The following is a 72,089-nucleotide window of genomic DNA, read 5'->3' as shown; positions in this document are numbered from 1 at the left end:
TCAGCACTACAGCTGGGATGTTGTCGGGGCCCATAGCCTTTGCTGTATCCAGTGCACTCAGCCGTTTCTTGATATCACGTGGAGTGAATCGAATTGGCTGAAGCCTGGCTTCTGTGATGGTGGGGATATGCGGGAGGAGGCCGAGATGGATCATCCACTCGGCACTTCTGGCTGAAGATAGTTGCAAATGCTTCAGCCTTGTCTTTTGCACTCACGTGCTGGACTCCGCCATCATTGAGAATGGGGATGTTTACAGAGCCTCCTCCTCCCGTTAGTTGTTTAATTGTCCACCACCATTTACGACTGGATGTGGCAGGACTGCAGAGCTTTGATCTGATCCGTTGGTTGTGGAATCGCTTAGCTCTGTCTATAGCATGTTGCTTCCGCTTTTTAGCATGCATGTAGTCCTGAGTTGTAGCCTCACCAGGTTGGCACCTCATTTTTAGGTATGCCTGGTGCTGCTCGTGGCATGCTCTTCTATATTCCTTGTTGAACCCTTGGCTTGTTGGTGAATGGTAGAGTGAGGAATATGCCGGGCCATGAGGTTACAGATTGTGCTGGAATACAATTCTGCTGCTGGCCCACAGCGCCTCATGGATGTCCAGTTTTGAGCTGCCAGATCCGTTCTGAATCTATCTCATTTAGCACGGTGATGGTGCCACACAACACGTTGGATGATGCCTTCATTGCGAGGACCGGACTTCATCTTCACGAGGACTGTGCGGTGGTCACTCCTACCAATACAGTCATGGATAGATGCATTGGTGAGGACGAGGTCAAGTAAGTTTTTCCTCACCACCTGCCGCAGGCCCAGTCTGGCAGCTATGTTCTTCAAGGACTCGGCCAGCAGTGGTGCTACCAAGCCACGCTTGGTAATGGACATTGAAGTCCCCCACCCAGAGTACATTCTTGTGCCCTTGCTACCCTCAGTGCTTCCTCCAAGTGGTGTTTAACATGCAGGAGGACTGATTCATCAGCTGGAGGTTTCCTTGCCTATGTTTGACCTGATGTCATGAGGTCCGGAGTCAACATTGAGGACTCCCAGGGCCACTCCCTCCTGACTGTATATCACTATGATCGGTCTGTCCTGCCAGTGGGACAGGACATAGCCAGGGATGGTGATGGAAGAGGTATGATTCTGTCAGGCTGTTGCTTGACTAGTCTGTGGGACAGCTCTCCCAATTTTGGCACAAGTCCCCAGATGCTCGTGAGGAGGACTTTGCAGGGTCGACTGTGCTTGGTTTGCCTTTGTCATGTCCAGATGCTGGGTGGTCAGTCCAGTTTTATTCTTATTTTGACTTTTTTTAAGTGAGATTGTACAACTGAATGGCTTGTTAGGCCAATTCAGAATCAACCACATTGCTGTGGGTCTGGAGTCACATATAGGCCAGACCGGGTGAGGACGGCAGGTTTCCTTCCCTAAAGGGCATTAGTGAACCAGATGGGCTTTTAACGACAATCTGGTAGTTTCATGGCTACCATTACTGATACTAATATTTTAATTCCAGATTTTATTTAATTAATTGAATTTAAATTCCCTAGCTGTCATGGCAGGATTTGAACTCATAACTCCGGATTACTAGTCCAGTAACATAACCATTATGCTATCTGACCCGCATGCGAAGAGAGCTCCCGGCTGTCTTCTCCATTACAAACCGTCTTCTTAAACTCTTCTCCTTTGCTTCCACCACCCTCACCTTCAACAACAAATGTCAAGAGCTCATGGACAACTTCGTCACTAAGATTGAGAACATCCATTCAGCTGCCTCTGCTGCTTCCCCCCTTCACCAAGCCAAACTTCCCCTTCAGTTTCCCCCACCCTAGCCCTGAAATCGCATCTTTCTCTAGTTTCTCTCCTATCTCCCCTCATGCCCTCTGTAAGCTCATCTTGACCATGAGACCCACCTCCTGTTTCCTCGACCCTATTCCTACCAAACTGCTATCCACCCAACTTCCCTTATGGCCCCCCATGTTAGCTGATATTGTTAGCAGTTCCATCTCCTCAGATACTGTCCCCCTCTCTTTTAAATCTGCCATCATTACCCCCCTCCTCAGAAAACCCTTCTTTGATCCCTCTGTTCTTGCAAGCTACCACCCCATCTCCAACCTCCCTTTCCTCTCCAAAGTCCTTGAATGTGTTGTCGCCTCCCAAATCCGTGCCCGTCTTTCCCACACGTTTGAATCTCTCCAATCTGGTGCCGCCCCTGCTATAAATGACATCCTATGTCTGTGACCCCCTCCTCATCCTTCTTGATTTGTCTGCAGCCTTTGACATGGTTGACCATACCATCCTCCTTCAACACCTCTCCTCTGTCATCCAGCTGAGTGGGACTGCGCTCATCTGGTTCCTTTCTTATCTAACCAGTCATAGAATCACCTGCAATGGCTTCTCTTCCCATTCCCACACCATTTCCTCGAGTCCCCCAAGAGATCTATCCTTGGCCCCCTCCTATTTCTCATCTACATGCTGCTCGGTGACATCATCCGAAAACACAATGTCAGGTTCCACATATAGGCTGACGAACGCCCAGCTTTACCTCACCACCACCTCCCTCGACTGTCTCTGATTTGTCACACCGCTTGTCCGACATCCAGTACTGGATAAGCAAAAATTTCCTCCAACTAAATATTGGGAAGACCGAAGCCATTTTCTTCGGTCCCTGCCACAAACTCTGTTCCCTAACCACCAACTTTATCCCTCCCCCGGCCACTGTCTGAGGCTGAATCAGACCATTCACAACCTTGGCGTCCTATTTGACCCTGAGATGAGCTTCTGACCACATACCCGCTCCATCACCAAGACCACCTACTTCCACCTCCGTAACATCGCTCGTCTCCACCCCTGCCTCAGCTCATCAGCTGCTGAAACCCTCATCCCTGCTTTTGTTACCTCTAGACTTGACTATTCCAATGCTCTCCTGGCCGGACTTCCATCTTCCACCCGCAATATACTTGAGCTCATCCAAAACTCTGCTGCACGTATCCTAACTCGCAGCAAGTCTTGTTCACCCATCAACCCTGTACTCGCTGACCTACATTGGCTCCCGATCCACCAACACCTTGATTTTAAAATTCTCATCCTCACGTTGAAATCCCTCCATGGCCTCAAACCTTCCCATCTGAACCCGGAAATGTCAGCGCTGTGCGTTCTCTGAACTCGGTTTCAGCACTGTGCGTTCTTTGAACTTGGTAGTGTCAGCGATGTGCGTGCTCTGAACTCGGTTTCAGCACTGTGCGTTCTTTGAACTTGGTAGTGTCAGCGATGTGCGTTCTCTGAACTCGGTTTCAGCACTGTGCGTTCTTTGAACTTGGTAGTGTCAGCGATGTGCGTGCTCTGAACTCGGTTTCAGCACTGTGCGTTCTCTGAAATCATGATGTGGAGATGCCGGTGATGGACTGGGGTTGACAAATGTAAAGAATCTTACAACCTGGTGCTGTAAGATTCTTTACATTTCTCTGAAATCGGTAGTGTTAGCGCCGTGCGTTCTCTGAAATTGGTAGTGTCAGCGCCGTGCATGCTCTGAACTCGGTTTCAGCACTGTGCATGTTCTGAACTCGGTAGTATCAGCGCTGTGCCTTCTTTGAACTCGGTGGTTTTAGCGCTGTGCCTTCTCTGAACTCAGTAGTGTTAGCACAATCTGTTCTCTGAAATCAGTGGTGTTAGCACTGTGCCTTGTCTGAACTCTGTAGCCTGCCTGACAATGACTGGATCAAATTACACATTCCAAAGAACTTGAATTACTCTGCAGCAGACTGGATCAAATTACACATTCCAGACAAAGGGTTGGGTGAGAATTGTCCTCCCATAACCTGTCGCTGGCAATATTAGAATGTGTAGTTGACGTGACCGTAATTTTTTTCCTTTCAAGTATTTATCCAATTCCCTTTTGAAAGTTACTATTGAGTCTGTATACACCACCCTTTCAGGCAGTGCATTCCAGATCATAACATCTTGTGTAAAATTTTTTCTCCTCATGTTCTTTTTCCAATCACCTTAAATCTGTGTCCTCTGGTTACCGACCATTCTGCCCACTGGAAACAGTTTCTCCTTATTTACTCTATCAAAACCGTTCATGATTTTGAACACTTCTATCAAAGCTCCCCTTAACCTTCTCCGCTCTAAGGAGAACAACCACAGCTTCTCCAGTCTCTCCACATAACCGAAGTCCTTCATCCCTGGTGCCATTCTAGTAAATCTCTTCTGCGCCCTCTCTAAGGCATTGACATCCTTCCCAAAGTGTGGTGCCCTGAATTGAATGCAATACTCCAGCTGAGACCTAGCCAGTGTTTTAGAAAGGTTTAGCATAACTTATTTACTTTTATACTCTATTAATAAAGCCCAGGATCCCATTTGCTTTTGAAACAGGTTTCTCAACTTGTCCTGCCACCTTCAAAGATTTGTGTATGTGCACCCTAAGGTCTTTCTGTTCTTGCACCCCCTTTAAAATTGTACCATTTAGTTTATTTGCCTCTCTTCATTCTTCCTACCAAAATGCATCACTTCACAATTCTTTGCGTTAAATTTCATCTGCCATGGGTCTGACCATTTCACCAGCCTGTCTATGTCCTCCTAAAGTCTGTTACTATCCTCCACATTGTTTACTACATGTCCAAGTTTTGTGTCATCTGCAAACTTTGAAATTATACCCTGTACACCCAAGTCCAGGTCATTAATATATATCAAAAAGAGCAGTGGTCCTAATCCTGACCCCTGGGGAACACCACTGTATACTTCCCTCCAGTCTGAGAAACAACCCCGTTCAACACTACTCTCTGCTTTCTGTCCCTTAGCCAATTTTGTATCCACGCTGCCAAAGTCCCTTTATTCCCATGGGCTTTAATTTTGCTAACAAGTCTATTATGTGCTACTTTGTCAAATGCCTTTTGAAAGTCCACATACACAACATCCACCACACTACCCTCATCAACCCTCTCCATTACTTCATCAAAGAACTCAATCAAGTTAGTCAAACATGATTTTCCTTTTGCAAATCTGTGCTGACTTTCATTTATTAACCCATACTTTCTCAAGTGCCAATTAATTTTGTCCCGGATTATTGTCTTTAAAAGTTTCCCCACCACCAACGTTCGGCTAGCTGGCCTGTAATTACTGGATTTATCCCTCTCCCCTTTTTTGAACAGGGGTGTTTCATTTGCAATCCTCCAGTCCTCTGGCACCGTCCCTATATCTAAGGAGGATTGGAAGATTGTGGCCAGAACCTCCATAATTTCCACACTTACTTCCATCAGTAATCTAGGATGCATCCCACCCGGATCGGGTGACTTTTCTACTTTGAGTACTGCAAACCTTTTAAGTACCTGCTCTTTATCTATTTTTATCCTATCCAATATTGCTACTACCTCGTCCTTTACTGCTACATTTGAAGCATCTTCTTCTCTAGTGAAGACAGATGCTAAGTACTCATTTAGTACCTCTGCCATACTCTCTACCTCCACAAGAAGATTTCCTTTTCGGTCCCTAATCGGCCCCACATAAGCTTAAATTCAGAGCCAGGCCATTCAGGAGAGAAGTTAGGAAACACTTCTTCACACAAAGGGTGCTAGAAGTGTTGAACTCTCTCCCACAAAAAGCAGTTGATGCTAGCTCAATTAATAATTTTAAATCTGAGATTGATAGATTTTTGCTAGCCTAATGCCTGTTTTGAGACCCAAACCGTAAATTGGTATGCCCTGAACGCAGCAGACATTAGGCCTGCTAGGCTCAGGATTACCTGGTCTACATGTGGTCTAACCAGTGGTCCTTAAAGGGATCACTGGAGGCCACCACTAAAAAGGTAAGTTTTTAAAAAAATACTCACGTTAATCTGGAGCCTGGAGGAGCAGGAATGATTCTCCCGGTTCCACATTAACACTGCAGGCTGTTGCCGGCCACTGCTTGCTCCCCTCCCGATTGCCTCCCCCACTCCCCCCCACCCCGGACTCACATTACGCATGTAAACTTGCTACCCGCCTCAAGCAGTGAGCCGCCTCCAGGGCCATGACTGGTGCCCACAGCTCGCTGGTACTATACTAATGAGGCTGGGGACCAATTTGCCGTGGTCCCGCTGCCGGCCTCATTAGGCACGTGCAGTGTGCGCTGCGTTCAGATCGCACATTGATTCTTGCATGATTTCTAGCTAATATTCTGATTGTACCTTCCTTGAACTGTTTGGTGTTGATTTGACTGTTGATGTTGTGGACAAACATACATGGATTGTAGTGAAGACAGGAAGGATTTACCCAGCATGTTCATATCGAACGAGTGGAGTACTAAGAGATCCTTAGGGCTGCTCTTTCATCTAAATTGCCAGTTAATCAGTCCTTGCTGCACCAACCTGCCTGACTATACGTCAGCTGGTGCCACTTCTCCATCCTCCTCTTTTGCCTTGTTCTCCTCTTCCTTCTCTGCAGTCTAGGGTGTAGGTTTACCTCCCAGCATGTTTATGATTTCAGAGTTACTTTGAAAAAAGTTGGAGTTCATACTTTACCTTCTACTGATGTACAGAAAAATTATATTATTCTTAAGAATAGTTTCCTAGCGTTTTCATTCTTTGTAATTTTCCATTGGAAAGGACAGGGCTTACAAACAGCAAGTCCTGGCATGCTCTGTGAATAGCAACCTTGCTGTCAATCATAAAAGTTTATTAGTTGTAGGCACAAATGCACATTGAAAATTGCAGCCTATTCGATTGAGTATCTTCAGCTAATAGTGACACAGCCAGGAACCTGCATGAATTTAGGCTCTGGCTTCTCTCACAGCTTCAGTGAAAAATATAGTTGGAGGCATGGTGCTCGATACATAGAATGCACTGTCCTTTGCTTGTTCAAGTTTGCAAAGTCAGGTCATTTATATTATTAGAATATGCTTCCTGCATACATTGGACCAGGTGCAGGGAACACGCTGGTGGAGGAGGTGGGATGGGGGAGGTGAAAAATCATCCAGACTTTAGAAAGGCTGAAAATAGTTTTAAATATTTCTCAGCCTTTCCAAAGATTACATGTTGGGTGGAGGAAGAAGTAACAGGAAAACCCCCAGAAAATTGCTTTGTGTAGGTACGTTTGATCATTATAAATATAATTTTTTTTAATGCCTTCATTAGGTTACGCACCTTATTTCCAGTAGTTTTTTAGTAGTGTGTTTTTACTAGATATTTTCCCATATTTTTGACATTTTTATTAATATTACTGTATGAAAAGTTTTGGGGAGCTAATTTATTTTTTGCTCCGTAGGGTAAGTTTGTTTTGCCTCCTTATCTCTGTAACCTCCTCCAGCCCTATAACTCGCTGATATCCACGCTCCTCCAATTCTTGCCTCTTGCACATCCCCAATTTTAATCGCTCCACCATTGGCGGCCGTGCCTTCAGCTGCCTAGGCCCTAAGCTCTGGAATTCCCTCCCAAAACCTCTCTACCTCTCTACCTCTCTCTCCTCCTTTAAGATGCTCCTTAAAACCTACCTCTTTGACCAAGCTTTTGGTTCACTTGTCCTAATATCTCCTTATGTGGCTCGGTGTCAAATTTTGTTTGAAAATCGCTCCTATGAAGCGCCTTGGGACATTTTACTACATTAAAGGCACTATATAAATGTAAGTTGTTGATGCCTAAAATACAGTATTTTATGGCTGAGGTGATATAAAATGAAAGGAGACATGCCAGAGAAATCTACAGGCACCAGATCATATTTGTAGACCTTAGCATACCTACCTGCCAATTACCAATGACAAGTGGCTCAGCTTGCTCAGGGTCAACAGGAAGTCATTTGCAGAACTTTGCCATCTACAGCCAGGACACCTGCAGCTAAGTTGCAATATACAGTTAGCACTGTGTGGTTGGCAAGGTGAGTAATGCTGGCCAGGAATGAGCCTATAGCTCATTCCTGGCCAGCACTGCAGTAACAGCTAATGTACAGCTCACATATGTGTCAAACAAGTGACTGATGCATTAGTCAGCCTGGTTCGCACTTTCATTTTTTTTATTGCATAGCCAGAAACAGTTCCCAGTGTCACTGCACTGTTGCATTTTGCAAAATAAATGGAATTGCAGATGGCTGCCATACGCCCAACCTGAAGCCTATCCTGTTTGTGTTGGTAAGCTTCCATGTTTGTGTTATAATGATTTGACGTATGAAACTCTTGGAAGATATGAGCAAGGCTTTCAGTTGTAAATACCAGTTTGAATATGTGGCTTGCTGAGATACAATGAAAGAGCTATAAGTTATATGGGCTTGGTATAGGTGATCAGTAAATATGCAATAGATTGGCAGACAACATTTTGAGGCGCATAATCTTGGGCCATCAAGCTAGCACATGAATGTTGGGTAATATTACCTTGCCAGGTTTTTAAAAATATGCCATATTATTCTTCATCTCTTTCTGGATCCCGCAGATATTGTATACATGGCAAACTGCTGTTTTGTGGATAGGGTGCTCTAGAGTGCCAAACAGGATCCAGCTCACGCAGCAACATGTCCACTTCATCAACCATCAAACAGGAAGTCAGAGCTGCAATGTTCTGCCACTTAACCCCATTTTGTGCCTCAACATTAGGTTCACCTTCCCTTGCTTTTTGCCTACCATTTCTTTCCAACCTCCATCTTCTCCCCCCAGTATGGCCTTTGGAAATGCTGACAAATATTTAAGAACATGAGAACATAAGAAATAGGAGCAGGAGTAGGCCACATGGCCCCTCGAGCCTGCTCCGCCATTCAATCAGATCATGGCTGATCTTCAACCTCAACTCCACTTTCCTGCCCGATCCCCAATTCAATAAATATTTATTAATTATATTCAGCTTTTCTGAAAGTTGGACTATTTTATACCCTCCTATCTCACCCCAGTATGTTTGCTGCACCTGGCCTAATTTGCAACAGAAGAAAGACTTGCATTTATATAATGCCTTTCATGACCTCAGGACGTTCCAAAGCACTTTACAGCCAATGAAAAACTTTTGACGTCACTGTTGTAATGTAGGAAACGCAGCAGCCAATTTGCGCATAGCAAGGTCCCACAAACAGCTATGCGATAATGACCAGACAATTTGTTTTTAGATGTTGGTTGAGGGATACATATTAGCCAGGGCACTGGGGTGAACTCCTCTGCTTTTCTTCAAAATAGGATCTTTTACGTCCACATAAGAGGGCAGACAGGGCCTCAGTTTAAAATCTCATCTGAAAGACGGCACCTCCAACAGTGCAGCACTGCCTCAGTACTGCACTGGAGTGTCAGTCTAGCTTTTGTGCTCAGGTCCCTGAAGTGGGAGCATATTTTAATAATACAAATGACCTGACCATGTGAATTTGAGCAAGGTGATGCCAGTGCACTGCTCATCGCAGTGGCCCCAGCGGATTTTTATATACTATTGAATTGATCATGGCATGGCTCATGGTGAGTCAGAGGGTAAGCTGTTTTATAACAATAGGAGTGTTATGCCCTGTAATGCATAACGTACTACGATCAGGTGCATTAACTTAGGTGACCAAAAAATTCAAATTGTAAACATAATATTCTAGAATTTTTACTGGTGCTTTGGGCATTGAATTACACAATTCTTTCCTTTTTTATATTAAAACCAAAGATCAGTGACCTTCATTATATGTCTTTACCTATGTAATCAGGCCAGGATTTTCCATTCAGCACTCCTGGCGAAGGCCAAACACACCTAACAGTAAATTCTGCACCATAGGCCCAAGACTTTCTGTTCATTAAAATAAATGCTCAGAAAATCACAGTCTGGGATGTGCAATTTCCCGATTTTCACTCTCCCCATATGCACCAGGAGCGCTGAAGCATGAAATCCTGACCTGAGTTTTTATCTTTATTATCTTTTTTAAAGGCCAGGATACACAGCAAGATGGTAGGCAAGATGTACCAGGTTGTGCATATATAGCTGGGTTGAAATTTTCTGAAATCCAAACCCCCATGATAGGGCAGTCAAACAACAGGTACTACTCTCAATTTTCTGCCCGTTGAAATCAGTACTGAGAGAATCCCAAGGTACGGCGGCAGTGTGGGAGGGGGGCTCAGTGATTGTTAGCAGAAGAACAGAATCATGGGGTCTGGCACCACTGCAGATGGTCCTGAGTTATGGCAGTACCATGTGGGAGGTCCTGGGGTAGGGCTGCATTTAGTTGGGAGTTTCCCGAGGTCTGGAAGCATTGGGATGGTCCTATGGTTACAGCCATGGTGAAGGAGTCCTGGGGCCTGGCAGCACTGGGTGGCAGTCCTTGGCTCTAAGCATTTGATAATACCCTCATCTTGAATCTTTACCTCAGAAAACATTTAAAGTTCATCTTCCAACATATTTTTGAATTATTTGGAAAAAACAAACAATCCTATAAATAATGTTATAGCCTAAGGAAAGGCACTCTCTGACATTTGCACTAAGAAAAATAAGTTAACCTTTCTGTAAACAATCATTTTTGAATCTTCAATATAAACAAAATAAAGCATGGATACTCTAATCACCTCCTTGTGTATCTCTCTGAATGTCTGTCCTTCTTTGTGGAATGAAAATTGGATGGGTTCTATAACAGGAGGGTTATCCACTCCACCAGATTACCATCCATGCGATGAAGATGAAAATTTACCCCAGTAAGTAATTGATAATAGACAGTAGAAAGTGTGAGGCTTAAAGGTGTGAGTGTGAAGTTCAGTATTGCAGCTATAATATTATAGCTCCTTATTTGACCTGCTTTTATGTCTAGTGAAATTCTGTGCTAGCAAGATTCTGTACTAGCAGAGGAACCATGCAATTTTTGCCCTGGGTTTCCATGTGAGACTTTACCGTAAGAAGTTTTAAAAATTCATCCTCTAGCTTGTTTTCAAATCATTTATTCATTGGTTCAATTTCTGCTTTTTTACAGGTAGATTTAACACAGTTACAGAGTTCTGATTTGATGTCATTTTATGAAAATGAAATTTAAGCTAATCAGCTCAATAAGTTTGCATATGAGAAAGCGTGATGCCAAAATATGGAGTGCGACTCGAACTGTGAAGCCTCAAATTCCGGTGGGCCTATTTAAAGTGGGAATATACCTATTAAAGTGAGGTTGTGTTCCTTTGTCTTTGGAACACTGCGGAGACAACCCTCTGGGCAGTAATAAGTCAGGGGACTGCTCCTAGGTTTTCTGATGCCTCCTTGGAGGTCCTGGTGGAAGACTTCAGGGCATGGAGGGAGGTACTGTTCTCCAGCAGCCGCATGAGCATCCCCAGGGGAAATATCAAACAGGCCTGGACAGAGGCGGCTGAGACGGTCAGTGCCAGCAGCGTCACCCCCAGGTCCTGGGTTCAATATAGGAAGAGGTTCAGTGACCTCATTAGAGCAGCATGGGTGAGTACAGCTCTTCATCTCTCTCAACCACATCCGACAACACTCCTTTCACTCCCTCCCCCAGCACTCTTAACAATTCCCTCCCCTCCATCATATTTTTTCAGCATATAATCACAAAGGCACACTGCAACACTTCTGCTGTTCATTCCAAACACACTCACGTCTTCCTTTTCTCTATTCACATCACACTCTAACAGCATTCGCTTCTCATATCCTAGCACTTGCAGAACCAGCAACTCCTCCCAGGACTCTTTCCTCACTTCGCATTCCATACACTTGGCTTTCCGTTCATCACCTCCCCATCTTGATACTATCTTGCTTTTGCTCCAGCTCTTAGCAGGTGCACATAAATGCAGAAACCCCACTCAACTCCACTTTCCTTTTCAAGAGCCACTCACTAACTCTTGCCCTCTCTTTCTGCAGGACAAAATAGCGCATAATGCCAGGGAGAGGGAGAAGAACAAGACCGGAGGAGGAATACCTGACTTCATAGCCCTCACTCGAATGGAGTAGGAAGCCCTGGAGATTAATGGCCCAAATAAGGCCATGAGCATCAGGGAAGGCGAGGCTGGCGGCTTATCTGAGCAGGGATTCTGCATATTACTTGTAACCCTTCATTCACCTCAGCAAATATTCAGCAAGCTTCACAACTTCAAGCTGCATTCTGAAGACTGTCACCTGCTAATGTCCTGCCTCTCAGTACCACCCTAACTCGTTCCTTTTTTCTTTCCTCTAGGTCCTTTTCAGCACCTGGACCCTGCAGAAGAAGACACCTTCTGGAGAGGACAATCCTCCTGATGATGCACCGTCAGGCATTCCATCCCTCCCGAGCACCAGCACAGAGACTGGCACTCTGCATGGGTTTGACAGTGAGCTATAGAGGCCTGCACATGGTGAAACACCTAACACGAGTGAGCAGCAGCAGGCACTGATGACTGCCTCCAGGGACGCTACAGTCAGGCGCACACAAAATGAGCCAATGTCACCAGCTTTTGCAATTTTGGTGGAAATTCAAATGTCATAGGATCCCAATTTGGATATATTCATATGAGGCCCCCGCCTGTCTCTTGGCCGACAAAAAACTGTGCAGTTAAAATGGCGGTCAGTGGGAACGGAGTGGGTTAAAACCACCTCTATAGAAACCCAATGACAAAAATGGTCATCCCCATTAGTGCACTGACAGGCTGGAGTCTTCATTTATTCACTTAAACATTGTTAATTGATCATACCGCCTCTACCCCTACATCTCAACCTGTCATGAAAGGTAGAGGGCCAAAAGAAAGGTAGTTGGAAGTTAGAGAGGGAGCTAGGGGGAAGTTTTTTCAAGGGCATATGATGAGAGTAGTGGGATTGGAAAATGTAAGGGAATTGGGATGATAAGGGAAAACAGGAAGTGGGCAGAGAGGTCCTTATTGGTGCCCAGGACGTCCGATACAGAGAGGTTACAAGTGATGGCAAATCAAAGGGATGGCCGTGGATATGGGTGTGATAGTTTATGCGAATAGTCTCAGAATAAGGGGTCGCCCATTTAAGAAGGAAATGAGGAAGAATTTCTTCTCCCAGAGGGTCATGAATCTTTGGAATTCTTTACCCCAAAAAGCTGTGGGGGCTGAGTCATTGAATACATTCAAGGCTGAGTTAGACAAATTTTTGATCAGCAAAGGAGTCAAAGGATATGGGGAAAAGGCGAGAAAGTGGAATTGAGGTAAAATGGCATCCTATGTGACTGTGACTATGGTAAACTATCCCTCCTCATCCTTCTCAACCTGTCTGCAGCCTTTGACATAGTTGACCACACCATCCTCCTCCAACGCCTCTCCTCTGTCGTTCAGCTGGGTGGGATTGCTCTCGCCTGGTTCCATTCTTATCTATCCAGTCCGTAGCCAGAGAATCATCTGCGATGGCTTCTCTTCTCGCTCCTGCATCATTACCTCTGGATTCCCCCAAGGATCTAGCTTTGGCCCCCTCCTATTTCTCATCTACTTGCTGCCCCTCGGCGACATCATCCGAAAACACAATGTCAGGTTCCACATGTACGTTGACGACACCCAGCTCTACCTCACCACCATCTCTCTCGATCCCTCCGTTCTCTGCTTGTCCGACATCCAATACTGGATGAGCAGAAATTTCCTCCAACTAAATATTGGGAAGCCATTGACTTCAGTCCCCACCACAAACTCCGTTCCCTAGCCACTGACTCCATCCCTCGTCCTGGCCACTGTCTGAAACTGAACCAGACCGTTCACAACCTTGGTGTCTTATTTGACCCCGAGATGAACTTCCGACCCCATATCTGCTCCATCACCAAGACCGCCTACTTCCACCTCCGTAACATCGCCCGCTTCCATCCCTGCCTCAGCCCATCTGCTGCTGAAACCCTCATCCATGCATTTGTTATCTCTAGACTTGACTATTCCAATGCTCTCCTGGCCAGCCTCTCATCTTCCATCCTCCATAAACTTGAGCTCATCCAAAACTCTGCTGCCCTTGTCCTAACTCGTACCAAGTCCTGTTCACCCATCACCCCTGTGCCTCCTGTGCTGCTACATTGGCTCCTGGTCTGGCAATGCCTCAATTTTAAAATTCTCATCCTTGTTTTCAAATCCCTCCATGGCCTCGCCCTTCCTTATCTCTGTAGCTTCCTCCAGCCCCGCAATCCTCAGATATCTCTGCTCTCTTTCAATTCTTGCCTCTTGCGCATCCCTGATTTTAATTGTTCCACTATTGGCGGCCATGGCTTCAGCTGCCTAAGCGCTAAGCTCTGGAATTTCCTCCCTAAACCTCTCCACCTCGCTCTCCGCCTTTCATTAAAACCTACCTCTTTGACCAAGCTTTTGGTCACTCGTCTTAATATCCCCTTATGTGGCTCGGTGTCAAATTTTGTTTGAGAACGCTCCTGTGAGGCGCCTTGTTTTAGTACATTAAAGGCACTATATAAATGCAAGTTCTTATACCATCCACTCAACAACAACAACATGAAAAAGGACATTGAATGAGAAGTGGAAGAGCTGGACAGGGTGAAGCGCTTGAAGTGCCAGAGAACAAGGGGCAAAGGTCAAAGTGTCACTTTGCAATAAGGGCCAAAGCAGGGCAATTTAGGCACCTGGGACATTTTTTCTACATTAAAGGCGCAATTTAGATGTAAGTTGTTGTGGTAAATGATAATGAGTATCATGAAGTGGAACGCATAAGTAAAGGGGAGGGAATAGCTACGTGAGCTATATTTCAATGTTAGGATGTCGATAAATTCATCCACAGTGTGTTTATGGACATCGGAGGCTTTGTTTACCAGTGAGTGTATATTCTGGAAGGCAATACAATGCATGCTATAATAATTGATCCTCAATGAAGTCACAAAGGGGGCAGGTGACGGGATGTGAAAGAAGTTAGAGAGATTAGCCTCTGAGGAACGGGAAGAGTGAGGTGGCTGCCAGGATCGGAGGGTGGGACAGTTCAGATTGCCACTTTGAGTGAGTCACTGATGGATACCATGGTGGGTTAGCTAGGGAGCCACCGATAGAGGCTTGGGGCCAATTCAGGAGGGACTCAGGCCTGGGATGACGGCAGGAAAGAAGGTAGGCTTGGGAAAGATGACACATGGGTGGAGCAATCAAGGGAGCCATGCTACTGGCAACTATCCTCTCCTCAAATTCCTCACTTGTGAATTGCAAACAGTTCTGGAAGTTGCCAGTTTTGTTTAAATTTTTAATGGCTTGTGAAAAACCAATTAGGGGTTCCTCCAACAAAATCCTGCAGTCTTTTACTTCCTTCAAACCACGGAGGTAGTTTTCATTCCACTACCACCCCATTTATGCCTAATAACAGGGCGGTAGCAGGACCGAAATAACATTTATGTTTGACCCACCAACTTGCCACTGCTTGTCTGTCTGTTCCAATTTTCAGCATGGACGTCAACTTAAGAGGCCAGAGCTCCTGCTGGAAACATATTAATATATGCAAATCAGGGTCAAATGACACAGTCAAGATTCTGATGCCATTTTCATCTCTATCCGTGTTGCTACTAGCAGTTCCTCATCCCATTATAAACCATGGGTGGTAAGTCGGAGGCAACCATTTCCACTGGTATTTAAAGGGATTTGCACCTGATGTCAGCTAAAACATTGCAAAGTTTAGGGAGACATTTTGCTTCTGTTACGTTATAGTTTTTCGCAACTTTAATTATTTTAAAGTGTTTGTGGTGGCTGTATAATGTTCTGAACTCTTCAGGCAGTTCTAGCAATGCATTTTTTTCTTCATGTGGACCCTTTAGGAATTTCCAGTCTGGCTGGAGGAAGAGGAGCAGCAGTACCAACAGGGGGAAAAAGCAAACAGAGCTGCAGCTGCAGGGAGACCAAATAGAAGGAGGCATGGTGGCAGGAATTCTTACCCTCCCATCAGAGAGTATAGACTCAGGATAACATAGCTGCAGTCCTCTGAGAAGCAGTGCCTAAGCAGGCTGCACTTCTCAAGTGAATTCTGTCACCTCCACAACAAGACCTGCAACTAACTGCCACAGCTAGCACAGCATTGCCTGTTTCAGTCAAAGACACTGCAATCCTGAACTTCTTTACCTCTGGTTCCTTCCAGGCTGCCACATGGGATATCATAACACCAGTCAGTCTGCAGTTCATGCTTGCATTAAACAGGTTATTGATGCCACACTTTCATTACTTTCCCCATGAACACCCATAGCAGCAGGATAGGTCTCTCAGGTTTGCACAGATTGCAGACTTCCCCCAAGTCCAGGGTGTCAGTTACTAGACACACATCACATGTGGGTTCCTTCACATGACCCCAATGCCTTCACAAGGACTTAAACTCCATTGATCATCAGCAACGCATCATGCAGGCCTATACCTGCTTTCCTGACAGCTATCATGACACATTTACCTTACCAATCCTCCTTCCCCCACTCTTTACCCCTGCACCGCAAGTGAGAAGCAGGCTGCCTGGGTAATAGGGCTATCCCCTGCACACTTGGCTTGTGACATTTCTCAGGAACCCACGCTCGGTGGACAAACTACGCTACAATCAGGTCCATGGCTCAACTAGAGCCCTTACCAAGCAAATCTTCAGAATCCTCAAGCAACAATTCCATTGCTTGAACAGATTTGGTGACTTCCTGCAATACAGACCACAAAGAATGTCCCATGTGGTAGTACTGTATGCTACATAACTTTGCTCTGCAATGAGGACAGCATATGTAAGCACCACTGGACAAGGATCTTCAGCATAATGAGGGAGATGACACTGGTGACAGAGGATGGCAAATAAGCGGGAGAGTTCCAACACTTGCCCGCAGCCAAAGCTTTTCATTAACAAGTGACTGAAGAGCTCTTCAGATGAACCTTTCCCACTTCCCTGCATTAACAGTGATGTCCAACATCTACGCAGGGTTTCCATCCTCGAATAAATTGCACCCATCCAAAGACCAAGTCAATATTCATGTCAACTAACTATGCAGGATCACCAGCTACTACAGGAACTCTCTGCACAGAAAGATTTCAAAAAGGTTTATCATTTTACTGGCTTACACAAGTACCTACACACTTCATCACCCAGATGTGAGCCCATAGAACCTGTCTTAAATGCCCTCTTACCTCCACCAGTGCTCCTACAAGGTGCTCCCCCAGTGGCTGCAGCATGGGAGGCGGAATGCTCTGGTGATTCTTGGTCGTTGCCCTCTAGGAGTTTGGGCCTGAGGGCTTCAATGCAGACTGCAGCAGCTTGGTGGCTGTTGCGGCAGTCTGGCCCAGCTATCTTTCGGCACCAGGACAGGCATTGGTGGAGGGGGTGGCGTGTGTCCAGATGCGCTGTCATCCTGACAGAGGGCAACATGTTCCATTCTCATTGCCCCTGCAATTGAGCTGTGGCTCAGCACTCTCACTGATCTGCGTGAGGGCTCTTCCAGAACAGTCTTACAATTTATGATTACCAATTCTAGTAAATAAATCGGAAGCTGCAATCTCAGAATCAAGTAAGGGCCTTACAGTATTAATATTATCTACTATTCCAAAATTCAGTCAAAATGCAACAAATCTGGTTTTGGGTTTCAAATCTGTTACATCGAGTAACATCGAAACTACAGCACAGAAACAGGCCATTCGGTCCAACTGGTCTATGCTGGCGTTTATGCTCCACACGAGCCTCCTCCTTCCCTACTTCATCTAACCCTATCAGAATACCCTTCTATTCCTTTCTCCCTCATGTGCTTATCTAGCTTCCCCTTAAATGCATTTATGCTATTTGCCTCAACTTGTGGTAGCACGCTTCACATTCTTGCCACTCTTCGGATAAAGAAGTTTCTCCTGAATTCCATATTGGATTTATTAGTGACTATTTTATATTTATGACCTCCAGTTTTGGATTACCCTGCAAATGGAAACATTTTCTCTATGTCTACCCTATCATTATCTTAAAAACCTCTATCAGATCACCCGTCAGCCTTCTCTTGTTCAGCCTGTCCTGATAAGAATATCCTCTCAGTTCTGGTATCAACCTTGTGAATCTTTTTTGCACGCTCTCCGATGCCTCTTTATCCTTTCTCTAATATGGAGACCAGAACTGTGCACAATACTCCAAGTGTGGTCTAACCAAGGTTCTGTACAAATTTATCATAACTTCTTTGCTTGTCAATTCTATCCCTCTAGAAATGAACCCTAGTGCTTGATTTGCCTTTTTTATGGTCTTATTAACCTGCATCGCTTCTTTTAGTGATTTGTGTATCTGTACCCCTAGATCCATTTGCTCCTCTATCCTGTTTAGGCTTTTATTATCCAAGCAATGTGTAGCCTCCTTATTCTTCCTACCAAAATGCACCTCACACTTATCAATATTGAAATTCATTTGCCAATTACATTCCCATTCTTCAAGTTTATTAATGTCCTCTTGCATTTTGGCGCATTCTTCCTTTATATTAACTACACCCCCCCCCCCCAATTTGGTGCCGTCTGCAAATTTTGTAATTGTATTTCCGATTCCCGAATCCAAATCATTAATGTAAATTGAGAACAACAGTGGTCCCAGCACTGATCACTGTGGAACACCACTTCCCACCTTTTGCCAGTCTGAGCTACCCTTAACCCCTACTTCCTATTTTCTGTTTTGTAGCCAACTTGCTATCCACTCTGCTACCTGTCTCCTGATGACTCCACATGCTCTGACGTTAGCCATGAGTCTACAGTGTGGTACCTTATCAAAGGCCTTTTGAAAATCCAAGTATATTACATCTACTGCATTACCCTTGTCTAGTCTTTCTGTTACTTCTTCAAAGAATTGAATAAGGTTGGTCAAAGCATGACTTTCCCTTCTGAAATCCGTGCTGACTATTCTTTATCATATTTTTGTTCTCTGGATGTCTTTCTGTTGCATCTTTTTAGTAAAGATTCCATTATCTTTCCTACCACCAAGGTTAAGCTAACTGGCCTATAGTTCTCTGGACTTGTTCTATCTCCCTTTTTAAATAACGGAATAACGTTAGCTGTCCGCCAGTCCTCAGGCACTATTACCTTTTCTCGTGAATTTTTATATATATGTAATAGTGCCTCTGCTATCTCCTCCCTCGACTCTTTTAAGATTCGCAGATCCATCCGGACCAGGGGTCTTATCCTCCCTAAGTTTGATTAGTTTATCAGTTATCTCCCCCCTTTCTATCTTAAATGTTTTAATATCTTTTTCGATCTCTTCTACTTTCCAGGCTTGAGCCCAACTGTGCTTTTTTATATATTGGTTGCCTCTTTCTCTTTATTCTCTTTCCCTGAATCTCTCCTTTCTCTTTTTTGTCTACCAGTTTCAGATCTTCTAATCATGATTCCCTTTGACTCTCCATCTTACACTATACCACTGGTATAGCCTACATTAAAATCAGAAAGTATGTGGCATGTATGTGGCAGTAATGTACGATTAGTGTATTGTATGCTGTGTTACTTTATCCAAATATGCTACACATAACAGGAAAAGGGAAAACAGGAAGGCAACAGATCCTATCTGACGACTTAGACCCCCAGGTACGGAGAAAAACGACAAATTTTGAAACTCCTTTTATGGGTTACACAGTTCCACAAAATAAATTTAATCACATTCGCCCTCTCTGCAAATAATTTTATTATTCATGCGTCTCCCCCCGCCCCCCACAACACACCTTTTTGAGCATTTTTTGTAAAAACCGTTGATATTACCACTACTATTGCTATTAAAACCTATGTGAACTAGAGAGACAAAGCTCATTGGTCCACACCACCTGCAAAGCTGACTGTTCATTGATTGTAAGACGAGGGTGAGCAATGAACACCACAAAGAGGAAAAATCTGAACAGTCGGTAAAAATATGTTGAAAAGCCAAACGAGACAGTGCATTTTATTCTGTTCTTGTCAAAATAATTGCATCACAAGACTTTGATCTCGCCTGGCAACAGTAATTAAACGTGCTTTGATGTAACAAAAATATCCGCCTTGCCTTAATCTCTAATGGACTGTTTAACTAACCATACAATGAAACGTGCGGCCACTCATTTCATTCTGGAAAAACAATGTCGGTTTTAAAATTCGTTTGGCTACCCACAAGGTTCAGTTGGCTTATTGCACTTTATTTAAACGGTTTATATATTATTTGAACAGAAATTTATTTTTTCCTTTCACTTCACTCTTGGGTAATCTAACATGAGGTTTCCATGGCAGCCCAGTCCCGGTGAAGGACCTGTCTAGACGCCGGACTATCTGCATAGTCTCAAAGGACAGAGTCTTGATCTAAAAGATATATGACTAGTAAAATTAAAACACCGGATGGTTTTAAAAAAAACCTTCAACGAAACTCGGGATGTGCGGCACTTGTGCCTGCACTGTAAGTGTCGATTACCTCATATCAACTCCAGTCTCGAACCGTTTACGGAAACAGGAACTATTTAGTACGATTAAAGGGATTTGTGATCATTTAATACAGTCAACGCAGATTCTAGGGACTCATGTATGGTTTGTAAAAGAATATTTAGTAGAATTTTTACAATTACCTTGCAACTTCAATGCTAATACCACATAACCAAAAATATAAAAAGCAAAATACTGCGGATGCTGGAAATCTGAAATAAAAAACAGAAAATGCTGGAGCAGCTCAGCAAGTCAGGCAGCATCTGTGGAGAAAGAAACAGAGTTAACGTTTCAGGTCGAAGACCTTTCCTCAAAATTGGAAGATGTTACAAGAGCTAAAGTTTTTGAGCAAGTTCAGAGCCAGGGAAAGGGGAGAGGGAAGGGAGGGAAGAATAAAAGGGAAGGGAAGGGAATGTCTGTGATGGGTAGAGGGCACGAGTGACTAAATGACAAAAGGGATGACGGTGCAAGGCAAGGAAGGTGGTAATGGGACAAGATAAGAAACAAAAGATTGATCAGGAGTAGCTATAAATGGCAGCAGCAGAACCATTACCAGCACCTGTTGTCCGAAAAAATGGGAGCAATGGTTATGATCTGAAGTTATTGAAATCAATGTTGAGTCCAGAAGGTTGTAAAGTGCCTACATGAAAGATGAGGTGCTGTTCCTAGAGCTTATGTTGAGCTTCATTGGAACAGTGTAAGAGGGCGAGGACAGAGAGGTCGGAGTGGGAAGGGGAATTAAAATGGCAAGCGACCGGCAGGTCAGGGTCATGCTTGCGGACAGAGCAGAGGTGTTCAGCAAAGTGATCACCTGGTCTCTGTTTGGTCTCCCCAGTGTAGAGGAGACCTCATTGTGCGCAGCGGATACAGTGTACTGAATTGAAAGAAGGACAACTAAATCGCTGTTTCACCTGGAAGGCATGTTTGGGGCCCTGGACGGTGGGAAGGGAGGAGGTGAAGGGGCAGGTGTTACATCTCCTGCGCTCGCACAGGAAGGTGCCATGGGGAGGAGAGTGGGTGTTGGGGGTGATGGAAGAGTGGACCAGCGTGTCGCGGAGAGAGCGGTCCCTTTGGAATGCTGAAAGGGGAGGGGAGGGGAAGATGTGTTTGGTGGTGGGATCGTGCTGAAGGTGGCTGAAATGGCAGAGAATGATACATTGAATGTGGAGGCTGGTGGGGTGGAAGATGAGGACAAGGGGGATCCTATCATGGTTCTGGGAGGGAAGGGAAGGGATGAGGCCAGAAGTGTGGTAAATAGGACAGACATGGTCGAGGGCCCTGTCAACTACAGTGGAGGAAAAAGGAAGACATATCGGAAGCACTGGTGTGGAAGTGGTATCATCAGAACAGATGCGACAGAGACAGAGAAACTGGGAGTAGGGAATAGAGTCCTTACAGGAAGCAGGGTGGGAGGAAGTGTAATCAAGGTAGCTGTGGGAGTCGGAGGTCTTATAATAGATATTAATTGTCAGCCTATCCCCAGAAATGGAGATAGAGAAGTTGAGGAAGGGAAGGGAGGAGTCGGAGATGGACCATGTAAAGGCAAGGGAAGGGTAGAAATTGGAAGCAAAGTCGATGAAATTTTCCAGTTCAGGGCGAGAGCAGGAAACGGCACTGATACAGTCATCTATATGCTGGAAAAAGAGCCATGATGTGGAGATTCCGGTGATGTACTGGGGTGGACAAATGTAAGGAATCTTACAACACCAGGTTATAGTCCAACAGTTTTATTTGAAAATCACAAGCTTTCGGAGGCTTTCTCCTTCGTCAGGTCACTTCTCCTGATGAAGGAGAAAGCCTCCGAAAGCTTGTGATTTTCAAATAAAACTGTTGGACTATAACCTGGTGTTGTAAGATTCCTTACATCTGGAAAAAGAGGTGAGGGAGGGGACCTGAGTAGGACTGGAACAAAGAATGTTCCACATATCCCACAAAAAGGCAGGCATAGCTGGGACCCATAAGGGTTCCCATAGCGACATGTTTTAGTTGGAGGAAGTGAGTGGAATCAAAGGAGAAGTTGTTCAACGTAAGATCAAGATCAGTCAGGCGGAGGAGGGTGGTGGTGAATGGGGACTGGTTGGGCCTCCGTTCAAAGAAGAAGCTGAAGGCCTGCAGGCTGTCCTGATGGGGGATGGAGGTGAAAAGGGACTGGACGTCCATGGTGAAAAGGAGACGGTTAGGGCTGGGGAGTTGGAAACTGTTGAAGTGGCAGAGGGCGTCAGAAGAGTTGTGGATGTAGGTTGGAAGAGACTGGACAAGGGGAGAAAAAAATAGAGTCAAGATAGGAGGAAATAAGTTCCATGGGGCAAGAACAGGCTGAAATGATGGGTCTACCAGGGCAGTCCTGTTTGTGGATCTTGGGAAGGAGGTAGAAGTGGGCTGTGCGGAGTTGGGGGCTATGAGGTTGGAGGCCGTGCCAGCGTGACATCGGCCATCTCAATTTCTCTACTCCTCTCACTCACTCTAACCTACCTCCCTCTGAATTTGCAGCACTCCGTTCTCTCAGATCCAACCCTGACATTGTCACTAAACCTGCTGACAAGGGCGGTGCTGTTGTGTGGCGAACAGACCTCTACCTTGTGGAGGCTGAATGCCAACTCTCCGACACCTCCTCCTACCTCCCCCTGAACCATGACCCCAGTGCCGAACATCAAGCCATAGTTTCCCAGACCGTCACTGACCTCATCTCCACTGGAGATCTTCCCCCCATGGCCTCCAACCTCATAATCCCCCAACCCCACATAGCCCACTTCTACCTCCTTCCCAAGGTCCACAAACAGGACTGCCCTGGTAGACCCATCATTTCAGTCTGTTCTTGCCCCACGGAACTTATTTCCTCCTATCCTGACTCTTTTTTCTCCCCTTGTCCAGTCTCTTCCGACTTACATTCGCGACTCTTCTGATGCCCTCCACCACTTTAACAGTTTCCAGTTCCCCGGCCCTAACTGTCTCCTTTTCACCATGGACGTGCAGTCCCTCTACACCTCCATCCCCCACCAGGACGGCCGGCGGTCCCTCCGCTTCTTCCTTGAACGGAGGCCCAACCAGTCCCCATCCACCACCACCCTCCTCTGCCTGGCTGAACTTGTTCTTACGTTGAACAACTTCTCCTTTGACTCCACTCACTTCCTCCAAATAAAAGGTGTCGCTATGGGCACCTGTATGGGTCCCAGCTATGCCTGCCTTTTTGTGGGATACGTGGAACATTCCTTGTTCCAGTACTACGCAGGTCCCCTCCCTCACCTCTTTTTCCGGTACTGGACCTTTCCCTCCGAGACACCCTGGTCCACTCTTCCACCACCCCCAACACCTGCTCGCCTCCCCACGGCACCTTCCCGAGCAAGCCCAGGAGATGCAACACCCGCCACTTACAGCTAAAGATCAATCTTTTGTTTCTTAACCTGTCCCATTACCATCCTCCTTGCCTTGCACCATCATCCCTTTTGTCATTTAATCACTCGTGCCCTTTACCCTATCACAGACCTTCCCTTTTGTTCTTTCCTACCCTCCCCCCTTTCCCTGGCTCTGTACTTGCTCAAAAACTTTAGCTCTTTTAACATCTTCCAGTTCTGAGGAAAGGTCTTCGACCTGAAACGTTAACTCTGTTTCTTTCTCCACAGATGTTGCTTGACTTGCTGAGCTGCTCCAGCATTTTCTGTTTTCATTAACCAAAAGTATGTCATCTTACGGATCATTTTTGCAGGGGCATGTCAGTCGTTCTTTTATATCCAAATATTTATGAAGAAAAAAAGGAAGCATTAATGAGTTCTTAATGTTAAAGTATAGGAGATGAGAATCTTTTTATAGAACATCTTACTTTATAAAAGCTTTTAGGAACAATCCGTGCAATTTTCCAAGAACAATTGCTGGGAGCTCACTGGGTTTTTGAGCATAAATATCATAGATTTCTGTATGGTTTTTTTGGTCTGAAATGTTACTCCACCACCTTATATAACATAGGCTGTATGAGACGCACGACTCCCAGTTTGACAGTGTCTCTGGCAATGAGTCAACACAGCAGTATCCAGACAGCACCTCGCATCCAACCTTGCTGGAGCCTCGCGCCGTCTGATTGACAGCAAACACCACTGTGCGCGACGCCCTTCAAGGCTAGCAACATTCCAAAATAGAATCCCAGTGACGTCAGCGGGCCAACGGGAGGCGGGGATAGGCTGAGCCGGAGCATCAGGTTAGGTTGAGCGGCGGCTTCTTGGGTTCTCTGCGTCCTGATTGGCTGCCTCTCCCAGACAGGGGACTTTGAGTTGATTATTAATGCAGAGTAAGCAGTCTGGCTTTGCAGCAGCACCACTACCACCATTGGAGGATTGGATTACTGCCAGCAGGCTACAGAATTAGCTCATTGTTCGATACACTCCAACTACGGGCACTGGGGTAGACAGTAAACCAGCTTTTCTGGGAGCTTTTCAAAAGCTGACTGCACTTCATTTTTGGAGTGCAGTAATTATTGCATTTTTGAAAAAAATTGCTCCCCATTTTGGGAGCTAGATGCAAATCTGTATGTAAGTAGAAGGTGGAGCGGGGCAGAGGGCTTTGTCTGTAAGTATTGTACCGTGAAGCAATCTGTTCTGCAGTTCAGTCTTTTAAAAAAATATATTTAAGATTACCGATTTTGTTTCTGGTCAGCTAGTACTGTAGTAGCTGGCGTGGTAAGCGTTGTGCTGTGCTATCCATACAAGCATTCTTTTGTTCTTTCAGTCTTGCAGACAGCCTTAGAACCTAATACTTTGACTTAATTTTCTTTCAGCCTTTGCAGATTTAGAAAGTGGTTGTATAATTGGGTAACTGGCACATTTAGATTGTCTAAAATTACAGCTAATTTTCTTGGTATTGCAGGTATTGTTAAAATCGTGAAATTAACAATGTGCTTGAAAAGGTAATTGTTACATACGTTGCAAATAATTATAAATAAAAGTTATGCATGTTCTTTCCCTTATAGTTTGTTCCCCTTTAGGGACTGGGAAGACCTGCCTGCAGTCCCGCCTCTGCCAGAAAAGCATGCAGATAAGGGTAAGGATTGACCGTCTCAGACAAAAATGTGTAGTTATGATTCAGTGGGTTCGTAGTTAATAAATCACCAAAACGAGCAACATGCTTATTTGTACACTGGTGTAAACCAATGCCGTAGATTGTTCATCTTCGTGTAAAAATGTATGCATTTTATTACGTTCAGCAATCGCAGTTTAATATATTCATACAGTTTTAGTTTTGTATTTTCTGAACTCCTTTAGAACGAGGGATAATAATTTTAGCATGAGAGCTGAAATAAAACATCTAATATTAATTTGTCTTTTCTGAAACAATAAATTTTGAGATTATATTCTTTTTGAAAATCGACATGTTTTCAGTACAACAAATATATAATTGCATTTTTCCAAACAAATGGACCCATTAGGTCATTTCCCAGTATTTTGATCCAGTGTCTCTGTGTATATATTTCATTAAAATATCTTGGATTTTGGACCTTAGAACGGTGTGAATGCTTTATGCAGTTTTTGCATTCAGCAGAGGCTTTAATATTGTTAAATTAACTTTTATATCTTAAATTTCCCCTGATGAGCTGGAATGAGGCGGGCCAAGTGGAGCAAGTGTCAGTGGGGGAGCATTTAGGGTGCAGCAATCATAGTATCATAAGGTTTCGAATAGCTGTAGAAAAGGACACGGACCACTCTAAAGTAAAAATACTCAATTGGAGGAGGGCCAAATTGGAATCAAAGATCGGCAGGCAAAACTGTAACTGAACAGTGCGCGGCCTTTAAAGAGGAGATGGTCTAGGTACATTCCCATGAGGGAGAAAGATAGGGCAACTAAAGCCAGAGCTCCCTGGATGACAAAAGAGGTAGAGAGTAAGATGATGTGGGAAAAAAAGGCATATGACAGATGTCACATTGATAACACAAGTGAGAACCAGGCAGGATATAGAAAGTTCAGAGGGGAAGTGAAAAAGGAAATAAGAGGGGCAAAGAGAGAGTGTGAGAATAGACTGGCGGCCAACATAAAAGGGAATCCAAAAGTCTTCTACAGGCATATAAATAGTAAACGGGTAGTAAGAGGAGGGGTGGGGCCGATTTGGGACCAAAAAGGAGATCTACTCATGAAGGCAGAAGGAATAGCCGAGGTACTAAATGAGTACTATGCATCTGTCTACAAAGGAGGAAGATGCTGCCAGAGTCTCAGTAAAGGAAGCTATAGTTGAGTTACTGGATGGGCTAAAAATTGATATAGAAAAGGTACCAGAAAGGCTAGCTGTACTGAAAGTAGATAAGTCACCTGGTCTGGATGGGATGCATCCTAGGTTGCTGAGGGAAGTAAGGGTGGAAATTGCGGAGGTACTGGCCATAATCTTCCAAATGTCCTTAGATATGGGGGTGGTGCCAGATGACTGGAGAATTGCAAATGTTACACCCTTGTTCAAAAAAGGGTGTAAGGATAAACCCAGCAACTACAGGCCAGTCAGTTTAACCTCGATGGTGGGGAAACTTTTAGAAACGATAATCTTGGACAGAATTAACTGTCACTTGGATGATTAGGGAAAGCCAGCACGGATTTGTCAAAAGCAAATCGTGTTTAACTAACTTGATAAAGATTTTGATGAGGTAACAGAGAGGGTAGATGAGGGCAATGCAGTTGGTGTGGTGTATATGGGCTTTCAAAAGGCGTTTGATAAAGTACCGCATGGTAGGCTTGTCATCAAAATTGCAGCCCATGGAATAAAGGGGGTAGTAGCAACATGAATTGGCTAAGTGACAGGAAACAGAGAGTAGTGGTGAACGGTTGTTTTGAAGACTGGAGGGAGGTGTACAGTGTAGTTCCCCAGGGGTCAGTGCTGGGACCACTGCTTTTCTTGATATATATCAATGACTTGGACTTGGGCATTCAGGGCACAATTTCAAAATTTGCAGATGACACGAAGGGTAGTGAACAGTGAGGAGGATAGTGAAAGACTTCAAGAGGATATAGACAGGCTGGTGGCATGGGCGGACAGGTGGCAGATGAAATTCAACGCAGAAAAATGAGAAATGTTACATTTCGGTAGGAAGAACAAGGAGAGGCATTATAAACTAGAGGGCACAATTGTAAAAGGTGTACAGGAACAGAGAGATCTGGGACTACTTTTTTCCATTTGTTCATGGGATGTGGGAGTCGCTGGCAAGGCTGGCATTTATTGCCCATCCCTAATTGCCCCTGAGAAGGTGGTGGTGAGCCGCCTCCTTGAACAGCTGCAGTCCGTGTGGTGAAGGTTCTCCCACAGTGCTGTTAGGTAGGGAGTTCCAGGATTTTGACCCAGCCATGATGAAAGAACGGCGATATATTTCCAAGTCGGGATGGTGTGTGACTTGGAGGGAAACGTGCAGGTGGTGTTGTTCTCATGTGCCTGCTGCCCTTGTCCTTCTAAGTGGTAGAGGTCGCGGGTTTGGGAGGTGCTGTTGAAGAAGCCTTGGCGAGTTGCTGCAGTGCATCCTGTGGATGGTACACACTGCAGCCACAGTGCACCGGTGGTGAAGGGAGTGAATGTTTAGGGTGGTGGATGGGGTGCCAATCAAGCGGGCTGCTTTGTCCTGGATGGTGTCGAGCTTCTTGAATGTGGTTGGAGCTGCACTCATCCAGGCAAATGGAGAGTATTCCATCACACTCCTGACTTGTGCCTTGTAGAAGGTGGAAAGGCTTTGGGGAGTCAGGAGGTGAGTTACTCACCACAGAATACCCGGCCTCTGACCTGCTCTTGTAGCCACAGTATTTATGTGGCTGATCCAGTTAAGTTTCTGGTCAATGGTGACCCCCAGGAAGTTGATGGTTTTGCCATTTAATGTCAAGGGGAGGTGGTTAGACACTCTTGTTGGAGATGATCATTGCCTAGCACTTGTGTGGCGTGTATGTTACTTGCCACTTATCTGCCCAAGCCTGGATGTTGTCCAGGTCTTGCTGCATGCGGACATGAACTGCTTCATTATCTGAGGGGTTGCGAATGGAACTGAACACTGCAAACATCCCCACTTCTGACTTTATGATGGAGGGAAGGTCATTGATGAAGCAGCTGAAGATGGTTGGGCCAAGGACACTGCCCTGAGGACCTCCTGCAGCAATGCCCTGGGGCTGAGATGATTGGCCTCCAACAATCACTGCCATCTTCCTTTGTGTTAGGTATGACTCCAGCCACTGGAGAGCTTTCCCCCTGATTCCCATTGACTTCAATTTTACTAGGGCTCCTTGGTGCCACACTCTGTCCAATGCTGCCTTGATGTCAAGAGCATTCACTCTCACCTCACCTCTGGGATTCAGCTCTTTTGTCCATGTTTGGACCAAGGCTGTAATGAGGTCTGGAGCTGAGTGGTCCTGGCGGAACCCAAACTGAGCATCGGTGAGCCGGTTATTGGTGAGTAAGTGTCGCTTGATAGCACTGTCGACGACACCTTCCATCACTTTGCTGATGATTGAGAGTAGACTGATGGGGCGGTAATTGGCCGGATTGGATTTGTCCTGCTTTTTGTGGACAGGACATACATGGGCAACTTTCCACATTGTCGGGTAGATGCCAGTGTTGTAGCTGTACAGGAACAGCTTGGCTAGAGGCGTGGCTAGTTCTGGAGCACAAGTCTTCAGCACTACAGCAGGGATGTTGTCGGGGCCCATAACCTTTGTTGTATCCAGTGCACTCAGCCGTTTCTTGATATCACGTGGAGTGAATCGAATTGGCTGAAGACTGGCTTCTGTGATGGTGGGGATATCGGGAGGAGGCCGAGATGGATCATCCACTCGGCACTTCTGGCTGAAAATGATTGCAAACGCTTCAGCCTTGTCTTTTGCGCTCACGTGCTGGACTCCCCCATCATTGAGGATGGGGATGTTTACAGACCCTCCTCCTGCCGTTAGTTGTTTAATTGTCCACCACCATTCATGACTGGATATGGCAGGATTGCAGAGCTTTGATCTGATCCATTAGTTGTGGAATCGCTTAGCTCTGTCTATAGCATGTTGCTTCCACTGTTTAGCATGTATGTAGTCCTGAGTTGTAGCTTCACCAGGTTGGCACCTCATTTTTAGGTACGCCTGGTGCTGCTCCAGGCATGCTTTTCTGAACTCCTCATTGAACCAGGGTTGATCCACTGGCTTGTTGGTAATGGCAGAGTGAGGAATATGCCGGGCCATGATGTTACAGATTGTGCTGGAATACAATTCTGCTGCTGCTGATGGCCCGCAGCGCCTCATGAATGCCCAGTTTTGAGCTGCTAGATCTGTTCTGAATCTATCCCATTTAGCATGGTGGTAGTGTCACACAACACGTTGGATGGTGTCCTCAGTGCGAAGACGGGACTTCATCTCCATGAGGACTGTGCGATGGTCACTCCTACCAATACTATCATGGACAGATGCATCTGCGACAGTGAGATTGGTGAGGACGAGGTCAAGTAGGTGTTTCCCTCGTGTTGGTTCGCTCACCACCTGCCGCAGGCCCAGTGTGGCAGCTATTTCGTTCAGGACTCGGCTTGCTTGGTCAGTCGTGGTGCTCCCGAGCTGCTCTTGGCGATGGACATTGAAGTCCGCCATCCAGAGTACATTCTGTGCCCTTGCTACCCTCGATGCTTCCTCCAAGTGGTGCTCAACATGGAGGAGGACTGACTCATCAGCTGAGGGAGGACGGTAGGTGGTAATCAGCAGGAGGTTTCCTTGCCCAGGTTTGACCTGATGCCATGAGATTTCATGGGGTCCGGAGTCAATGTTGAGGACTCCCAGAGCCACTCCTTCCTGACTGTATATCACTGTACCGCCACCTCTGGTTGGTCTGTCCTGCCGGTGGGACAGGACATACCCAGGGATGGTGATGGAAGAGTCTGGGACGTTGGCTGAAAGGTATGATTCTATGATAAGGTTCCTATTTACATTTATAATATTTAAAAGGTGCTACCTGAATCATTTTGTTTCTTGTTTATTTTTTCAATTGAGTTTTCATGTTCTATTTACAATACAAAATTCTATAACTATCTTTGAATAATCAATAAGTTGTACAGTATTAAATTATATTTAAACTTTCGTAGTAGGTACGGCACAGGAGGATGCCATTCGGCCCACCTTTCCTGTGCTGGCTCTTTGAAAGAGCTGTCCAATTAGTCCCATCTCTATAGTCCCTGCTTTTTCCATATAGCCTTGTACATTTTTTCCCTTCAAGTATTTATCTAATTCCTTTTTGAAAGTTACTATTGAATCTACTTCCACCACCCTTTCAGGCAGCGAATTCCAGATCATTACAGCCCGCTGCGTAAACAAATGTTTCCTCATGTCACCTCTGGCTCCTTTGCCAATCACCTTAAATCTGTGTCCTCTAATTACTGAGCCTTCTGCCACTGGAAACAGTTTCTCCTTATTTACTCAATCACAACTGTTCATGATTTTGAACCTCTATCAAATCTCCTCTTAACCTTCTCTGCTCTAAGGAGAACAATCCCAGCTTCTCCAGTCTCTCCACATAACCGAAGTCCTTCATCCCTGGTACCATTCCAGTAAATCTCTTTTGCACCCTCTCTAAGGCCTTGACATCTTTCCTAAAGTGTGATACCCAGAATTGAACACAATACTCCAGCTAAGGCTTAACCAGTGTTTTATAAAGGCTTAGCATAACTTCCTTGCTTTTGTACTCTATGCCTCTACAAATAAAGCCCAGGATCCCTTATGCTTTTTTAACAGCCTTCTCGACTTATCCTGCCACCTTCAAAGATTTGTGTGCATGCATCCTCAGGACTCTCTGTCCTTGCACTCCCTTTAAAATTGGACCATTTAGTTTACATTGCCTTTCCTCATTCTTCCTACCAAAATGTATCACTTTACTCTTCTCTGCATTAAATTTCATCTGCCATGTGTCTGCCCATTTCACCAGTCTGTCTATGTCCTCCTGAATTCTGTTACTATCCTCCACATTGTTTTCTACATTTCAACTGGTGTATCAATTTGTAAAATGTAAATAAAGTCTTATGACTACTGTAATTAATTCAACTGAAAACAATTAAATATTAAAGTAATTCCACTGTAATATACTGTACTTGCTTGGTGTCCTTTCATAAATTCTAAACCTGGCATGAATACTTTTTTTCTAGTCTGCTATTTCACTAATGGTGTCATAAAACTGTTCCTTTAAAATCAAAAACTATAGGCAATTGCAGCTTACACTTTGTGGGTGGAAATTGTTTTTTTGCTAAGAATGAATTGTGAATGCAACAACAACAAATTGCATTTATATAGCATCTTTAACATAGTAAAACGTCCCAAGGTGCTTCACAGGAACGTTATCAAACAAAATTAGACTCTGAACCTCATGAATAGATATAAAAGCTAGGTCAAAGAGGTAGGTTTTAAGGAAGGTCTTAAAGGAGGAAAGAGGTAGAAAGACAGAGAGGTTTAGGGAGGCAATGCTAGAGCTTAGGCAGCTGAAGGCACAACCGCCAATATAGTTCTGCTTATAAATGGAAGATATAATCTGAGTTATATAAAGTGCAAAACAATGCTGCTTTTTACTCCTGAATGTACAATCTCTTGAAATGAACCATCATTTTCATGAATTAACTTAATTAACCCTCATCCAATTGAGATAGCGCTTGCCCCAGCCCATATTCACTCTACCAAAAAGGCATTTGGTTTTGTCCTGGAACCAGAGATAACTGGAAGTTGATGCCAACTGGTGCCTTTAGTAGTGAATAAGTTGAATTTACTGCAGCATTTGTTGATGGGCAACACGAAAATTTTAAATTGGACGACCAGGAGCCAATGTAGATCAGCCAAGGTGGGGTAATGGGTGAGTGGGACTTGGCACGGGATAGGTTATGGGAGCAGAATTTTGGGTGAGCTAAAGGATACATAAGCTAAAAAAGCTGGCCAGGAGAGCATTGGAATAGTTGAGTCAAAGGCACTAATGAAGGTTTCAGCAACAGATGGATTGAGGTAGGGGTGGAGACGGGCAATGTTACAGAGGAAGTAGGTGGTCTGTGACAGAGAGGATATGGGGTCGGAAGTTCAGCTTGGGATCGAATAGGACACTGAGGTTGCAAAAAGTCTGATTCAGCCTGAGACTGTGGCTGGGGAGGAGGGTGGAATTGATGGTTAGGGTACAGAGTTTGTGGTGGGGGACAAAGACAATGGCTTCGGTCTTCCCAATGCTTAACATGATTAGAGATATTCAGACATGGAGTGGTGGGAAAGATGCACTCGGATTTGGTAGGCGACAACACGTTTAAGAACTTTGGGGAGGAAAGAAAGGTTGGAGATTGGGTAGTAGTTTTCAGGGACAGAGGGGTCCAGGTTGTGTTTTTTTTAAGGAAGGTGGTTCTGAAAGGTAGAGGGAACCAATTACAATGTCATCTAGCACAGGGGCCAGGAAGGGAAGTTGGGTGGTCAGCATTTTAGTAGGAATGGGGTCAAGGCAGGTGGGTCTCATGGACAAGAGGAGTTTGGAGAGGTTATGAGGGGAGATAGGTGAGAAACGAGAAAGATGCAGGTTCAGGGCTAGGAAAGGCAGGAGCTGGGGGAGGAGGTTTGGCATAGTGGGGAATGGGGGAAGCAGCAGTGGCACCTGAACAGATGGACTGAATTTTAGTGACAAAGAAGTCCATGAGCACTTTGCACTTGGTGGTGGGGGTGGAGGGGGCAGGGGAGATGGATTTAAGGGGACAGTTGGTGGTAGAACAAAGAAGCCAGGATTTAGCTTTGCTCTCCATGCTGTTCCTGGAGCAGTGGGTAGTTTTGGCAATGGAGAGCGAGGCTTGATGTGGTCCAGCCAATCTGGTGGTGGATGGCTAAACTAGTTGTGCATCAGATATGCTTATGCCTGAGACCCTTGGATTTGAAGGAACCATACAAGCGGGAATGACGAATGGTAGAGTAGCTTAGATGCAGTAGCCTATATTTTCCTCATCATGTAATCTCTTAAGTAAAGGTGCGTTGTGTAAACTGTTGAGGAAATCTATTTATTTTTATAAATTCCCTTAAAAATGGATTCTTATCTCCTGTTCGCAAGTGCTGCTATCTAAATAATGAAAACGGATAGAAAAAAACTCACAAAGGGTCTGTTCAATACTTGTTATTATCAGGAATGTACTTGTTGAATCTTATTGCATAGAAACAGTTGGTACTTTTCTCAACTTCAAAACAGCTTGAAAAGGGTAATATTCTTATTCTGTCAGACTTGATGTTAATTTACTCGCAGAGGTGAAACTGTCCATGGATATTCTATTCTCTTGTGTAAAGTTAAAGAAACATTCTTTCATTAAACTGCCATTATAAATCAAATGGCATTTTAGTTGAACAATTTTTCTTTACCTGTACATAAAAGGACAACGTACCCTTCATGTCTGGAGTTACATATAGGCCAGACCGAGTAAGGACGGTAGGTTTCCTTCCCTAAAGGACGTTGTTGAACCAGTTGAGTTTTTACCACAAAACAAAGTTCAAATTTGATTATTAGTCCAGGCCTCTGGATTATTAGTCTGGTAACATAACCACTACACTACCATGATGACTTGGCTTCTCCTGTGCCTGTACCCATAGGATGCTTTTGGAGGCCACTCTTTAGGAGGTATGCTCATCTACTGGAGTACAGGAGTTTACATCTAGGCAAAAGCAGGCAGAATAAGTTTTGCGTCTGAGGAGTTAGAGTAGAGGAAATGTGCGAAACAGCTTCTCACTCTGAACCTGCTGCCTTTGATCATTCCTCACCTCTTCCTCAACATAGTGCTGTGCAGTATCCAATGCTTCCAACTACCTCTCCACATCCATAAATCACACGATGGTGCTACATTGGCTGGTGCTTAGTGCAAATGCAAGTGCTAATCCTCGATGCTCTGGTGCATGGTACTGCTCCGGTCTAGCGGCATCCCCTGCAACCTCCATTATTACCTGTAAAGAGAGTAGGACAGATTTACAAGTGTACTAATACACTTTGCCAATTTGCCATTGCATTTGAAAGTAACGATGTGTAGCAGCATTGAGTCATTCATGTTAAGTCCTCTGCAATTCAGGAGAGATCGATTGAATTTGCAGCACATCAGCTGGTGTGTGTCTCCCTCCCACCTCTTCAATAGGAGTGTCATCCACTGTCTTCACATCGAAGTAGGTCAACATCTTTGTTTAAGATGTTCTTGGGGGCAGTGCCACAGCAAGTCTTTTTTCTGCAAAAGTGACATGAGTAGATGTTATTGGCAAACTTCATTCAGCAAGCCTAAAATTTGCCACATTACACATACCATGACAAAACAGGAAAGCCATTGAAAATGTTGTGAATCCCCTTTTTTAAAAAACCCACCTTAAATGTCATAGAGTCATAGAGTTATACAGCACGGATAGAGGCCCTTCGGCCCATCGTGTCCGCGCCGGCCATCAAGCCCAGTCTAATCTAATCCCATATTCCAGCATTTGGTCCGTAGCCTTGTATGCTATGGCATTTCAAGTGCTCATCCAAATGCTTCTTGAATGTTGAGGGTTCCTGCCTCCACAACCCTCTCAGGCAGTGAGTTCCAGACTCCAACCACCCTCTGGGTGAAAAAGTTCTTTCTCAAATCCCCTCTAAACCTCCCGCCTTTTACCTTGAATCTATGCCCCCTTGTTATAGAACCCTCAACGAAGGGAAAAAGCTCCTTAGTATCCATCCTATCTATGCCCCTCATAATTTTGTACACCTCAATCATGTCCCCCCTCAGCCTCCTCTGCTGCAAGGAAAACAAACCCAATCTTCCCAGTCTCTCTTCATAGCTGAAGCGCTCCAGCCCTGGTAACATCCTGGTGAATCTCCTCTGCACCCTCTCCAAAGCGATCACATCCTTCCTGTAGTGCGGCGACCAGAACTGCACACAGTACTCCAGCTGTGGCCTAACCAGTGTTTTATACAGCTCCATCATAACCTCCTTGCTCTTATATTCTATGCCTCGGCTAATAAAGGCAAGTATCCCATATGCCTTCTTTACCACCTTATCTACCTGTTCCGCCGCCTTCAGGGATCTGTGAACTTGCACACCAAGATCCCTCTGACCCTCTGTCTTGCCTAGGGTCCTCCCATTCATTGTGTATTCCCTTGCCTTGTTAGTCCCTCCAAAGTGCATCACCTCGCACTTTTCCGGGTTAAATTCCATTTGCCACTGTTCCGCCCATCTGACCAACCCATCTATATCGTCCTGCAGACTGAGGCTATCCTCCTCGCTATTTACCACCCTACCAATTTTTGTATCATCAGCGAACTTACTGATCATACCTTTTACATTCATATCCAAGTCGTTAATGTAGACTTATAAAATTATATTGGTGTCTGTACAGGAATAAATATGGTTTCTGATAACTTAAGGAAATACATAACTTGTTATCAGGTTGAAAAATTTGAAGTGTAAAACAAAGGCAAATACATTTGTATTTTCATTTCTGCATTATAAAGAAAGAAAGACCTCAGGACATCCCAAAGCGCTTTACAAACAATTAAGTACTTTTGTAGTGTAGTCACTGTTGTAATGTAGGAAACACGGCAGCCAATTTGCACACAGCAAGCTCCCACAAAGAGCAATGAAATTAATTACCAGATAATCTGTTTTAGTGATGTTGGTTGAGGGATAAATGTTGGCCAGGATACTGGGAGAACTCCCCAGCACTTCTTGAATGGTACTGTGGGATCTTTTACGTTCACCTGAGAGGGCAGATGGGTCCTCGTCTTAATGTCTCATCTGAAAAATCTTGTTGGCTATCCTCAATCCATGGTGCTTCTTCACATCCTTCCATGTCCCTTGGATTGTGAGCCAGTATTACTTTCTTCTTGATAGTAGCAGAGAACCTTTCTTGAAACTAGTCACAACTAGTGCTTTCCCATCATGACTGCATTTTTTCAGATTCTGCCAGAAATTCAAGCGAAATTCAGATAGAAAAGGCCCCAGTGACCTCTACAAACAACTAATAAAATCAAGAATTGTTGATGGATATCTGTCATTGTGTCCAGCCCAAGAAGCATTCAGGGGTACTCAACATCTTCATCTTCTCTAATTGCACAAGAGGAAACCCATCAAAAAAACATCTGAAGGAAATGGATCCGGCTTGATGCACTAAGCAATTTTTTTTCTCTCCATGTCCAAATCCTTCAGGTTCAAAGGCATAAAATTATGAAAGAAACTTGTCCTCACGCTAAATTTACAATCCACCACCTTGCCTATGAACGATTAGCAACTGGGCCTTAGCTTAGATATCAGTTCGGTGAAACTTGTTCCATTTACCTGCTTTGAGCCTGATGTATTGGTCTTGAATTCCTTGATGCATGTAAAGAGCCCTGCATCCTTAGAGCATATGGAGACACTGGAGCCAATTCCTGTTATATGTAGAACTATGCATAGCCCTGGCATGAAACAAAGCCCCACCAAGGAGAGTATGTATGATATTCCAAACTTCTTAGTGCTGCCTCTATAACCATGCTTGATACAAGGATTCAGTATTATGAACCATTGAAGGAGTCCTGGTTGAGTCTTGCCACTGGTGATGATGAAGACGATTTTGGCTTCTGAATCCTCATCCAAACTTGTACAAAAGTATGGAATGAGAAAGGCATTCATGAAGCCTACTGCTTTCAACAGATCGTGTACAATTTCCGCAGTCATGGATTTTCAACTCATTTAATATCTTGAGAGAGGTGAATAATCACAGGTAAAACTTCCAGGAAGAGAAAATGAGTTTCCCCCCCCACAATCCTCAGTAGTAATTAAGCAACAGTTCCCTGAAATTCATCTAATGTTTGTTCTGCATTACTTAATCCTCACCAGTTGCACAGATTACATTCTTCCAATAGGGCTGGAACATACAGATTACATGTTTCCAATAGGGCTGGAGTCACAGTATTTATGACCATATTCAATACAGAGATCGTAGTCCTGACAACTATAACTCAGAATCTCAGGGATTAGGGAGCACATTAGAAAAGGCAAAAAAGGATTGTCTTTACATCAGACCCTCAGGTGATACTTTTTGGCCATGACCCCAGGCAAATTTTCTTTGAGTTTAATGCCAGGCTAGTTATAATACTAAAAGTGGTAATGCCTGAGTAATTTGCAGTAGGGAGGAGATGGTGTTGATAGAGACCCTCCAGTCAGAGCTTTCCTGAGGACCTACTGACACCATTCCTGTGGAATAAAGACTGAGAATAATGGCTTGTATTAAATGTTCAATTAAGAACATGCAGATTGTGTTTGGTTGTTCTTCTATGTGTTTGCCAGTTGTACAGTTTAATGCATGATTTTACATCAATTCCTAACTAATTCTGGTAAACCATCTCAGCAGATATCCCAGAACCTAATCCCTCAACAGGTAGTCTGGATGTTGTAAAGTACAGAATTTGCCTAAAGGTACCCTAGAACTCCCATTGTCACTCAAGTGCCAAGTGTACTGGGATAAGCAAATGTACTATCAAAACAGATCAGCTTTTCAGTAGGCCAGTAACTCTATGTACTACAGCCCAAAACACTTCTCATTATTATTAAAGATGCTATGCAGAAAACCAAGTTGCAACTATAGACAATCTGATGTCCTGAATATAGGTAACTGACCTGTCAATCAGGCCTCCTGTTGCACAGGCAAGCGCGACTTAAGATAGCCACCATGGTTGTAAACTTTGATGCCGCAATTGCTTCCTTTACCTATCCTTATAATTGTTGTACACAGAAATGACAAGGGTGTTCAAGTCCTGATCCAATCTGGTGAACATAAGAAATAGGAGCAGGAGTAGGCCATACGGCCCCTCGAGCCTGCTTCGCCATTCGGTAAGATCATGGCTGATCTTCGACCTCAACTCCACTTCCCCGCCCGATCTCCATATCCCTTGATTCCCTTAGTGTCCAAAAATCTATCGATCTCAGTCTTGAATATACTCAACGACTGAGCATCCACAGCCTTCTGGGGTAGAGAATTCCAAATATTCAAGACCTGCTGAATGAAGAAATTCCTCCTCACCTCAGTGCTAAATGTCCAACCCCTTACCCTGAGACTATTTGCCCTAGTTCTAGATTCTCCAGCCTCTCAGCATATATCCTGTCATGCCCTCTTAGAATCTTACACGTTGGCTACATGAAAGTGTGCATCTTTTAGATCTGTGGAATCTCCCCAGTCCCCTTCACATATATATACCTTATTAGCTTATGGTGCTCATCAACAAAGTGCTCAAGGCAAGAAGGCTCAAACAGTTAATGCATTGACTACCTCAACCTCTTAATGTATCTATCCCATGGCTTTCACCTATATGCCACCCTCCACCATCATTAAGGATTCTTGGAAGAAAATTAATAAGGAATATAAATATGAAGGGGACTGGGGAGATTCCATAGATCTAAAAGATGCATACTTACATGTAGCCAACATGGAAAGCCATAGAAATTGTCTCTTGCTCTAGAAACATATACAAAGTACTTAGGAGTAGAAATTCGGGGGCGGAGGAGTGCAGCGCAGAGTATATTTCCTGCACCTGAATGGTGAGGCCTGAGGCACCCCCAATATTGGGCCTCGAGCCTCACTTTAGTGGAGCTGGTGTAGCGCGAATAGCCAGCCAGCGAAGAGTCAATCAAGATCGGGTCGTTGCTGGCGTCGAGGAGGGGGTGAACGGAGGGTGGAGAGGGAGATCGGAGGCCGGGAAGGGGGGAGGGGGGAGAGAATCGGAGGCTGGGTCAGGAGATCAGAGGCCAGTGAGGGAAATTAGAGGCCGGGTAAGGGGAGCAGTGGCGATTGGGGCGGGGAAGTGGTTGCAGCCCGCATTCTTTCAGTGTAAGGTTGGGTGGAGCACTCCTGCTCCTGGCTCCACGTTCAGGTAAGTTTATTTCAAAACCTCACCTTGTTGGTAACAGGCGTCCTAAGGCATGATTTTCCTTAGTGCAGCTGGCTGCCTCATGGCAGACCAGTCTTGCAGTCGGGCCCTCAGGCGGTAGGCCCATTATTTGCATAAGCAAAAGGCCTAATGACTGTTCCAGGCGTGAGTACGGCAAGACATTTTTTCCCAGTATGGCAGGCGGTGCACCTCCGGCTGGAAATGCCGCATATCTCCTGCTTGTCATATTGCGGGCTCAGTAGGCCGGTTAGCGTCTGAAAAATGGGCACAGTATGGTCGAATTTATAGACCATGCTGTTTTCCTCAGCTAATTGTGTCTTGATAGTAGTACACCTGCACCTGAACAAAATACTTGATTATGAATACCTAGACAATTGTCTACTGAGACCATACTCCCTTAAAGGAAGAGCCCTATAATAAAGTGACTAACTGCTAATGGTACTTAAGAAATAAACTGTAATTTATGTTTTCAAAAAAGCTGCTTATTTTCTAAAAGAAAAACAGAGAAATGCACCTGAACTTCTGGCAAGCCTACCATCTTGGCACTAAGCCAGATTGAGGAGCTGCAGCTGAATGTTCCCTACCACCTGCAGCCTGAATCCATTACCCATGGTGCTTAGATATATTGGATAGATTCGCGTCTGTTCTTGCACTTGTCCTTGGATGACCTCAGAGGCTGACAGACCGCCCTTTGAAAGGAGTGCTGTGCAAAAAAATGTACATTCTTTATGCCCTCCACAGGAATGAGGGTAGGCTGAATATGATACAGTAACTTCTTGCACAACATTCTTTTATATGATTAAATTTGCACTGCAAAAATAATGTTTGGTAAGTATGTGAAAAAGCTTTATGAAATTTTTCTGAAATGGTAGAAGCATTTTTTTAATGCAACTCATGATTTTTGATTTTTCTTAATCTTAAAGCAATGCACAGTAAACAATCACTTTAAAATATGTTAATTCTGTACATGTCCCTAAACGGGCAAGCTGCTAAATGACAACATTTGAATAAAATAGAACATCTATTCAGGCGCTGATTAATTCCACATTTTGATGTAAAAACCGGCAGACAACGTTTACACTAGACTAGTGCTTTAAAACTACAATGTTTGACAAAGCTTTAACTTGCAGATGTGAAGCATATTGTTTAGTACTGTGAGTGAACTGGATTCAGTATTTGCTAAATTGTATATTTGAACCAGATGGGCTTACCAGTAAAGAAATCATGATAGTGAAGTTCATTGATGTTAGTGGAAAAAGTCGGCATTAGTATAAAGCTGGGAACTGATTTATATTCATACTTTTAAGCACGTTGGCAGAGTAATAGCAACACACCTATAATATACTGTTACAAATTTTAAAATAAACCCTGGGCCATCCATAGCAAGCTCCCAATGTTCCTAACAAATAAAAGGCAGGGACTTCTATTTGTCTTTTTTTGTTTGTGATATTAAAGGAACAATAAAAACTGAAGCACTCCTTACGGAATGACTGCATTGTTACTAAGGCACGGATTTGTTAACGTAAACAATGTGGAGGACAGTAAAGACTTCAGGAGGACATAGACAGACTGGTGGAATGGACTGACACATGGCAGATGAAATTTAACGCAGAGAAGTGTAAAGTGATGCATTTTGGTAGGAAGAATGAGGAGAGGCAATATAAAATAAATGGTACAATTTTAAAGGGACTGCAGGAACCAGAGGGGTGCACATACACAAATCTTTGAAGGTGGCAGGACAAACTGAGAAGGCTGTTTAAAAAAGCATATGGGATCCTGGGCTTTATAAATAGAAAGAATCTTACAACACCAGGTTATAGTCCAACAATTTTATTTGAAAATCACAAGCTTTCGGAGATTATCTCCTTCGTCAGGTGAGTGTGGGAATCCTTGAACGTTTCACATTTATAGTCAGAGAACAATACCTGGTGAATACAGGTAATCTTTCCAACTGCCCGTTGTCAAGACAATCAAAGTGTTCAGACAGAGAGGTGTTACCTACAGGACCACCGAATATACAAACGTCCAGAACACAAGACAGAGAGAGAGAGGGATAAACATCCGAAAGGAAGAGAAAGACAGAGAATGACCCGTTGTATTAAAAACAGATAACTTTTATTCGCGAGTTGTGATGATCTGGAATGTGCTGTTTGAAATGGTGGTGGAAACACATTCAGTAGTAACTTTCAAAAGGGAATTGGATAAATACTTGAGGGGAAAAAATGTATAGGCTATGGGGAAAGAGCAGGAGAATGGGACTAATTGGATAGCTCTTTCAAAGAGCCGGCACAGGCACAATGGGCTGAATGGCCTCCTATGATACTATGCATAGCAGTTTGCTCTGTTTCCCTGGGCTTTCTGCCAGTTTCCCAATGAATTTACGGCGAGAGACCTGGAGAACCCCTGCAGAATTTCAGGACCTATGTTCTTTAACCTAAATGTGTTGTCCTGTTAAATTATTTTATAGCATTGCTGTGAAAGTAAGGGGATAATGCCATAGCAGTAATAAGGGAAGCAGTCTTGAAAAGTTTAATTGTTGCTTTGCATTAGAATTAAATAAATCTTTGGTATTCAAAGTCAATTTAAAACTATTATGCCTTGAAATTCCAGGTCCTTGCTCTGTCACTAGGAACTGCAGTGGAAAGGCTGCCTGTTGCAGTGTATATTGGCCCCCACCCAAAATCCTGGGGATGGGGTCATTTTAATAATTAGGCAGGTTGTCCCATGTCTGTAGAGGTGCCCACCCCAATGAGGTCCTGGAAAACTGGAGTGGGTACTGTACTGCTTCAATGGGGAGAGTCAAACGCCTTTGAAGGGCAAAAAACTTAAAGTAAAAAAATATACTTTCCCTACAGGGAAACAAAGGAGCGGGTGGGCAGTCAAAATAGTAGATATTTGGAGTGGGTCAGCATCCCGGCTCCAATGCTCTCACTTCTGGATTTAACCCAGGCAGGGTTGTATGCACGTGCACAACAGACACCAGGAAGTCCTACCTCCACTTAAAGCCGGCAGGCCGGTACTTAAAGGAGCAATACACCTCATTGAAATACTTGAGGTACTTAATATTTTGTGCATTGGAAAACTTAAATGAATTTAACCTTAGCTGTTTGGGTGAAAGCAGGCAAGAAGGGCCGGATCCATGAGGTGTCAATGACTATTGCACTGCTTGTGGGCCCAGAGGAACAGGAGTGCTTCTTCTTCCAGGCCCAACAAGCTCACCCAGTCAACAGGACACCTGCAATCGGCCGACAACCGCGCCCCCCCCCCCCAACAATGGTGGAACTCTCTCCAATGCTGGCTGACCTGCCCGGTGTCGATGCTAGTTGAGCCCCTTGATCCCCGATGCTGGCTACCCCCACCCCCTCCAATGTCGTCCACCCCACCCCTCCTCCCGATTTTTTTCCAAGCCTGATGATCTCTCTCTCCCTCCCATCCCCCTCTCTGATTTGCAGCTTCTTTCACTGCCGACAGACAGCCGACCTGGCTGCCTGGCGTATGGAAAAGTCAAAGCTCAAATATGACCTTCAACTGAATTATGATCGCAGATTGTAACGCACCCAATTCGCTTCCGGGTTTTCCATGGGAATATTTGTGGATGCGTGGGTTACCTGGCTCCGAGTAAAAATCATGTCCAAAGTGTCTCCATTCAGAAGGTTATCAGTTACCTCTAAAATTGATATGGCATTTCTGGGGTCTTTACAAGGCCCACAATGGAAACCATGCCTACTGGGCCTAACAAGGGTGTGCTGGCCAGAGTTCCTGGGTCAGGCCAAGTATGCCCTTGGACATATCCCCTAAGCTGACAGTGGACTTAGAGAGTGCCAGCAGAAAACTTGCCAGCTGCTCCCCACTCACTGGAATTTGGGTCACTGTTTCACATGGAATGGAAACCCGGCCGATCCAACTTCTGTCCCAAATTCTTGGCACCGTGTAGGTGATCCGCCCAGGTTCTTCTCTCTCCGGCCAAAGAAATGTTGGCCCCTTTGTCTTATGTTTATGAAAGCCATTCTGATAAATGATGTTAATTGTATCCATGTGATTTATATCAATTAGTTTTAATTGTATTCAGGTGGTGCATCTCAATTAGGAACTCTTGTATCCATTTATAAGAGAGCTGATCTAGGGTGTGGTGTGTGTAATGTGGAGCTCTGTGAATAAAGGCTTGGAAGCAACAGAAGACTAGGCTCTAGTATTCTATCCTTCACCACCTGGCTATCCAGTTTATAACAAATGATTGAATTAAAGTATAATAAATTAGGTTGTGAGTCTATTGATAATACAATTTTAAAAACATGCTTTTTTAATGCCCTCGCTTTTTCTTGGAACCATACTTGCTTATCTAACAGGAGTAGAGAAGTCTGAAGCACCACCAAGAATGTTCTCTGATTAAGCATTGGAAGGTTGTTTTTGTGACTGGAAGCCTGTGGCCAGTGGGGTACCACAGGGATCGGTGCTGGGTCCCTTGCTGTTTGTGGTCCACATTAATGACTTGGATATGAATGTAAAAGGTATGATCAGTAAGTTCGCTGATGATACAAAGATTGGTAGGGTGGTAAATAGCGAGGAGGATAGCCTCAGTCTGCAGGACGATATAGATGGGTTGGTCAGATGGGCGGAACAGTGGCAAATGGAATTTAACCCGGAAAAGTGCGAGGTGATGCACTTTGGAGGGACTAACAAGGCAAGGGAATACACAATGAATGGGAGGACCCTAGGCAAGACAGAGGGTCAGAGGGATCTTGGTGTGCAAGTTCACAGATCCCTGAAGGCGGCGGAACAGGTAGATAAGGTGGTAAAGAAGGCATATGGGATACTTGCCTTTATTAGCCGAGGCATAGAATATAAGAGCAAGGAGGTTATGATGGAGCTGTATAAAACACTGGTTAGGCCACAGCTGGAGTACTGTGTGCAGTTCTGGTCGCCACACTACAGGACGGATGTGATCGCTTTGGAGAGGGTGCAGAGGAGATTCACCAGGATGTTACCAGGGCTGGAGCGCTTCAGCTATGAAGAGAGACTGGGAAGATTGGGTTTGTTTTCCTTGGAGCAGAGGAGGCTGAGGGGGGACATGATTGAGGTGTACAAAATTATGAGGGGCACAGATAGGATGGATACTAAGGAGCTTTTTCCCTTCGTTGAGGGTTCTATAACAAGGGGACATAGATTCAAGGTAAAAGGCGGGAGGTTTAGAGGGGATTTGAGAAAGAACTTTTTCACCCAGAGGGTGGTTGGAGTCTGGAACTCACTGTCTGAAAGGGTTGTGGAGGCAGGAACCCTCACAACATTCAAGAAGCATTTGGATGAGCACTTGAAATGCCATAGCATACAAGGCTACGGACCAAATGCTGGAATATGGGATTAGAGTAGACAGGGCTGATGGCCGGCGCGGACACGATGGGCCAAAGGGCCTCTATCCGTGCTGTATAACTCTATGACTCTATTTACAGGAGAGGAGTTTCTTTTTCTAGAGATGTGGGTGCTCTTCTGTTCAAAGATGCTTCATTTAGCAATACTGAGAAATGGCAATGAATATACAATGCCCAGCATGTGTATGAATACCAGTTGAGCCTAGGATTTGAACTGGTGTTGATTTTCTCTACTACTCCCTCACCTCCATCTTCGATGCCTTTGTTCCTAGTGAAATGTTTACCATTTTGTATCCTGGTCGTTCCCCTGTAACAGCCTCCATCTTTGCTTCCTCAAGTCTAAGAGATGCAGATGTGGGTGTACCTGGCGTGCAACTGGCTTAGCCTTACATCATCAGAACTGGCTCAAGCACATAAAGCTCTACTAGGCCTCACTCTCTTTTGCCAAAACTGCCCTGACTCCAGGGACATCCTTGTGGGCAAAGATAACCCCAAGCTCCTTTTCTATACTACCAACTGCCTCCTTAAACCTCTCTATCCTACTCCCACAACCATCATTGTTAGCAATAAGTGTAAGGAGCTCATGGACTTCTTTGTTACCAAGATAGAGATCGTCCATTCTGCTACTCCCCCACCACCACCCCCCCCACTTCCACTTGCTCACCAAGCCAAACCTCCCTCTACCCTAGCCATGAACCTTTCACTGTCTAGTTTTTCCCCATCTTCCCCCATGTCCTTTCCAAGCTTATCTTGTAGATGACCTTCTACTCCCTCAACCCCATCCCCACTAGTCTGCTGACCACCCATCTTCCCTCTTGGCCCCCAGGTTAGCTGATACTGTAAATAGTTCTTTCTCCAAAGACACTGTCCCACTCCTATTCAAAACTGCCATGTGTCTGCCCATTTCACCAGTCTGTCTATGTCCTCGTGTTACTATTCTCCATATTGTTTACTACATTTCCGAGTTTCGTGTCATCTGCAAACTTTGAAATTATACCCTGTATACTCAAATCCAGGTCATTAATATATATCAAAAAGAGCAGTGGTCCTAATACCGACCCCTAGAGAACACCACTGTATACTTCCCTCCAGCCTGAAAAAACAACTGTTCACCACTACTCTCTGCTTTCTGTTCCTTAACCAATTTTGTATCAACACTGCCACTGTCCCTTTAATCCCATGGGCTTTAATTTTGCTAACAAGTCTATTATTTGGTACTTTAGCAAATGCCTTTTGAAAGTCCATATACATAACATCAACTGCGCTATCCTCATCAACCCTCTCCATTACTTCATCAAAGAACTCAAGTTAGTCAAACATAATTTTCCTTTTGCAGATCTGTGCTGACTTTCATTTATTAGTCTATACTTTTCTAAGTGCCAATTAATTTTGTCTCAGATTATTGTCTCTAAAAGTTTCCCCACCACCGACGTTAGGCTGACTGGCCTGTAATTACCAAGTTTATCCCTCTCCCCTTTTTTTGAACAGGGGGTGTAATATTTGTAATCCTCCATTTAAAAATGAAAAACAGGGAATGTGACCCCAACCACCATGCACGCGTCATTGCCATTTTTACGGCAGTGGGTTTCGTGACATCGGCAGGACACTTCATTAACATATTTTAAATCGGACTCCAACAGTGCAATTGAGAGCCTGATTTAAACTTTACAAATGCTGCGCAGGTTTCCCAGAGGTCAGAAAAGCTGGCAGTGAAAGGGAGGCGGGAACTGCCAGCTTCACAAGATAAGTGCCTTTTCCAGCACGCATTGTGTGCCAGGAATGCTCACCCTGGCCCCTCAAGGAAGCCTTCGGCCTCCCCTCTGCCGATCACGGACTCTCTTCCCGCGCACCCACCCGCCCCCCCCAGCTGCATTTGCCGACCTCTGATTTCCCCCCCACAACCCCGAAGTCCTCTCTCTCCCTGCAGCCGATCTTTCCCCCCCTCCACTCCCACGATGGCCTAACTCCCCTCTCCCCCCAAACCCCGATTGCCGACCGTTCCATGCCGTGATCGCGGCTGACCTCCCTCCCCAACCCCAAGCGCTGACCTTTCTCCCTCCCAATTGCCAGGGACCGTCCCAGCTGTGGCCTCCTGTCATTGGTTTTACCACCTGGCACCCGGCCAGGCTGTCAATTTGGCCAGTTGCCAGGTGGGAAACGGAAGAAAAAATGAGAATGAGGTCCTGCCATTAAGTTTGTCAGGATCTCCGTGTCCCCGGCCTTTCCGGGTTATTCCGCCTCCCCCGCACCCTCCCCACCTCCCCGTAAATATCGGGGCCCTTATCTTCACTATCACAAAGACTGCCTAATTCCATAACATCGGCCACTTCTGCCCACCTGCCGCTGAAACCCTTGTGCGTGCCCTTGTCACCTCCAGATTCAACTACTTCAGTGCTTTCCTGGCCGGCCTCCCATATTCCAACCTCCGCAAACTTCAGCTCATCCAATACTCTGCTGCCCATACCCTATTCAGCACCAAATCCCACTTACCTATCATACCTGTCAATGACACGCATTGACTCCTGTACTCCCAGTACTTCAAATTTAAAATTCTTGTCCTTGTGTTTAAATCCCTCTATAGATTTGTCCCTCCTTATCCAGCACGGCAATTTCTCCTCCTCTCCCTAAAATTCTTTTCTTTGAGTCCACCCTCTTGTGCACCCCTGCCCCCCACCTTTGGCCCACCATTGGCGGCCATGCCTTCACCAACCCAGGCCCCATGCTCTGGAATTCCCTCCCTAAACCCATTCACCTCACTCTAAATTAAGACCCTCCTCAAAACCCATCTCTTTGACCAAGCATTTGGTTACTCCTTAATCATTCCTTCTTTGGCTTAGTGTCTGTTTTTCCTCACATCTCTGGTAAGCACCTTGGAACAATTTTTAAGTTGAAGATGCAATATAAGTGCATGCTCTTGTTGATTTCTGGCTACGAAGTCAGGGCTGTGTGTAAGATTGTGATGCCCAGACTTCTGGAAATCTAGCTTTCCATTTTTGTAGATATTGAGTACAGCTTTGAATATAAATTTTTAAATCCAGCTATCCATGATGTTGGTATAAGTTTTTAAAAACTGATCTTTCCATTATGAAAACTAGACATGTCTAAATTGTACGACAACAGTAATAAATGAGTAAATGAAATGAGCAATGTTGCCTTTTCAGTTATGCCAAAAAGCCAGCTTTAAACTTTGAAGTACACTCTGATATTTGTGTAAAACTAGACAATTTGGGATGAAATGACTACAAATTATACCTAGCGATTTATCTTAGTCCTGGAGTTCTACTGCATGCAACATGCTTCTCCATATGGGATGGATTTCATTGCAGCTGCACTCTTCCTCTTTACTATGCTCTCCCTGTACTGCATCTAACAAAATGCCAACACTCTATATTTTTACTTCCTCAGTGTTCCCCTGATATCATCCAGGCCTGGATTGAATTTTAGAATTACATCAGTGAAGTTTTCTGCAGACAACTGGCTGGACTGCTGTAGCTATATTCTGGAATTAATCCTTATGGAACTGTAATGTACCTTTTTTCTTCTTGTTAATAACTGCTGTACTGAGATGAGTGTTGCCCATGCTAAATTTTCTCAGTGTAAAAAAAGATAACTCAGCTGATGTTTTATTTAAACAGGAAGTTACTGTAGTGTAATTCTTTTGCAGATGCAGCATCTTTTCCATGTGCTGTGTTGGCACCACTCCAGTTGTTTACCTTCCCCCTTAATGAAGCCTCCCTGCCTGGCTATATCTTTCACCACTTGCCCCGTCCAGACCGCCGCAGTGGTGGTGTGGCCCTTATCACCAAATCACACCTTGGTCTGTCCCCCTACTCCTCTAGCACCTTCTCCTCCTTTTTGCATCTCATCTTGTTCCACCTCTCTCACCTCTCCTTCAAAATCCTTGTTCTCTACCACCCACTCAAGTACCACGCCAAGTTTCTCACCGCGATATCGTCACTGCTTTCCTCCCTCAGCCTCTGCACCGAGCGATTTCTCATTCTTGGTGATTTCAACCTCCATCTTAACTTATCACGCTCTCTCCTCTGAATTCAGTGCCCTCCTATCATCCTTTAATCTCTCCCTCCATATAAACTCCACTACCCATATTCACGGCCGCACCCTCGACCGTGCCATCTCACGTGGCCTCCCTACTCCCATTGTGTACATCACGGATAAGGCTATCTCTGATCACTTCCTTGTATCCCTCTCCACCCACATCCCCCTTCCCCCTCAATCCTTCTGTGTCCGCCCGTGGAAAAAACTCTCCTCCAAGTCACTTACAACGGTACTTTCAAATTCCCAACTGTCTAGCCTTTGGCCCTCCATTCACTGCAACAATTCTGCAGCTACCGATCTGCTCAATCACACCCACACCTCTACCTTTGATGCCCTTGTCCCCATTAAAACCATTACTCTCTCTCACCCTGGTTGTTCCCCCAGGTATGGCCCTCATCTCCGTTCCCTTAAGACCAAGGGACGCAGACTCGAACGTGTATGGCAGATAACTGGTATGGCCGTTCATCGCCAGATCTGGCTGGACCACATAAAGCACTATCAAGTCCTGCTCTTTGCCAAAACTGCTCACTATTCCAGGATCACCTGGCACTACAAACTATCTTCTTCACTACAAACTATCTTCTTAAACCCCTTTCCCCTGCCTCCTCCACCCTCACCTCCACCTGAAATGACGGAGCTCGTGGAATTCTTTGTCACTAAGATTGAGACCATCCGTTCAGCTGCCTCTGCCATTTCCCTCCCTTCCCCTAGCCCACTAAGCCAAACTTCCCCTACGGTTCCCCCCTGCCTTAGCCCTGAACTCGCATCTTTCTCCAGTTTCTCTCCTTTCTTCCCTCATACCCTCTCTCCATGCTCACCTTAACCATGAGACTAACCTCCTGCTCCCTCGACCCTATTCCCACTAAACTGCTGACCACCCAACTTCCCTCCCTGTTAGCTGATATTGTTAACGGTTCCCTCTCCTCAGGTACTGTCCCCTCCCCTTCAAATCTGCTGTCATCACACCCCTCCGCAAAAAACCACCCTTGACCCCTCTGCCCTTACAAGCTACCACCCCATCTCCAACCTCCCTTTCCTCTCAAGTCCATGAACGTGTTGTCGCCTCCCAAATCCCTGCCCATCTTTGTCGCAACTCCATATTTGAATCCGTCCAATCAGATTTCCGCTCCTACCTCAGTACTGATACGGCCCTTATCAAAGTCACAAATAACATCCTATGTGACTGTGACGATGGTAAACTATCCCTCCACATCCTCTTGATCTGTCTGCAGCCTTTGACATGGTTGACCACACCATCCTCCTCCAACGCCTCTCCTCCATCATCCAGCTGGGTGGGATTGCGCTCACCTGGTTCCATTCTTATCTATCCAGTCGTAGCCAGAGAATCACCTGCAATAGCTTCACTTCCCGCTCCCGCAACGTTACCTCTGGAGTCCCCCAAGGATCAATCCTTGGCCCCCTCCTATTTCTCATGAATCACACAAAGTTAGTATGCAGGTGCAGCAAGTGATCAGGAAGGCAAATGGAATGTTGTCATTTATTGCAAGGGGAATGGAATATAAAAGTAGAGATGTTTTGCTACAGTTGTACAGGGCATTGGTGAGACCACATCTAGAATACTGTGTGCAGTTTTGGTCTCCTTATTTAAGAAAGGACATAATTGCTTTGGAGGCGGTTCAGAAAAAGTTCACTCGACTGATTCCTGGGATGAGGGGGTTATCTTAGGAGGAAAGGTTGGACAAGTTGGGCCTGTATACACTGGAGTTTAGAAGAATGAGAGGTGATCTTATTGAAACATATAAGATCCTGAGGGGACTAGAAGGGGTAGTTTGGCTGCCTAGGCCCCAAGCTCTGGAATTCCCTCCCTAAACCTCTCCGCCTCTCTACCTCTCTCTCCTTTAAGATGCTCCTTAAAACCTACCTCTTTGACCAAGCTTTTGGTCACCTCTCCTAACATCTCTTTATGTGGCTTGGTGCCGTATTTTGTTTGATAACGCTCCTGTGAAGCGCGTTGGGCGTTTTACTATGTTAAAGGCACTATATAAATGCAAGTTGTTGTTGTTTAGGCAAATGCCCTTACCACATAATGCATCTGTAGCAAAGCATTTATAGAAATTCCTTCACAACTAGTTCAGGGGCTCTCACTTTTTAGATCAATGGGTGTGATGTGGTATTCCATAACGGAACTTTAAGTGTAATAATACACTTTAGTAGGCTATTACTACATTTTGGGTTCATTCCATTCATGATGCATTCCATAAGTTTTGGCTACACATTATGAGAAGCCTTTCTTTTTCATATTAAGTGGCATAACAGGGTGTCGCCAAGGTAACTGAGAAGGGGTGTTTTATGAATTTGACTGTTGTTGTTTCCAGAAGCATAGAAATACTTGAAGGCATTGTACTGGGTTTCAGAGGGCAAGCCAGAGATTTTTTGTAGCTTAATGCTTGCTCCAACTACCGATTCAGATAGCATGTTAATATTTTTTGGCCTCTTTTCTGTTGTAAAGGACTGTTTTTAGCTAACAGAAGTTCAGGTAACTGCATTAAACATTGGCTAAAATTTCTTTGGTGATAGTGTCTTTAGACGTAAATCACAAAATAAAGTGCAAAATGCTTAATGCACTAATTTGAGCCCTTGACTTGAAACCACAGAACAGCATCCCTTCCTGTTACGTAGATCATGAGTTGTTTTCATTTGTTTATAATGACTTTGATGTTCCTATATTAGGTTTGAAATGTCGTTACTTCATGGTACCCCATCCCTGATTGTACTTTCCCATCGCATGACGTGTTCCCTACAACTCTGAATGCTCAAACACATAAAGCGCAAGGTTTCAAAGCCCACAAAATGTTTGTTGCATCTCCATTTGTGTGCTGTAACAGTCACTAAAGTTTGCATATTATTAAATTGTATCCAATAAATGTTTTATAGATATCTGCCATTTTCAGTCATGTAAAATGGATTAACTTTATGGCTTTTTGCTATTATTTTGATATTTGCTTCAGAAAATAATACGGTTTATCTTCTCTTTTTTTGTAAGGCCTGGCAAAGTTTTGACCTGGTGTCACCCATGTCATCTAGAGACTGCTGAAGACCAGTTACAAGGATGGAAGTGTTCCTTCGGTAAGAAATTTAAGTGTGAGCGTAATACATTGTAGCTGTCACCTTTTGGAGGCACCGTTGATTTGCTCAAAGTGTTTTGTTCACATGCTGCCAAGCAAGGCATTGCTCCAAAGCTAACAAACCTTGGCCTGGACATCCATCCAGGGAACCACAGATTACAAATAAATGCATTCAAAAAATATGCTTGAGGACTTGGATTCTATTTACTGATCTCCCATTTCTGTTAGTTGTCAAGTTCACTTTATTGAACCAATTTATTTGGCCAACAAATTATCTGTTCAGTTGAGGCTTCAATTAACTCAATTCATTTAGTTAAAATCAAAATCAGTAATATTAACAGTAAATAATAAGCAGGCTGCGTTATTACTTACATGTGCTTCCTGTCCTACTAGTTCAGAAATTCAGCATTCACTAGGGGAAACTTTGACTTTGGGTGATAGTGTAAAACAGCCGAAATCAAATCAGCCGCCCGTTGTACATCTCCCCCCGATTTTCATTTCCATTGACTTCAACTTCTGACGATCATCGACCTGAAACGTTAACTTTGTTTCTTTCTCTACAGATGCTGCCTGACTTGCTGAGTATTTCCAGCATTTTCTGTTTTTATTTCAGATTTTCAGCATCTGCAGTATTTTGATTTTGAGGATGCGTATCATGTTCATCTTAATTTCCACTGACCAAAGATGAACCCAAGGGATACATCATCCTAGCAGATCTTTTCTGGATGAAAGACCAATAGGTTGCCTTGAGATTACTATAGTAACAACAACTTACATTTGCATAGTGGGGGTGGATATCCATGGAGATTCTCCTGCTCGTTTGCCCTACACTTTGGTGGAAGAGCCACCGAAACCCTGGCAAGCTAAGTAAATATTGCTTATGCCACTTTTCTAAGGTTTTCATTGACGTCATCCACCGAAGGTACGGCAGATGAGCAGGAGAACCCCCGTGGAAATTCACCCCCAGTGCCTTTAATGTAGAAAAATGTCCCAAAGCACTTTACAGAGGCGTATGGGAAAAAATGGATACCGAACCAAAGAGAAAGGTAGTAGGACGGGTGACCAAAAAATGACTGGTTTTAAATGGCTTAATTTTTTGTAACTGTCTTTTTACGGCATGCTTTAGATTCCTCCAGAAACTTGTTCTCTTTTGGGGCAGAATAGGGGGAATTTTATTTTGCATCTGGACCATGACCTTTAGTTAGCATAAAATTCGCCAAAAATAAAACTAAGATTATTAAAAACTCAATTTTCCAGATATTTAGTACCTGGATTTGTAACTGGTAAGTCAGGATTTGTAACGTGTAAACCATGTCTAATGAATCTAGTTGAGGAGGTAACTAGCATGGTAGATAAGGGAGTATCCATAAGATGTGGATGTTATTTATATGGACTTCCAGAAGGCATTTGATAAGGTTCCACATAAAAGACTGTTAACAGAAATGAGAGCACATGAAATTTGGGGCACCCTATTGACATGGGTAGGGAATTGGTTAGGAGGTTGGAGACAAAGGTTGGAGACAAAGAGTGGAAATAATGGGTACATACTCCATTTGGCAGGGTGTGACTAGTGGGGTCCCCAAGGGATCTGTACTGGGGTCTCAACTTTTCGCTATATTTATCAATGACTTAGATGAAGAAATAGAGAGCCATATATCCAAGGTTGCAGATGACACCAAGTTAAGTGGCATAGTTAATAGTGTAGATGGAAGTAGCAAGTTGCAACAGAACATTGATAGATTAAATGAGTGGGCAAAACTGTGGCAAGTGGAGTTCAATGTGAGGAAGTGTGAGGTCATCCACTTTGGAACTAAGAAAGAAAGATAAGAATATTTTCTAAAGGGTGAGAAACTAGGAACTGTGAAGCTGCAGAGAGATTTTGGGGCCCAAGTAAAAAAAAAATCTCTAAAAGTTAGTGGACAGGTACAAAAAATAATTAAAAAGGCTAATGGAATGTTGGCCTTTATTTCAAGGGGGCTGCAATACAATGGGATGGAAGTTATGTTAGTTATATAAAGCTCTGGTTACACCCCACTTAGAATACTGCATTCAGTTCTGGGCACCGCACCTCAGGAAGGATATATTTGCCTTAGAGGGGGTGCAGCGCAAATTCACCAGAATGTTACTGGGGCTAAAAGAATTAAATTATGAGGACAGGTTGCATAGGTTCGGCTTGTATTCCCTTGAGTATAGAAGATTAAGGAGTGATCTAATTGAGGTGTTTAAGATGATTAAAGGATTTGATAGGGGAGATAGAGGGAAACTATTTCCTCAAGTGGGGGAGTCCAGAACAAGAGGGCAAAAGTTTAAAATTAGAGCTAGGCCGTTCAGGGGTAATGTCAGGAAGCACTTCTTCACACAAAGGGTAATGGAAATCTGGAACTCTGTCCCCAAAAAGTTGTTGAATCTAGGTCAATTGAAAATTTCAAAACTGAAATTAATAGATTTTTGTTAGGCAAGTGTATTACGGGTTACGGAACCAAGGTGGGTAGATGAGGTTAGGATACAGATCATCCATGATCTAATTGAATGGTGGAACAGGCTCGAGGGGCTAAATGTGTTCTTCATGTGCTATGACACAAAGGGTCACAGTTAATTCAATAAAACTCTTGTCTGTTCCATATGTGGAATGTATGCTGTTGAGGACAAGGCTCCTCCAGACTCATCTTCCCTAAACAAACTGATCTTTGTCTTTCTAGTACAGAAAAGTCGCACTGTACCACCGTAACAAGCTGTACTTCCTCTTCTACAGAGGAATCAATAATCTCTGACCATATGGGATTTTAAACCCTTTTTACGGTGGAAAGCATTCAAGAAAAAAATGTTTTTGCAGCTGGAAGGAACTGCACAGCACAATGCCTCTTGGATGTTAGCCCAGATTTTAGCCTGCCTCTCACAACATCATTTGATTATTCAGAGTCATAAATTAGCTTCAAACCCGAGACTTCTCTTTCATAGACTCAGATGATTATCGAATTAGACACATTTTCACTGCACTCTTTGTTACTTTTCATGCAGGCGTTGTCATGAGATGGTCAGAGGACAGAGATTGCAAAGGAATGGCACAGTTCTGGTGTATGAAAGTTTTCAAGTGCATTTTTAGAAAAGCATGAAATATTTGGAAACCAGTTCCAGGAAAATGTTTCCCCTTTTATATACAGCTTGTTCCCCTCCCTCTAACATATTTCACTGTCTTTTTTAAATCAACAGTACCAGAGACTAGAGTCTGGATTTTTCATTTTTGGTGTGGCTTAAACCCACATCTCGAAGTTTTTTTGGTAAAGAAGTAACCAAAAATCATTAAAAGTTGTATAATATTGGGTCTTAAGGCAGTAAATGCATCTGGGAAATTCAGATTACTTGAAACTGAGAGTGAAGTTTGAGCAGTTTCTGAACTCTCCATTAACCCAGAGATGAAATTACTGGCCTAGGCTTCCCCCCCCCCCAACCAGTGATTTTTCAGCTGTTCTGGAGCAGGTGGAGGTGGACAGCTATTTGGCAATGAGCTGTTTTCTGGGGGCTGGTTTTGTCAGGAAATAATACTCATCCATATGCAAATAATGAAAACACTGCAGGAATGCTGTGAGACGCCAGTGTCCAGCAGAGAGGCCCGAGGAGCATGAAGGGAAGAGAGGCCTGTGCTGTTTCTGATGGAGCTCTATACTTGAAATTAAAATATTTCTGTGGGGAAAAAAAAATTAACAGCTAATTCACCTCTTCCTCTTGCTGTGATAGAACCCTGAGCCCTGGAACCTACCACTTCTCAGCATAGTTCAAACTGGAGAAAATACTATGGACACAAGCTGTACTAGCACATTCAAGGCTTCCTTTTGAAGCATTATTTTACTTCTTGCTTTAACAACATGCGCTGCCACAGCAAGTATTCATCCCCAGACCGGCATGACTCCCCAGCAAAGGCTGAGGAGCTGCATTTAAATCACTACAGGACTGTAAATATAGCTGGGGTCAGTGGGGTATCTCCAGGGCAGGTGGAAGTCCCACCCCACTGGAAATGTGCCCCAATCAAAGGAGGGGGGCAGTGTAAAGCTTAGGCCACTCGGTTTAACTCACTTCCTGGCAAATCATACTCAATATACATCAATGAAGTGTTCTTGTATCTAGTGGCAAATAGGAACAGAATCGTCAGCAAACTTTGAATAATTTGCTCCCGTTTGCTGCTAGAAACATTTACAAACTTATAGAATTGGGAATAAGCAGGAGAAGATCCACTTAAGGTTTTCTTCATTCTGCATTTTCTAATACTCAGCTCTAGCCAGTATACAACATCTAGTTGCTGCTATGTTCCATGCTTAAATTTATGGTAATGAATTAACATAGCCACTATAATTTCAAGCCTCCCGTCCACCTTTCCGTTCAAGTGATGTTAATGGAACCTACTTCATGTGTAGCCTCTGTTGATGTTAAAGCAAGAAGTATCAAAAAATTTCAAAAGGAAGCTGTGCCTAGGCTAGTACAGCTTGTGTCCGCAGTATTTTCTTCTTGTCTGAACCGTGCTGAAAAGAGGTACGTCCCAGTGAAACTGCATGACGCTTGGCCAGGATACAAGCAGGAGGTTGGGAGATAGAGGATGGTGGCAGTAATGTTTTTGTTTTGGCACTGCCATCCTGTTTTTCAATGTTCTGTAGGTGAAGCTTTGCCACAGCACAGACTGAGTGGTTGAACAGCAGGAGAAATTCTATAAGGTCAGACCACATTGAGGGTGTAGCACGTTGTGTTAACTTTAGTATGTATTACTCCTCTTTACTATAATATTTGCTAAAAATGTAACCAAAAGTTGGATGTTGTTCTGGAACATTAGATGTCAGCGAGTGATTGATAAGGAATCTTGGAATTCTATGGAAATCAGTTTACCTGAAACTGAATGAAGTTTGAGCAGTTTATGAACATGTCCTAAACCCTGAGATGAAATTACTACCTTTAACTTTTCGTATTCATATGTATTTCATATTCTATACATTTGAGTTATTCAGTCATTTACTGTTCAGTTTTTATCCAGGGCCACTGCTGCTTCTGGCATATGTTGCTCAAGGTGATCAGTTTATTAAGGTAGCAACTTGTCTGCTGCATGCTTTGAAGCAGAATTTTTATGAGAAACAGTTATTGGACTGACTCAGTTGACAACACCTCTAAGTTCCAATAATGTTTTCTGTGTTTGTAATAAACGACTTTGTGGAAGCTTTGAAAATGAGCATAGTGCAGAAATTACAAGTGCAAAAGTATAACAACAGTTAATAAGAACATAACAACGTAAGAAATAGGAGCAGGAGTAGGTCATATGGCCCCTTCGAGCCTGCTCCGCCATTGAATCAGACCATGGTTGATCTTTGACCTCAACTCCATTTCCTGCCCAATCCCCATATCCGTTGATTCCCCTAGAGTCCAAAAATCTATCCATCTCAGCCTTGAATATATTCAATGACTCAGCATCCACAGCCCTCTGGGGCAGAGAATTCCAAAGATTCACAACCCTCTGAGTGAAGAAATTTCTCCTCATCTCAGTCTTGATTAGCCGACCCCTTATCCTGCGTCTATGCCCCCTAGTTCTAGACTCTTTAGCCGGGGAAACAATCTATCAGCATTTACCCTGTCAAGCCCCCTCATAATCTTGTATGTTTCAACGAGATCACCTCTCATTCTTCTAAACGCCAGAGAGTATAGGCCCATTTTACTCAACCTCTCTTCATAGGACAACCTTCTCATCCCAGGAATTAATCTAGTGAACCTTTGTTGCACCACCTCCAAGGCAAGTATAACCTTCCTTGGATAAGGAGACCAAAACTGTATGCAGTACTCCAGGTGAGGTCTCACTAAAGCCCTGTACAACTGTAGTAAGACTTCCTTACTCTTGTACTCCAACCCGCTTGTATTAAGGCCATCATGCCATTTGCTTTCCTAATTGCCTGCTGTACCTGCAAGCTAACTTTTTTGTACAAGGACACCCAAGTCTCTCTGAACATCAACATTTAATAGTTTCTCACCATTTAAAAATATTGTGTTTTTATATTCTTCCTATCAAAGTGAATATCCTCACATTTCCCCACATTATACTCCACCTGCCACCTTCTTGCCCACTCACTTAACCTGTTTATATCCCTTTGCAGACTCCGTGTCCTCACAGCTTACTTTCCCACCTAGCTTTGTATCGTCAGCAAACCTGGATCGATTACACTCGGTCCCTTCATCTAAGTCATTAATATAGATTGTAAATAGCTGAGGCCCAAGCACCAATCCTGGCGGCACCCCACTAGTTACAGCCTGCCAACCTGAGAATGACTTGTTTATCCCTACTCTCTGTTTTCTATCCTTTAACCAATCCTCTATCCATGCTAATATATTACTCCCAACCCCATGAGCCCTTACCTTGTGTAACAACCTTTTTGCGGCCCCTTATTGAATGCCTTTTGAAAATCCAAGTATACTACATCCCATGGTTCCCCATTATCTACCCTGCTAGTTACATCCTCAAAAAACTCTAATAAATTTGTCAAATATGCTTTCCCTTTCATAGAACCATGTTGACTCTGCCTAATCATTTTATGATTTTCTAAGTGCCCTGTTACCACTTTCTTAATAATGGATTCCAGCATTTTCCCGACGACCAATGTCAGGCTAACTGGCCTGTAGTTCCTTGTTTTCTATCTCTCCTCCCTTCTTGAATAGCGAGGTAACATTTGCTACCTTCCAGTCCACTGGGACCAGAATCTAGAGAATTTTGGAAGATCACAACCAATGCATCCACTATCAGCATGCTTGGTTTCATTGGTCAGAACATTGAATACAGGAGTTGGGATGTCTTGTTGAAGTTGTACAAGACATTAGTAAGGCCACACTTGGAATACTGTGTACAGTTCTGGTCACCCTATTATAGAAAGGATATTATTAAACTAGAAAGAGTGCAGAAAAGATTTACTAGGATGCTACCGGGACTTGATGGTTTGACTTATAGGGAGAGGTTGGATAGACTGAGACTTACTTCCCTGGAGAGTAGGAGGTTTAGGGGTGATCTTATAGAAGTCTATAAAATAATGAGGGGCATAGATAAGGTAGATAGTCAAAATCTTTTCCCAAAGGTAGGGGAGTCTATAACGAGGGGGCATAGATTTAAGGTGAGAGGGGAGAGATACAAAAGGGTCCAGAGGGGCAATTTTTTCACTCAAAGGGTGGTGAGTGTCTGGAACGAGCTGCCAGAGGCAGTAGTAGAGGCGGGTACAATTTTGTCTTTTAAAAAGCATTTGGTCAGTTACATGGGTAAGATGGGTATATGGGCCAAGTGCAGGCAATTGGGACTAGCTTAGTGGTATAAACTGGGCGACATGGACATGTTGGGCCGAAGGGCCTGTTTCCATGTTGTAAACTTCTATGATTCTATCTCTGCAGCCACTGCTTTTAGAACCCTCGGATATCGGCCATCAGGTCCAGGAAATTTGTTGGGTTTTAGTCCCTTGAGTTTGTCCAGTACTTTTTCTCTACTGATATTAATTGTTTTAAGTTCCTTACTCTCATTTACCCCTTGGTTCCCCATTATTTCTGGTATGCTTTTTGTGTCTTCTACTGTGAAGACAGATACAAAATATTTATTTAACGCATTTGGCATTTCCTGATTCCCCATTATAATTTCTTCTGTCTTAGCTTCTAAGGGACCAATGTTTACTTTTGCTACTCTCTTCCTTTTTACATACTTGTAGAAGCTCTTACAATCCATTTTTATGTTTCTTGCTAGTTTACTTTCATATTCTATTTTCTCCCTTTTTATCAATTTTTTGTTGTCCTTTGGTTTTTAAAACTCTCCCAATCCCCAGACTTATTACTCTTTTTCACAACATTATAGGCCTCTTCTTTCAATCTAATACTCTCCTTAACTTCTTTAGTTATCCATGAGTGGATCACTTTTCCCATGGAGTTTTTATTTCTCGATGGAATGTATACTTGTTGAGAATATTGAAATATTTCTTTAAATGTTTGCCATTGCTTTTCAACTGCCAAACTCTTTAATTTCCCAATCTACCTTGGGAACTCGCCTCTCATACCTATGTAATTGGCTTTATTTAAATTTAAGACTCTAGTTTCTGACTTAAGTACGTTACTGTCAAACTCAATGTGAAATTCTATCTTCCCCAGAGGTTGTTTTACTGTGAGATTACTAATTAACCCTGTCTCATTACACAATACAAGATCTAAAATAGCCTCTTCCCTGGTTGGATCCATGACGTATAGCTCTAGGAAACCTTCTCGAGTACATTCCATTAACTCATCTTCTAAACTACCTTAGCCAATTTGATTTGACCAGTCTATATGCAGATTAAAGTCCCCCATGATGACTGCATTTCCTTTGTTACAAGCTCCTATTTTTTCATTATTAATACTCTGTCCAACGGCATAGCTACTATTAGGGGGCCTATAAACTACTCCCACCAGTGTTTCCTGCCCCTTGTTATTTCTAATTTCCACCCATACTGATTCTACTTCCTGATCTTCCAAGCCAAGATCCTTTCTCACCACTGTTCTTACGTCATCCTTTTATCAGGGCTACACCCCTTCTTCCATTCTGCCTGTCTTTTCTAATTGTCATGTACCCTGGAATATTTGGTTCCCAACCTTGGTCATTTTGCAACCATGGGCTTGATTTTGCAATGGTGACGGGTTGGCAGCGGTACGGGGGGGGGGTTGAAGGTGCTTCCACCACCCTTTCAGGCAGTACATTCCAGATCATAACAACTCGCTGTGTAAAAAAGTTTCTCCTCATCTTGCCTCTGGTCCTTTTGTCAATTACCTTAAATCTGTGTCCTGCCACTGGAAACAGTTTCTCCTTATTTACGCTAAACCCCTCATGATTTTGAATACCTCTATTAAATCTCCCCATACCTTCTCTGCTCTAAGGAGAACAACCCCAGCTTCTCTAGTATCTCCACGTAACTGAAGTCCCGCATCCCTGGTGCCATTCTAGTACATCTCCTCTATACCCTCTCTTAGGCCTTGACATCCTTCCTAAAGTGTGTTACCCAGAATTGGACACATTACTCCAGCCAGGGTCTAACCAGTGATTTATAAAGGCTTAGCATAACTTCCTTGCTTTTGTACTCTATGATGTGGAGATGCCGGTGATGGACTGGGGTTGACAATTGTAAACAATTTTACAACACCAAGTTATAGTCCAGCAATTTTATTTTAAATTCACAAGCTTTCGGAGGCTTCCTCCTTCCTCAGGTAAATGTTCAGCCTGAACATTTACCTGAGGAAGGAGGAAGCCTCCGAAAGCTTGTGAATTTAAAATAAAATTGCTGGACTATAACTTGGTGTTGTAAAATTGTTTACATTTGTACTCTATGCCTCTGCTTATAAAGCCAAGGATACAGTTTGCTGTTCTAACAGCCTTCTCCACTTCTCCTGCCCCCTTCAAAGATTTGTGTACATACACCCCCAGCTCTCTCTATCCTGCACCCCCTTTAAAATTGTTCCATTTAGTTTATATTGCTTCTCCTCATTCTTCCTACCAAAATGCATCACTTCACACTTCCCTGCATTAAATTGCATCTGCCATATGTCTGTCCATTTCACCAGTCTGTCTATGTCCTCCTTAAGTCTGTTACTATCCTCCACACTGTTTACTACATTTCAGAGTTTCGTGTCATCTGCAAACTTTGAAATTATGCCATGTATGCCCAAGTCCAAGTTATTAATATATATCAGAGAGCAGTGGTCCTAATACCGACCTCTGGGGGACACCACTGTATACTTCCCTCCATTCTGAAAAACAACCGTTCACCACTATTCTCTGCATTCTGTCTCTTAGCCAATTTCATATCCACGCTGCCACTGCCCATTTAATCCCATGGGCTTCTTTTGCTAACAAACCTATTATGTGGTACTTTATCAAATGCCTTTTGAAGGTCCATAAGCACAACATCAACCGCACTACCTTCATCAACCCTCTCCGTTACTTCATCAAAAAACTCAATCAAGTTAGTCAAACACGATTTTCCTTTAACAAATCCGTGCTGGCTGTCATTTATTAACCCATAATTTTCCAATGTAATGCATTTTGGTAAAATAAAGTAACAGCAGTAATTATATTCTGAATGCAAGTAGGCTTGATGCTGTGAAAGAGCAGAGGGATTTGGGGGTACAGGTTCACAGGCAGTATTGAGGTCCACAGTATAGGAAGAATATTAAAGCTCTAGAAAGGATACAACACAAAATCACTAGGATTCTGCTTGTTATGAAGAAACACAAATACAAAGAAAAACTTGGTAAAAATGACTTTTTTATTGGACAACACAGATTATGGGGCAATATGATAGAAGTGTTTAAAATTATGAAAGAATGGGACAGGGTAGATAGAAGCAGACTTTCCAGTAGTTGAGGGGTTTAAAATGAGGGCCCATTGAGACAAGATTAAATATAAGAGATTTAGAACAGGGTGCAGGAGAAACTTCTTCACACAGAGTTGTGAGGCTGTGGAATTCACTTCCTGGGTTAGTTGTTGAGGCACACACAAATATCAACATTCAAGAGTAGATTGGATGAAGGAAAAGGGGTTGATGGTACATGGGAACAGGGTGTGTAAATGTCATTAGAACTATTTGCTCATGTAGAGGGTAAACACCAATACAGATTGGTTGGGCCGAATAGCCTGTTTCCATGTTGTAACTTCTGTGTATTTCAAAGCACTTCACAACCAATGAAGTGCTTTGGTGCTTTGTTGCAATTGTAGGGAAACACAGAGCCAATTTGCACTGTTTAAGTCCCACAAACAACAATGAGATAAATGACCTCAGAATCTGGTTTTTGTGGTACTGGTTGAGGGAAATGTTTGCCAGGACACCGGGAGATTTCCTTTTTCTTCTTGAAATAGTGCCATGGATCTTTTCTGCCCATCTGAGAGGGAATACAGGGCCTAAGTTCAATATCTCATCTGAAAGACAGCACCTCCGACAGTGCAGCACTTCCTCAGTATGGACTGAAGTGTCAGCCTAGATTATGTGCTCAAGTCTGTAGAGTGGGGCTTGGATCCATGTCCTTCTGACTCCGAGGTAGAAACGCTGCTGTTGAACCATGGCTAACGAATGAATGAAGCAGTAAAATGAAAAGAAAGCCACTGATATGAAAGGATTCTTTTTTTCAAATGTTCAGCAAATTTAGGTTCTGGAACGTCACTCAAAGGAGAAATACGTTTTATGCTGTTCTTGTATAGTGGTAGCGATATGCTGCCTTTTAAAACTTGGGCTGGGAAGACTGTTGGGGTAAAGGCCATATTCATCAAAATGTATTTGTTGATGCAATTAATTTTAACTAAATTTCTTGTACTGGCAGTGATTAATTATTGGATGGTTTGTGCACTTTCTCTGTTGTGATGAATGTAAAAGTAAAGGTTCCTCTTTAATTAATGCTTGAATTTGCAATCCTTCCTGATGTATAATTTTTTGTGCCGTTTTTAATGTTGTAATATAAAGATCTGATTCTTAGGAACTATGCTGTACATAAATAGTTTGAGTTTAATATAATGTGTTTTCATTAAAGGGAATGCTTCATATCTCCCACCAGAAAAAAAAACTGGCTTCAAGAAGGGGAACAATAAGACCAAAGTCTTGGACCTGACTCCTCCAATGGAGGCAGATTGATGTTTTGCTGAAAGAAGATGGAGTCCCTCCATCTCCAATCATTATTCTTCCATGTGTATTGACTTGGTGTATGGGTTTTGATGAGGTGGCACAGTTTCAGAGTTTGTTTGTGTTTATTTTTTAAATTTTTTAGTTAAAACAAATTGAAGGGACTCTGAACCTGGCTGATTTGTACCATGGACAATATTACCAGAAAACAACACACAGCAGATTTACTAAACTGGAAACACTAAAATACACACACTGTGAACAACAATGTTTACAACCAATACAGGTGGGCCTTCAGGCCTGGTCGTACCATGCAACATATTGTCTTCCATTATTCCATTGGAAGTTTACAACCAAATAGCTTCCTCTTTTACATGTCACTTTCTCATTGTTAACTCATAGAATTCAAAGGCTGAGAGTCCCTTACATTTTATTTTAATGTATTAAGCTTGTTAGTTCATAACGTATGTCTGAAATCTTCAATCGCCTATGTAACCTCATATTTTAGCCATGTAAATTTTATGTATAGAAATACTGTAATAGTATGTAATGCATTGTTTCCTTGTGGTAAGTGATTGAGGTGCTGCCACGGGATATGAGACACTGATGAATGGTGCTATTTTGGATTTGAAACATGCTCCTTGGCAAGGTAGCTCTGATGGATTTTATTTTTATTTTCCCTGTTCTGAGAGGGTATTGATGCTTTTCTGATTGCTTTCATTTTTTTGGACCGGAGTGACTTGTTTCTGAATGTTCGGTGGCTTTCATATTGGATCTATTAGGCTAGGAGCAGTACCTGCTGACTGGAGAGTTAAGTTGCAGCAAACTGGGTACATGACAGTGCCTCAGAGAAAAAGGGACAATTGCAGCATTGCAACCTTACCTTTTTAAATTACTTTCTCCCTTTTAAGTACTTCTTTTGTAGTTTTAATAAATCTTTAAAAATACATTTTTAAATACTCAGCTGTAGGTTGAGACAGGCATTTTGTTATTTTGAATGATGTCCTTAATGGATAAAATGCATTAAACGTGACTATAAAGTACACTACAGTAATCCACATGTTCCAATAATTTCAAAACTAGGTGATTGAAAGTAAGGTGGTAATTGGGGGAAAAAGCTAGGGCCATATCCATAGAATATAATGTGAAGTGTGCTGAGAAAGAAGTACTTGCTATTTGAAGACCCTTTCTTTGACAGCAAATGGATGGCAGAAGAATACATTGCCAAAAGTAGGAGTTGCTGACCCTTAGTCTCTTTTTACTTTGGGAGGCAGTTCGTTTCTTGCCACAATTCAATAAATTAGAGCCAACATTTTTCAATTTTATTGGCTCCAAGAGCCAAGTAGATGAACTCACACCAAGTCAATAGAATATGATTCCTAGTGCCAACTTCCTTTTGTCTTGAAGTTAACAGGCCTGTGCCAATCACTGATAGGCTTTCCTCTTTGACAGGTAAGCAGTTATAGTTATAAATGACATGTAATAACAAATTAACTGACACCTTCAGACTCCTCATACCAAATATGATCGTGTAACATTTGTCAACCTACAAGAAAATACTTTAGAGCTGAATGGTAAATATAATTGACTGCATAGCTCATTATGGAATCAAAGCTGGTGCAGTGTCCATTTTATCCCAGATTTGGTTTTATTTGCCCAGAAAAGCTATCCTTCATTTTTGCTGAAGAACAAAAGGTCTAAATATTGGTTGTGAACTGAGGGGAAAAGTGGAGAGAAAAGGATGTTTGCTATTTTGTGTTTGCTCCCTTTTAAACAAAATCATATAGTACCACCAAGTATGAGATGCTGCTGTGTTTGATATGGTCTGAAAGCCCACCTTAAGAAATATTTTAATCTCTTCGTAGCTCTTCCTTCCATGCAGGCCTTCCTGCTTGTTCTGAACTATTCCAGTTTCTGACTGTTAAATGCTGATGCATGTATTCATTATTTACGGTGTTAAAATTTTATGTTTGATTAGAATTTAGTTGTGTAACTAGCAAAGTAGTACTTTAGTAGCATTTTGCAGATGTATAAAGATTATGCTTTATGATAAAAGTACATGTTTTATTGAAAATGTGACCGTCAGCTGTTTTACTGTTATACCCCATATACCCAGTGTAACACTATTTTGTGCTTATTTTAGTAGGGATTGTTCAATAAATATTCAAAGTCCAAATTGAGTATATTTTGCTAAAAGTATATTTATTCATAATTCATTTACAAATAATGTACAGCATGGATCAGCTACGATCAATTGAGTTGTGCTAACTTTTATCTTAATGGAAAAAATCAAGCTTCCAAAATTTTTAGGGGGTAAACTTGCTTGATACAAAGCCAAATAGACCAGAAAGTCCCAGATTTGGGGGCCGATTTTCGGATGGCCAAGCGGGTGCATTGGGGGCGGGGGGGGCTCCGAAAATGGCGGAATCCCAGAGCAGATTCGGAGCCTGGCTCCAACCCGCGCACTTCCAGGTTCCCCAATGACGCGTTCGGATGTGCGCGCGGCTCCCACATCGGGCCTCCCACCAGCAATTAAAGCCGGCAGGATGATAGTTATTTAGGTAGTTCAGGTACTTGACAGACCTTATTGACTGGAGATTTTGGCAGGGGTGCAATTTTGAAGAATCCTCAGCGTGTTTCCTTGCTGTGGGAAACACTCCCTGTTGGAGCAGATGTGTTTCAGTCAGCAGCCAGTGGGAGATGCAAAGGATTTTTTGACAGTTGGGGGAAATACCTCATTTATTGCGGCAGGGCACTCTGTCACTTCAGACAAAATTTTGGCTGCAACACCTTTGTCTTTCCACTCAAAATTATTAATTTATACCCTAAACTCTGCCGTGCAAACACATTTACCTACTTTACGGACACCCTCAAACTCACACCTTCAGGATGGGGGGGCGCCATGGCTGCATTCATCACTTCATCCGAGAATGTGCACGCCGTCCACCTCCACCACATGGAGCTCCACAACACAGTGCTGCGCCACAGGCACCTGCACAACAGCAGGGAGGGCAACAACAGAGAGAGTGGCGTCGCAGGGGGCACTACCCTCGCCACAGGGTCGACAGACCGAGGCTCAGTTTCCTGGACCTCTCTGTGGAGCAGTGCATACGGAGGCTCAGAGTCTGTCGCCAGGTAGTCACGGACATCTGCAGCCTCCTTCATGCCGAGCTGCTCCCGGTTGGCCCAAGCAACATCTTCTTACTTGTTGCTGTCAAAGTCACCACTGCCCTCAACTTCTTCGCCTCCGGATAGTTCGAGGGTGCCACCGGGGACATCACCGGGGTCTCTCAGTCGTCTGCATACAAGTGCATAAGGCAGGTCATTGACTGCTTGTTTCGCAGGGCCTCGCACCATGTCAACTTCCCCATGGATGACCTTAGCCAGACGGAGAGGGCAGTGGGAGTCCATGCTGTGGCTGGCTTCCCATGGGTGCAATAGAAGCACCTCCACACGAGCCAGGACTGTTCATCAACAGGAAGGGCTATCACTCCATCAACACTCAGCGCACCTGTGACCACCGCAAGAGATTCCTTCACATGTGCACCAGATACCCTGGCAGCTGCCACGATTCCTTCATCCACCGGGAGTCCAACAGCCCGCCCCTCTTCCACACACCGAATACCCGCAAGGGCTGGCTCCTCAGGGACAAGGGATAACCCCTGCACACATGGTTCATGACACCTCTGAGGAACCTCACCACCGAGCAACAGCATTGATATAACGACAGCTACATCGCTACAATTCTACAATTGAGCATGCTATAGGGCTGCTCAAGATGTACTTCAGGTGCCTTGATTGTTCTGGGGGAACGCTTCAATATGCACCAGACAGAGTGGGACGCATTATAGTTGTGTGTTGTGCCCTGCACAACATGGCACAACAGAGAGGGGTGCCGCTTGAGGAGGCCCCATCCACATCTGCCACCCACATTGAGAAGGAGGAGGAGGAGCAACCCATGGGCAGAACAGTGGCTCACCTGGCTGCTCGTGAGGCCAGGGAGTCACTGATATGTGAACAGTTCTCCTAACATCAGACAGTGTGAAGAGTCCAGTCCTCACCACCTGGACGGAGAAGCGACCACACCAGCCCCCTCCCCCGCCCCCTGCACAAAATAGTCGTACAACTACACCTACATCCACCTAGAGTGACCCAATGGGTGGCGTCAAGTGTGGGTGTTCATGGTGAACCTCATGAAAGGGACTTATTGCACTTGCCAGTCAAGAATGGCCAAGACGTGGCAGTAGTGGTGACAATGTAATATTTAATGTGAGTTGAACAAAAATCAAATATAAATAAAAAACATGACAAACCATCAAACACCCTTGTGCATCCCCTTTGTGCTCACAAAACCTTTGCCTTACGCTTACGACTACTCCTACGTGGTGCTTCCCCTGTGGCTGCAGCAGAGGTAGTGGCAGGTTGCTCTTGTTCATGCCCTGACCGATTAGATGCGTTGGGCCAAAAAGACTGCTCCACCTGCACCTGTGCCGGGGCGGACTCGACCACCTGGAGAGGAGGCAGCATTGCGGGTACTGTTTGAGAGGGGGGCAACGGGTGAGACGAGGAAGCGCTTTGAGAAGTTTCCATGTCCCCTTTTGCCATCATCCCTCTCCTGGGCCAGGCCCACATCACTCCTACCACCCTGCAGGATGACAGTTTGGAGGACTTGTGTGAAGCCTTGCAAGGCCAGTGTCAGTGTATCTGCCTGCCTGTTTAAGGTGGCAGAAATTTGCTCACCGAGTCCGAAGGGCCATTGTCAGGGCCTCAATGGACTCATTGGTGAGCCGTGCTTGAAGCTCGATGGAGGCTAGCCTTCCCTCCATCGCGTACCTTCCCGCACTTACCCGCGACACTATCTCAGAGATGCCCTCACGTCCTCTCGGAGATCCCCTCCTGTACCTGTGCCACCATTCCACTCATGCAGGAGTTGGACTCCTCCATCCTCTGCGCGATTGTGGAGAGTGCGCGTGGCACCTGTTCCAGCACCTCGCAAATGTGTTGCTGCCCCTCGATCATTCTCTTTTTAAAGGATGGCCCCTAGGGTTTAGCATCTGTGTCCAGCTGAGCAGAGCCTGGAGAAGAATGCTCCCACCGAGGTGGACTCTCCACAGCTGCCCCCGCCACTAGTGTCTGCTCGTGCTCACGTGTGTGGTGACTCACCATGCACAAACCCAATTAAGTGAGGACAGGGACCTACCGAGGTGTGTGTATCTGCGCTGGTGGAAGGCTCGCTCAGATGTGATGGTGCCCCCTCAGAGGCCGGCAGGTCTTCTGAGGAATCACCCTCCACCGTCACAGCAGTCGCTGAAGGTCCTGTAAGAGAACAGAAGGCAATATTGAGCATGATGACAGATGTTGAGGTGCTAAAGATGGCAAGGCATGTTAACATCATTTGGTATTGTGAGTGCTGAATGTTAAAGTTCTGTCACCAGCCGTTTGCCGGGTGGCAGTCTCGGCATCCCCGACAGACAGGCACTCGAGGATGTGGCTCAGTTCAAGAGCCTCCTGCTCCGCGTCCGTGAGGACGAGCTAATGTTGCAGCCCCCCTCCGGACTTCACTCTCTCCCATGCATTCTGGGCTCTCTTCTCCTATAAGGGGAGAAAGTAGAGAGGCGTGAGTGAGGGATGGTGATGTGGCCAACCGCTGAATGTGTTGGTTTGGTGAGGCTGACAATGAAAGAGATGCATCAGAGGGTGAGTATGAGACAGAGCCATTACATTGTATGAGGATTGGGTTGAGTGGTAGTGGTGGGATGAGTACTGGGGAGGTGAGTAAGTGCAGGTAAGTTGAGGATGAGGTTTGAGTGGGTGTGAGGAGTGATGTGATAGAGTAGTGTTGGCAGTGCCGAAGGAGTTGTGGTGTGGGAGTGGTGATGTGGAAGACGGAGTGTCGGAGAATGAGTAAGTGTGCTCACTTTGACTGACCTAGTTAGGTCATTGAAGCGCTTCCTGCACTGTATCCAGGTGTGAGAGACATTGCTGCTGCTGCTGACCTCCTCTGCCATCTCAAGCCACGCCATCTTGGTGGCAGAGGCAGGCCGCTTCCTCCTGACCACCAGGAAGAAGATCTCCCCCCTCCTCCTCACCCCATCCAGTAAGTCCTGGAATGAGGCATCATTAAACCTGGGGGCAGCCTTTCCCCTGGGCTGCTCCATGGTGCTCTGTGGTTCTTTGCTGCAGGATCAGTCATTGGACGACTGCCCCTTTAAATAGAGCTCCTCCAGCTGACAGCCTGTAACGCGGGTGCTCAGTCCGCCCGCTGCGCAGGGAAACCCGGAAGCCACTTTAAGTGGCTTCAATTTACCCGCAATCGTGTGGAGAATGGACGGATTTTACTGGGCGGGTTACCCACGTGCCCAGTCGCTCCCCCGCCCCCCCCCCGCTGCCAACCCGCCTGCCTGGTAATATCGGGTCCATTGATCTCTGGTCTGTGCTGCTAACTAATCTCAGTTGGCACATCAATATGGTGCTAACATTGATCTCAGTGACTCTGGGCTAAGGTGAGGGGAGATCAGCCAGTGTTCTTGCAGCGTTTTGTGTATATTTGCGAGCTTTCCCACTGCTGTTCATACCTTCTGTTGCCACCAACAACTTTTACCTTATGGGATCATATCTTCTTTTCTCCACTTTATTTATCTGGATTTGCTATGTTCATCTTTTCCTGTTACAAGTTATCACCATATCATAGCAAAGGGTTACAGTGTTATATGTTGTAAAACAGTCGTATGACATGAAGGGACAGTTTTGTTACCATGATTTAATGTAAAATACATCAGTAACATTTTTCATAGACTTCTCAACGTTATCCTATATGACTATAGCAATTTTTTTAATGATTGTCATATTTTGGGGTTTTTACACTAGATATGTTCTTGGGTTCTGCATCACTATCCACACTCATAAGCAGCCCTCACATTCTTTACAATCTAGAATGTACCTTTTATGTCCAATGTCCAGGTAAACCATAGCAAGACTCAGGAATCATAACAGAGAACCCTTAATCGGTAATCAACTATAATGTGTCACTACATGATTTGCCTCTCTTCAAAAGACAAACTGAATATACACAGTTATTAGACCAAGACACAGGCTCTGAATCAACAAATGGTTTTATTTAAATAATGTGCCTGAACAGTTTGCATAAATATATAAAACAGTGAATCATACAATCCACTACCCTCCAGATACATTAAATAATAAAGATGCCGTTTGCTTTCTTTCCAAACATCAACTTTAAACTGAAGTTTACTTCATGCAGCTTCAGTCTGGCCCACCTTCCTTTCTAGGCCAGCACAAAACTTATAACATACAGTTCCTCAGCTGCTAGCTACAAAACTGACATTCATTGTAGACTTGCTTTTCTTAGGCAAACTTATTCACAGAAACATGATCTAAACTCCTTTGAAGTTGTGCAGAAACAAAAGGCAATAGCTGACTGCATTTCTCATAATTACATTAATCAACAGCCATCAATCAATATTGAATGGATAGCCAAATTTTGACAATTGCAAAGATGTTTGTCATTGAATATGGTGGCTCTGGCCATGGAAACAGTTAATACCATGGACTCCCTATTGTGCATTCGCCTAAGACTTCACACTTTGTGAAGCCCTTGCAGCCAGCCTGTCGGGACTCTGAACTGATCGCTTTTCTGTTGAAAATTACTCTGTGACCTTGGGTGTTAACCCTTTACATTCTGTTTCTAGCATAACAAAATACGAGTTCAAAATCCAACATTGGCAAAATGTACTGTCACAGTGGAATAAGTTTTGATGAAGTTGTTATCCCTGCCTTAAGAACATAGGAGCAGGAATAGGCCATTCAGCCCCTCAAGCCGGTTCTGTCATTCAATTAGATCATGGTTGATCTCCGGAGTCACTGAGGACTCCTGTGAGTGCAGGTCATCATGATATTCTCCTCCACGGAGTTCGAGTTCCAACGGAGCCAGGACTTTCTTGCCAGCAATGTCAAAGTCAAGCCGTTCCTGAATGGTGAAGTTGTGAAGCGCACAGTAGGCTATAACTTTTTGTGACACATGATATGCGGCATACAACAGAGCCCCTCCTGACTTATCCAAGCAGCAAAGCACACCTTAAAGACCTCAATGGTCCTCTCAATGGCCAATCTTCTTGTATTGTCCCTCTGCTGCTTTTTGGGCCACTCATTGGGGTCATCGTTGATGGGAACAGGGGATAGGCTTTGTCACCCAGAAGCCATCCATTGATTGCAAAAGCAATAGATCAAAACACCAGCATCTTCTTTATAAAGTGCTTAGTTTCAAGTGTTTTAGCTATTGCAAAACTACTGAACTTTGGCTCACAACAATTTCATGCTATGTTTAATGCTATATAATTGTATCGTGCACCTCACTGTAATACTCAAAATTATTGTTTTGGAAGGATCACATAATAAAGTTACCAAAATCTATTCCTATATATTTATATAGCCAATCATACATAATAATCTAATTATAGTAATCACACAAATAAAATCTTAATTCAAGCCGGTGCTATCTGCACAGAGATTCAGGAGTCTGGTTAAGGCTCCTAAGTGAGGGAAGGTTGCACTTATCTATCCCCCTGCCTCTTCAATATTCCCCTGCACTATATATTTGAAACTTAGAAGCTGGAATTTATATATAAAGTGTTACAGTGAGACAGATATGACTCATTTGAGTAAGTACAAATTTAGTAAGTGTGGGTGTACAACCTACTAGCTATAATAGTCATGTGCTGAATTCTCAACAATTCTGGTCTGGACTGATGTTTCATCCTCTGGTTTCACCTCGAAAGTGAGTTTTGTCAGTCTCAGACAAACTGTGCAGGAGACAGATAGAAGGCTAGCCAGATTCCATCATCCACTATTTAACTAAGTCTCCTGGCAAGTCAATCAACAAACATTATTTCTGGCATCCATAGAGAGTATATTGGA

At 44.0% G+C, this 72,089-nt stretch overlaps 1 long non-coding RNA gene across 1 annotated transcript; it reads left to right on the top strand.

The window, feature by feature from the left end:
• Positions 1 to 24,479: 24,479 nt before the first annotated feature.
• LOC137320497 (uncharacterized) lies at positions 24,480 to 65,335 on the top strand. Its single transcript, XR_010962558.1, has 5 exons — positions 24,480 to 24,745; positions 25,146 to 25,216; positions 47,792 to 47,908; positions 51,447 to 51,529; positions 63,067 to 65,335. It is a non-coding gene; the product is annotated as an uncharacterized lncRNA (long non-coding RNA).
• Positions 65,336 to 72,089: the final 6,754 nt, after the last annotated feature.

The sequence above is a fragment of the Heptranchias perlo genome, chromosome 4 (genome assembly GCF_035084215.1).
Source record: "Heptranchias perlo isolate sHepPer1 chromosome 4, sHepPer1.hap1, whole genome shotgun sequence".
NCBI classification, from domain to species: Eukaryota; Metazoa; Chordata; class Chondrichthyes; order Hexanchiformes; family Hexanchidae; genus Heptranchias; species Heptranchias perlo.
Note: the sequence above shows the minus strand (reverse complement) of the source record. Positions and strands in the feature narration are given on the sequence as shown.